The sequence below is a fragment of the Uranotaenia lowii genome, chromosome 2 (genome assembly GCF_029784155.1).
Source record: "Uranotaenia lowii strain MFRU-FL chromosome 2, ASM2978415v1, whole genome shotgun sequence".
NCBI classification, from domain to species: domain Eukaryota; kingdom Metazoa; phylum Arthropoda; class Insecta; order Diptera; family Culicidae; genus Uranotaenia; species Uranotaenia lowii.
The window spans coordinates 73,048,491-73,120,579 of NC_073692.1; the positions used below are offsets into that span (position 1 = coordinate 73,048,491).

The 72,089-nt window shown below is 35.5% G+C and overlaps 1 protein-coding gene across 1 annotated transcript; it reads right to left on the reverse strand.

Moving 5' to 3' along the window:
• Positions 1-1,446: 1,446 nt before the first annotated feature.
• On the reverse strand, positions 1,447-47,175 carry LOC129746446 (leucine-rich repeats and immunoglobulin-like domains protein 2). Its single transcript, XM_055740094.1, has 6 exons — positions 45,531-47,175; positions 15,545-15,619; positions 15,141-15,422; positions 12,362-13,013; positions 12,128-12,296; positions 1,447-6,382 (listed from the first exon to the last, which is right to left on the reverse strand). The coding sequence occupies exons 1-6, from the start codon at positions 46,142-46,144 to the stop codon at positions 4,356-4,358; spliced, it is 3,819 nt and encodes a 1,272-aa protein (XP_055596069.1). The 5' UTR covers positions 46,145-47,175; the 3' UTR covers positions 1,447-4,355.
• Positions 47,176-72,089: the final 24,914 nt, after the last annotated feature.

Below are 72,089 nucleotides of genomic sequence, written 5' to 3' on the forward strand. Positions count from 1 at the left end.
CTATTCAGGCATTAAAATGGACTTTAAAGTCTATTTAAGAACTGAAATTTTGGGCTGATTAGCATTCTCTTCAGACAGAAACGAGAGCTGATTAAGTTTCTATGAACCCCTTTTAAGGGAATTCCGGTTGCTTGGGTGATCATCCTAGCCATAGGGATTCCTCTCGAATTCTTTATTGAACTTTTCAGCAAGCCCAGAAAATCTGGAATAAACCGAAATCAAAGTACCCAAGCAACCAGAATTTTTTTTAAGAAGGGAATAACTCAATACATACACGAATTTGGATTATGTTTTGAGAAAGAGTGAGTGAGTGTGTTGATAAAACCGAGTCGATTTAGAGTCATTTTTGACTTTCTCAAACTCTGGGGCCTGAAAAGCTCCGTTTTGATTCAAAACTCATCCATAATCATTTGCAGATTTTGTTAATTACGTTTAAATAAAGTCAATTTCAACTTTAATGTTTGCATGGGAAAAGTGAATTTTTTTTTTCTGAGAAATCAACAACATTTTTGTTTCTTCTATGGAACCAAAGCTGCTAATGGGTTTTTTTATATTTAAATTTCCCATACATACATAAATATTTTAAATTTACTCATGTAAACATTACTTTAAAATTATGCAAAAAATCATAAATGAGTTTTGAGCCAAAACGGAGCTCTTAGGCCCCAATTTTTTAGAAATTCAAAAAATGACCCCAAACCGGCTCTGTCTAGAGTTCATTTTAACTTGAAATGTCTCAGGTTCAATCAAAAGCACCGCCACGTTTGACTGGGCCTTTTTTTTATATAGGCTCTGAAAGCTCTGAAGGCTCGTATTAACTAAAAACAATCATTCGACTCTTACATTAGTGAACCACAGTGAACTGTATTCTTACTTAACTATTCTAACTATTTTAAGCGAACTTCTGACAATTTGATGACTGGCCGATTTGGCCTCTGACTCTGCCTATTCTGGACACTTACATTGGCCAATCCGGGCCTCTGAGTGTAGCGAACTTTTTCCTATGAAGGTTAGTCGGAAATCTATTTTTAACCAAGTACCAACTGTGGCTTGATCCTACCTATAAACATCTTCGGTGCCATGATGACCGATATTTTTGGCGTACATAGCTGACTTTAAAAACGCCAGCATACTGAGCCTTTTCTTTTTTTAGCGCCCGATTCGTTCCAGAACTGGTTTGTTTATTACAGAACATAGCCGTTGGAATGAACTTCTTCTGCTCAGCGAACTTGTGATATCGTCAAGTGTTCCCCAAGGTAGCCATCTTAGACCACTTTTGTTAAATTTCTTCGTTATTTAGAGAATAGCTTTCCAATTACTGTCCCACACAGATGACTAAATACTTTTAGTGGCTTCAAACTAGATAAAACAGTTTCATCACACAGGACCTCCATTATAAAACTTCAAAGGGACTTCGGATACTGAACAGCAGAGAAAAACATCAAATGAATAATTTTAAAATATTATTTCCAATTTCATTTTATTGTGTTATAAAGTTTCGCATTCGCACAAACAAGACCGAACGACCAATAAAAAAAAAAAGGCTTTAGTATATTCGTCTTCGAAATCACATTTGTTTTTTTTTCTTCATCCCTTATTTTGTTACTGTTGGTCAAATAATTTAGACATTATCTTAAGGTGTTGTATGAAGATAGACGGACTTCTCAACGAGAGAAAATAGAGTTGTTGGTTTATATATTTACATAGGGGAAATTGTCTGTATAATATTCTGATTTTGGTAGTATTTTAGTTGACTTTCTATAGTCTATATTTTTACACATAGCTCCATCTGTTTGTATTGTATTTAAAACTGTCGGTTTGTAACTGACCTAAGAGTAGTTTATAAATGTTTTTAACTGTTCTTAGACAAACTTGTATAATTTTGTGTTCGATTCTGCCAAATTTTTATCCTGGTCTTTACAAACTAAGCGAGTGGTTGTGATGTAAAGTAGCTGAACTATTTCGAATTTATGTTCTGTATTTCTATGTATGTACTGCTCATTTTCGTATACTGTTTTGGTTTTGTTTGTGTTTGAATTTACTATTCATCTAGTTTATGTATGGGTTAGTTGCAAATAAATAAATAACTTAAGTGGGCGGGCGAGTGCTTCAAATTTATGTGCACAGTTGTACATCGCGGGGCGGTTTGATTGATGATTTTTTTGTTATTATTGATTGAGTTGGTTTGAGATTTCACTCTCGGTACTGTGTAAAGATTTTTGGTCTATTGTAGCAGAAACTAACGGCGAATACTGATTTGTTTTGTATTTATTATATTCTGTGAATAATTGATCCACTGAAGGTTTATGTTCAATGTTGTCGGCATAGAGTTTATTTTTAAGAACATTGTTCTGGGGGTGAGTAGATAACAAGGTGAGAGAAAGGCAACTTTTACTTTAATTTTGATTCGCTAATTTAGTTAAATGAATTCGATTCGAACAGCCGAACCTTAAATTAATACGGCACTTGTTTTCCAATATTTAAAACGATTTTTTTTCTAGAAGAAGGAAGTTTTCCAAAATTCATCTTTAATGTAAGGAACCGCAATAGGAAGCCGTGCAACAGAATTTAGTTTATAATTTTTTTGCAAATAATTAAAATTTGGTGAATTAAAATCAAAAATTTTAATGTTCAAAATCTAAATTTAAAGCAATGTTATAAAAAAAAAATTGTTCAAAAAAATCAGCTTTAAACAAAACGAAAATAGTCACAATCGTCAACAAAAGTTAGGTTTAATCTGTTGCATGTTTGTGCTTCCTCTGCTAAATGTTATAAAGAATCTAAGCCAAATGTTGGTTTTTTTTCAAAGCGAAACGAAACTCAAAACCTTAAATTATCTATCCTACACAACTAAATAATGAAAATAAAACAAGAAAACAAAATCACAGTGTCAATGCTTAGCTAAATTATCGCTCTTAATATAGTTTTCAATATAGTTTCAATTTCCGGGGTTAATAATTTTATGTTGTTTTAGTGGCGGGTGGATTTTTATCTACACTTTTTGTGTCTCTTAGGAAGCATTTTCATTTTAAAAAAATATTCATGTTAACCTCTTAAGTATAAATATTTATAGTTCCGTCTCTAAACTTGGCAAACTCACTTAAAAGGCAAGCATAACTGACTTAAAATGGTTCCCGTGTGTGTAGAGTGTTACGAATACATAGTAATTATAAGTAGGCACACGATCGAAATCAATTTCAGTCCTTTTCCGTAAGGCAATGTTTCTCGACAAGCTCAAACGCGCTCTGCTCAGGGCGTTAGTATTTGTCGTTTTACAATTTCCGGTTGTTGGTCCTTTTTTTCCGAAAATTTTAGTCGTTCTTTTTGTTACAATACAAAAGAGTTAAAACACGCTTCGCTTTTTTTGCAGTTGAATAAGACACAATTCCAATGAACAATCGACTATCGATTAAGTATAATCTATCAATCACGCCTTTGTTTTTAGATGTTAAATTTATTAAAACTACTAGAGGGTAACAAATCACTTCTTTTTTAGTTGAGTAGTTTTCGCGATTATGGAAAATGGACAGCTAAACGCTAAGGGGAAAAATTGTCATTATTTGGTTTCTTCTATTCTTTCGATCATCATGTAATGGGTAAGAGTGGACTTTGAAATTTTATGAGTAAAAGATTGATCTTGACATGTCACGCCTAGGAGCTGAACGCTCAAGAATGGATCAGAGAGAGGTTGCAAACCACACACACGCACACCAGAAAAAATATAACCCTATTCTCACACATTTTACTATCATATCATAAACTAACAAGGAACTCTGTTGAAGTTTTATTTATCTATTTCTTTTGCAACTTATTAATATTGCAATTCTTGTACTTGATACTGCAGATAAGTTAGAGAAACTAAAGAAAACTACAATATATTATGACTTGTTCGTGAATGATACACTATATTTTGAAGGGAAATTCGAAATCAAAATGGTTACTTCTGGCTTGTTCGGAGTAGATTTATGTAAGTTTATAAGGTGAACTTCCTATCTGACTAACTCTGTACTATGTGTAACTGTCATTGAATGTAAATCACGAAGATTCTACAATAAACATCTATTTATCTATCGGGTTGCATTTGGTAGTGTAGACTATCTCAGATGGGGTACTGACTTGAACTTGTTTGAGAAGCTGGTAAGGAATTTGCTATGTAGAATTCTTTTGGTTTGACCGTATGTTTCTGATAAAAAAATTGAGACTAGATTCATATAGGAGGTTGGATCCAATGGATAATTCCAATTTTGAGGAATACTGGAATGTTGTTAATTGGTTTTGTTATTATTTTTAGGTTTTTTCATTCCGTTTCAAAAAAATTCCTCGACAAATAATTTGCCAACTATCCCGATCTAGTCTTACCTCACAGCTTCTCTCAAATCTGTTTCACCTGGACAAATGCTACTTCTACTACTGCAGCTGTCAACTCTCTGATCCAATTCTCTACTGAGCGTACCACTACTACTAATACCGGACGTCTCCTGATCGACGAATCCGCTGCTGGATTGATGTTCTTCGACATCCATCGATTTGCTACGATATTTGGCCGGCTTCTCGAGCAGCCGAGGGTTTTCGATGAGCAATTGGTACAGCTTGTTGACCTGTACTTGATTCGGGGGGTACTGCGGTTGGGGTTGTTGTTGACTACTCACTGCAGCCTCCATCGATGAAGCCCCCAATGAAGAGGGCGTATTCGAGGATGGATGGATGAAGGTGGGGAAAGTTTGCGACGTTGCCATTCGAGAGACAATCGAAGGTGGAGGAGGCAGATCATCACCGTACACGATCTTCTCCGGGTTAGTTTTGATCAGAATGGCCGATGTTGCATTAACCGGAGGTATTGGAGGCGGTGGTTCAATACGTGGATCTGCATCCGGATCGATATCGTCGTAGGAAGCAAACTGATCACCGTCTCCTGCTAGATTAACAGACTTTCGGTTCAACGATTGGAGCAGACATTTCAGGTCATCGTGACTGTGTCGGTGAGCGTTCGTGGAACCAGTTGCCGAGCCACAATCTCCTCCTGTGCCCGAATCCTTCGACGATAGATCATCATCCATGTCATCAGATTCGGCTTCGGCCCTTCGACGCGGCTTCGGTGGCACTTTTGGAACCACTGTATAGTAGCAGCGATTCGTCAAATTAGCATTTTCATCATCGTCATCCACATTGGTTGTAGCCTCATTAGGAACCATTGGAATCAAAAACTCCAAATATCCCGCAGGAGTTGTCGAAATCTCCACTCCACTTCGAACAATCAAATTCTCCTGATTCGCCTCCATATTAGAACTCAAATCCATATCTCTTCCACTCATGCCGGAGCTATTTGATCGATTCCCTCCATTCTGTTTCCGAACTCGATGCATAATCACCAGCCATATCAACGAAGTCAATATCGCACAACAAATCACCGTAATCACAATGATCGCTATAACGTCCCTATTCTGCATAACATGACCAGTGTAAACTTTATCGCTAACTCCATTCCCGAAAACCTCATGGATCATTTCCGGTCCCTCGATAACACTCAGCTTCATCGATCCCCGTTCACTTCCGAACTCATTCTCCAACCGACACTCATAGTCTCCAGCGTCATCATAATCAGCCTCAACAATGATCAACAACTGATTCTCAGCCGTGAAGAAATGTCGCTCCGTCACCAGAATCGTTTCTCCATCCTTAAACCAGTGAATCATCGGCTTCGGATAACCGGAAGCCAAACACTCCAGAACACACGTCTTGCCAAACTCGGCACTCTTCGATTCCAGCGGTCTCAGCAATGTCGGTGACTCAAACACCTCAACCTGGGCACTGGCCCGGATCACCCCGGCAGGGTTCTCCGCGGTGCAAGTGTAAATCCCCATGTCCACCAGCTGAGCATTCACAATATAGAACGCATCCTCATCCGGTACCACGTGCATCCTTCGCTCCTTAGCCGCCGGAAAATCATTGCCCCCATCCTTTTCCCAAGCTATTTGCGGCTTCGGATCCCCAACAGCCGAGCAAGCCAACCGGGCCATCTTCCCCGACTGTACGCTAATATTCTCCGGAGTCTTCCTGAACTTGGGATAAGTTGCGACCGTCACCTTAACCTTCTGCGAGTAAACCACCCCGTACCCATTGGTTATGATGCACTGATATTTTCCGGCACCAGCATCCTGAATATAAGGAATCGTCAAATCGGTACTGCCAACAGTTCCATTTTGGTTGTTGATTTGTCGCACGGTAAAAGCACTGTCCGGCAACTCTAGATTGTCGTGTTTCCACTTGAAGGACATCACGTCGGCTGCGGTACTGGTGGCGGTGCAGCTGAGCGTAACGTTCGTTCCACGGATTCCGAGCTGCGATTTCGGTTCGTCGATCAGGTGCGGCTTCGGGGAGTCGTCTGGAAATATAAAATTATGATCCTGTTTTATTTTTAATGCAAAAAATACAAATCTTTAGCTTTCAATAGCGTAATGACTGTTTGAAAAAAAAATCTTACTATTATTATATTCATTAGCTCACTAGTTTTCTCTAAGGTTGAAACTCATAATTAATTCTATTTTGTGGAAACCCGGACGGCCCATTTTAAGAGTTCATATCAAGATTTACGCACAACTGACCTGATTGCTATCTAGATGCTAGAAAGGTCAGTTGTGCTAGCGATTGCTTATCATCGCTTACAAGCTACTTGGCTTTCCGACATTTTAGGATGCTACATATTCCACCACTAAAACCTGCGTTTTCAACTGCTTATGGGCCCAGATACATACATTTGAAAATGGAAAAGGGATAGAGCGAGAGTTAAACTTGCGGTTAGCAAGAGTGTCCGCCGCCCACTACTATCACAGAGGAGTTCATTAGCTAAAGGAGCCAGCCATTAGGCAGAGACGAGCCAAGGCGGATTCTGAGAGAGTTACTCTCGGAGCCATAACGAGTCACGAGCTGCGCTGCGGTTAGTCGGAGGATGATTGCACTTCGGGGAAGGTTGTTTGGGCAACGCGTCAGTTGCCAGCTTCACCCTATTGCCGACTTCAGAGCCAACCTGAACAACAAATACCCCAGGGGATCGAGATTGAAAGGAGAAACTCGTTTCAAAAGCTCATCTTGGGATATTCTGCTGTGCTGCAGTTAGCATGCAATAGCTTATTTCTGATAGCTGGAAGAGTTTGTTGATGCTTCGGCAACATTCTCAATCTGCGAATTAAGAGGAGGTGTTGAAACGCATGATTTGGCAATTCGTGTATTGACGATCGCTGGTTGCACTAGCAATCGCTTGTATAGAGTGTACGTAGGACCTTACTTACAATACGAATGAAAATAAACTCTATTCCACCACTGAAACCTGGAGCGGGATTATGGAACTCGAAACAATCGAGTTTCGTTCGATTCGACCAACTTTGGCATTACCGATCTCGATTCGAATGGAACGTTTTGAGATGATCTACTACCCGATTTACTCGAAATCTAATACGTTAAAATTTAGAACTCGAACGAGATTCGTAATACTGATTCTAATCCGATTCGAGTTCAACTCGAAACGGGTAACTCGAATCGAATATGATTCATAATTCCACCCCTGCATTTTCAACACTGTTGAATGTAAGCATGCAGTTGATGATCTTGATTAAAAAGTTCCTATACCTTGTGCAACGAATAGATTCTGTTAAAATGCACTATCGATTCACGAGGTCAAGGGTACAGCGAAGAAAGAAGCTTGAATTATGTATGTGTATTCTCGAAGAATTCATACAGCCGAAGTTCTCAGATGTGAGAAATTAAAGGTAATGATTCCGTAAACTGCGATAATGTTAAAATTTAGAGTTGGAATCAGTTCTTCGCAGCTTACCTTGAATGAAGGTGGAAAACCATTGCTGGAGAAAACTCTCGAGGAAGAGAGGCTAATGACGTCGTCATCGTCGGGAAACTTCCGAATCGTAGCGTTAAAAGTCCGATTGAGCGCTGTACCAGGCGCAAATTTAGAATAAGCGACACTGGACAGAGCACATAAGTTCACTTGGGTATCCCGAGATGGCCGAACAGAAAAACAAATTGACCACATCTGTATCAGCAGAAAATGGAGAAGGAACCTTGTTGTCCGCAACAAACGTAGCGCAGACATTGCATCTGACCATCCCCTCGTCCTTAGTGAGATAGGAATGAGAGTTCGCGTGTCCAACGACGAGAGGAGAAAGTCGGACATCGTGACGTTTGCCGACTGGAGAATCCAGAGGTGAAAAGGGCAAACGTTGAACTGCTTGAATCCCGAGCCTCGGGATTGCCGACAAACAGAACAGTCGAAGAACAGTGGTGTGGAATCAAGAATGCCTTTATCACAACGAGGAAGTAAGGATAAGTGCATGGATGTCGTATGAAACTTGGAGGATGGTCGATGATCGGAGAAAGGCGAAAGTCGGAATTGAACAGGTGTGTACCGGATCAGCCAAACCAGTCGCCCGCTTACTATATGCGGAGCTGGAAAAGGCAATTATACGATCTTGTAGACGAAACGATAGAGCCTGAACAAACTCCCTAGTCGAAGAGAAAGAATGAGCCGCCACCATTGGAGCTATCCGGTTACTAGGTATATGGCATTTCTCGCCGCCATAGTTTTGCCAGAACGAATGCAAGAATGCCGCTGAAAGACCGAGCTATTGACAGATTGAACAAATCAGCTCAAACTCAAGCTCAGCACTTCGATCAACTCTTCCGAGTCACGAATAGCAATGGCCAACAGAACCCGCAACTACATATTCTCGTCATTGGTGACTTCAATATGTCCGGTTTAAAGTGGTGCCCCAAACATGGTAGCTTACCACGTAAGTGTATCCGAACCCTGTACGCTCTACATTCTCGGCGCCTTCAAACATTATACTAGACTACCTGTGTTCGGCAACCTTGCGTCAAGTTACAGACAGAATTACTAACGAAAACGGCCGTATCTTGGATCTCTCCTAGCCAAGGGTCTCGTGTTCCGACCATTGATTCGGCTCCTGCTCCGTTCGTTAAGGCAGTTCAGCATCATCCAGCTTTACTGATCTCGCTCGAGGTCACTGGATTGCATGCTTCGAAAAATCAGCACCTCTCTATCTCGACTTCAAGAAAAAGGATTTAGATGCTATCACCCATGGTGACCAGGAACCATCGACTGGGAATCTGAACTTGATCCATTGAATCCCAATGTTGCGGCCGAAACCATTTCGCATATCTTAAATTACGTTATCGACCACCACGTGCCGAAGCGAACGACTTCCGGGAATTTGAGGACATCATAAGCTCAAATTCTCCCAATCTAAGGATGTATATTAGACTAGTAGACTAGACTAGACTAGTTTAAAACGATTAATGCCTGTTTTACTGACTCCTGTGAGACTCATGTTTCAAGCTTCTCTTGTCAGAGCCACCTATCCCTCACTGTGGAAGGAAGATTACATGTTTCCGGTCCATAGAAAGCGGGATCCCAACAACCATAGAGGAATTTCTGCTTTAAGTGCAATCTTCACATTATTTGAATAAGTCGTTATGGATCCGATTTTCTCATACTGTATGCAAAATTTTTCAATCGATCAGCACGGTTTTATGTCCAAACACTCCACGACAACTAACCACGAAAGCTTTGCGACTAAGACTCGAACTGGCGCCATTAATACCGATTTGTCAGCAGCGTTTGATAAGGTGAACCACTATATCGCCATTGGTAAGCTTGAACGCTTAGAATTCTGCGGAACTTTACATGGCTGGTTCCGCAGTTTGCACTGGAGACACTCTCTCCGGCCAGTTCTTTGCCTCCTCCGGTGTGCCCCAAGGTAGTCTCCTAGGACCGATTATCTTCTTAATCTATTTTTACGATGTGCTCTCACTCCTCGACAGCCCGAAACTTTGTTATGCTGTTGATCTTAAACTGTTCTACACCATAAACGACATATTTTCGCACAGTGGTACGACATGAACTGCCTGCCTCTGAATCACAGTAAATGTGCAGTCACCAGTTTCACTCGAAGACGGCAGCCTTTTTGCGCGGAGTACTTCTTAAGAGATGAGTCCATTGCGCGGGTGGACCACATCAATGATTTGGGCGTAATACTCAACCGTAAGCTGGAATTCTTAACACATACAACTACGTCGTCGATAAAGCTTCTGGAAGCCTCGGATTTTTATTTCGAGTGGCCAAGTAATTTAAGGACGTGTGCTGTCTGAAGAGCCTGTATTGCAGCATAGTTCGATCCATCCTTGAATGCGCATCAGTTGTCTGATGTCTCTACTACTAGAACGAGCGGCTCGAGGCTATCCAGAGGCGCTTTTTGCGTCATGCCCTCAGACACCTTATCTGGAAAGACCCGTTCCACATGCCAAGCTACGAACATCGATTTCGTCTCATAGACATGGATATTGTTCAAGCCCGAAGAAATGCAACGCGGGCTTCTTTTGTCGCCGATCTACTGACATCGCGAATCGATTGTCCTACGCTACTGGAAGCTCTTAGTGTAAGACCCCATGAACTGAGAAAACAGGACCTTCACCTGTATGTTCCCATTCGATTGAACAAACATGGAGCCAATAGTGCATTCATCGGTGATATGAAAACGTTCAACCGCTTTTCCGAGCTCTTCGACTTTGACGTTTCGAGGGATTTTTTACGAAGAACAGTTATAAGAATATCGAGAAATTGCCAGCAGTGGAGACCTTTTATCTCAGCCCTATGCGTCGTAAAATCGGCGCCGGACCGTTAGGAGAATATCTTCTTGTGAGAAGGATATCTTCACCACTTGGAGTAATAGTGTCTTTTCCCAATTATCGAAGCTGCGGGGACGTGTAAAACTACTGTGCCCACGGTCAATTGCTCTCGGCCAACTCTCATGTGTACACGGTGGGCAAACGCGAGAACCCTCGAGTCTTCGTAGTGAGATATCAATCCTTGAGTCACCAAGAGGAGAGGTTGGTATGTTGAACTCCGATTCATTACGAGAAATTGTCAGATCAGAAGTCGATAGAGGAGAGATTAGAGGCTTCAATCGTCAAGCGGAGGAGTATGCATGTTAACTTTGAGTCATTATTGTGAGGAGAGATCAAGTCTTGAGTTGTGTAGAGATGAGGTCTGTAGGCATTAACCTCAAGTCATTCGAAGGCGAAGGCGATGTCAGATCTTGAGTCACCAGAGACAAGATCAGGCATTGCGTCGTGTAGAGGAAAAGTATGGATGTGTGGGTCAACCTTGAGTCATTACGAAAGAAAGTCGATCCTTGAGTCGTTAGGGGAAAGATCATAACTTGCACGTGGAGAGGAGAAGTACGGTATATCTCAAGCCATAACGAGAAGATGTTAGTCGTCAGAGGAGAGATCAGGCCACGAATCGTCAAGAGGAGAGGTACTGCTTAACGTGATTTTGTTACCGAGTATGCCGTAAAATGTACTAGTGCTAGTATGATCTCTCACTATCAAAAGACAGTTCAAAAGAAGTTAGAGAAGGCAGTTAGAGAAGGGATCCATGCAAGGTTGCCAAAAACACAGAAAAATCTATAATTTCACAAAATTAGGAGTAAATTGTGGTTACAGAACATGTTCTTAAACATTTTCACATATAAATCGTGGATTTTCAAACCTCATCCCTCAAAATGTAAATACAGATAATTGTAATAAAATGTTCTGGAAGCTCTTTGGCCCTCACAATTTGACACCAAGTCTCCTAGAGGCTTCATCGACTGCCTCATCAGTGCGTGTCTCTAACTACTGTATTCCGTGGAGAATAAAGCCAAGATCTTTGATGCAATCTATCCAAGCAATATGGTCTAACCTCCGAGAATGTAGTCCGCAGAAAAAGACTGCTGCTTGCATGATAAAGTTGTCCAAGGTCCTTAAAACCAACAACAAAGTGAACTGAAAGGTTAGTCGTACCTGAATTGAGTTTTTTTGCAATGTTACTCGAAAATTTTGTGCTCAGTGTTTTTAATCCTCTACTGCATGAGTTATGAAAGCATACATACATATTTAGAAGGGAAACAGTTTAGAACATGATAAGCAGTTGAAGGAAAAGTGTTGTTCAGTCTTTCGGATAAACCACGACAGTTTAAGATCCATAGGCTTCCAATTCAAATTCAATGCTCTTACACAAAAAAATTGTTTTAAAATTCTATGCCATATCAATACTTACAGCATGAAAAGTTGGACGCGCTCAGGCTCCGGATCAGCTGACCCCTCAGCCAAATCGGATAACTACATTCAGCATCCAGCTGGAAGATATCTTGCCGCTCCTTGATCCACGCGTAGAACCAGGCCAGATTGCAATCGCACAGCAGATTGGTCGAGTTCATGATCAGATTCTGGAAATGGATGAGAAATATATTAATTAAGTGGTTTTATGAACTTGATTTTTCATTAAAAGTACCGTCAGTCGAACAGTATCCTTAAAGGCGTTGCTCTGGATCGACGAAATGTTGTTCTGGCTGAGCTCCAACAGCGTTAACGATTTAAGTCCAATAAACGCGTTCCGGCTTACGGATTTGATTTCGTTGGAGTTCAAGTACAGTTTCTCCAGTTTAGCTAATCCGAAAAAGGGTCCCCTCATATCCTCAATGGTCCAGGAAATTCGGTTGAAGCCTAAATTCAGTTCCTCAAGATTCTTGCTGCTGTTGAACGTTCCCTCACCAATGGCGGAAATCTGGTTACCTTCCAGATTAAGAGACCTCAACTGCGACAGCTCTTCGAAGGTGTTTTTATCCAGTGACTCCAGACGATTGTGGGACAGATCCAGGGTGACCAGCCTTGGCGCAAACTCCCATCCGTCTTGTTCGATTTCCGAAATGGCATTCTTGGACAGGGCCAAATTGGTCAGACTCGTCAGGTTGAACAGTCCTCCCTTCCGGATGCTGGTGATGCTGTTGTTGTTCAGTTCCAGGGTAGTAATCGTGGTAAAGCCGTGGAAAACGCCATCCAGAAGGTTTGTAATGCGGTTGTTGTTCATCTTAAGACTTTTAACCTGGTTCAGGTTCTGGAAGGTCAAACTTTGGACCTCCTCGATGAGATTGCTGTTGATTTCCCTACGAGTGAATAAAAAATAAATTATTTATTTGTTTTGTTCTGCTTACTTTTTTATATCTGAAAAATCTGATGTCTTTCAAAATTTGCCACATCATAAGAGTCTTTTTCTTATTTTACTTCGACAATTGTCAAAAATTTTGACAATTTTGACAATTTTGACAATTTTGACAATTTTGACAATTTTGACAATTTTGACAATTTTGACAATTTTGACAATTTTGACAATTTTAACAATTTTGACAATTTTGACAATTTTGACAATTTTGACAATTTTGACAATTTTGACAATTTTGACAATTTTGACAATTTTGACAATTTTGACAATTTTGACAATTTTGACAATTTTGACAATTTTGACAATTTTGACAATTTTGACAATTTTGACAATTTTGACAATTTTGACAATTTTGACAATTTTGACAATTTTGACAATTTTGACAATTTTGACAATTTTGACAATTTGGCAATTTTGACAATTTTGACAATTTTGACAATTTTGACAATTTTGACAATTTTGACAATTTTGACAATTTTGACAATTTTGACAATTTTGACAATTTTGGCAATTTTGACAATTTTGATAATTTTGATAATTTTGACAATTTTGACAATTTTGACAATTTTGACAATTTTGACAATTTTGACAATTTTGACAATTTTGACAATTTTGACAATTTTGACAATTTTGACAATTTTGACAATTTTGACAATTTTGACAATTTTGACAATTTTGACAATTTTGACAATTTTGACAATTTTGACAATTTTGACAATTTTGACAATTTTGACAATTTTGACAATTTTGACAATTTTGACAATTTTGACAATTTTGACAATTTTGACAATTTTGACAATTTTGACAATTTTGACAATTTTGACAATTTTGAAAATTTTGACAATTTTGACAATTTTGACAATTTTGACAATTTTGACAATTTTGGCAATTTCGACATTTTCGACAATTTTCGACAATTTTGACAATATTGACAATTTTAACAATTTTGGCAATTTTGACAATTTAGACAATTTTGACAATTTTGACAATTTTGACAGTTTTGACAATTTTGACAATTTTGACAATTTTCACAATTTTGACAATTTTGACAATTTTGACAATTTTAAACAATTTTAAACAATTTTGACAATTTTGACAATTTTGACAATTTTGACAATTTTGACAATTTTGACAATTTTGACAATTTTGACAATTTTGACAATTTTGACAATTTTGACAATTTTGACAATTTTGACAATTTTGACAATTTTGACAATTTTGACAATTTTGACAATTTTGACAATTTTGACAATTTTGACAATTTTGACAATTTTGACAATTTTGACAATTTTGACAATTTTGACAATTTTGACAATTTTGACAATTTTGACAATTTTGACAATTTTGACAATTTTGACAATTTTGACAATTTTGACAATTTTGACAATTTTGACAATTTTGACAATTTTGACAATTTTGACAATTTTGACAATTTTGACAATTTTGACAATTTTGACAATTTTGACAATTTTGACAATTTTGACAATTTTGACAATTTTGACAATTTTGACAATTTTGACAATTTTGACAATTTTGACAATTTTGACAATTTTGACAATTTTGACAATTTTGACAATTTTGACAAAATTTGACAATTTTGACAATTTTGACCATATTGATAATTTTAACAATTTTGACACTTTTGACGATTTTGACAATTTTGAAAATATTGTAAATTTTGACAATTTTGTCAATTTTGACAATTTTGGCAATTTTGACAATTTTGACAATTTTGACAATTTTGACAATTTTGACAATTTTGACAATTTTGACAATTTTGACAATTTTGACAATTTTGACAATTTTGACAATTTTGACAATTTTGACAATTTTGACAATTTTGACAATTTTGACAATTTTGACAATTTTGACAATTTTGACAATTTTGACAATTTTGACAATTTTGACAATTTTGACAAATTTGACAATTTTTACAATTTTGCCAATTTTGCCAATTTTGACAATTTTGACAATTTTGACAATTTTGACAATTTTGACAATTTTGACAATTTTGACAATTTTAACAATTTTGACAATTTTGTTTTGTTTATAAAAAATTTAAGTTACTTACAATCTTTTCAACGAGGAAAGTCTCTGGAAAGTTCCCTTGCCTAGGACGGTCAGCTTGTTGAAATTCAGATTCAGGAACTGCAAGTTATTCTTGGCCGGAAACGATAGGAACTGAACGTCTTTGATGTTGTTTCGCGAAAGATCCAGAACCCTGAGGCTGGCCAGAACCTGAAGCGCTTCCAGCTCGATCGAATCGATACCATTGTTGGCCAGCAGTAACCTTAGTAGTTTGTTCAGGCCTCGAAAGTTCGGTATCCGGCCAAGGTTGTTGTGATTAAGATTGCTGTTGAGTGAAGGTAACAATTAGGAGTGATAACATAATCCAGACGAGGTGTGATTAAGTCAACAATCACTTAGCCAATGGAGGCTAATCGATCAAACTATGTGGTATGTATGTTTACTTACAGTACTTGTAATTTGCTAAGGTTGGCCACCTGCGTCTGAACCTGGTCCGCTCCAAGTCGATTAGCCGATAGCTCCCTGCAAATGAAGATTAATCGAATGGTGAAAAAAATGAAACGAAATCTTTCCAGTCTTATCATTGCTGGGCGCATTTGGTCAATTATCGATAAATCATACTCATGGAACGGTAAACAAGTTGCGTTGAGGTGGTCACACCTTTCCTTGGAATCGAGGGAAAAATGTCAACCGTATCGGTCCCAGTTAAGACAGATCGCTCCGTCATTGATGGAATGCGGTAATTCGTAATTCATTACAAATAATAGGTAGGTACTGTGGTTGGCAAAAGGGCAAAATTTTTGTTCTGAACTCCCCTGAATTCTTGAAAGACCTTTAGGCTGCATCTGTCATACCTTCAGAGATACCGTAACGCACGAAATGCGCACCATCATTCATTATAAATTAATGATAGTTGTTGCGAAACCGAACGATTTACGTACTCGGATGGGAATTTCCAAGGTGTGTAAGTTCTACTAGCAATGCATTTCTAACAACAGGCAACGCAACGTTCGAATGATACGTGACAGTCTCGAGATAATTTAGGGTTTCGAACGAAAACGAGCCTTATCGGTTCAGGTGTAGATCACGCTCGAGAGTGATTTCCTGTGTATGGGGCACCGATTCGAGACTTGTGCCGTACTTTTGTCTTCAATCCAACAGTTTTGCGTAAGTTCTGTGTTGTAAACTGCAGATTTCACTTCAAACATTTTGTAACTTGACCTTCTTTATTAATAATCATACATGCCAATTCAAAAGAAAATATCTTAAATCTCCTTCATGGATAAATTTCATAAATTAATACAACTCGAATTTAATATTTCGGTTGAATATTACCTACTGTAAAAAACGTGACATAAAAATTGGCAAACTCAAGAGAAAAACAACAACGCAAACATCCATCGTTTGCCAGTTCGTGACCAATCGATTGGTAGTAGTTGGGCACCTTCTTGGTCGCAGAAAACGAAAACGAAAAACGAAACATCAACGAATTCCGAGGAAAAGGTCAGTTTTGGCCGAAAATCACACCGATTCGTTAATTAGTAATACACCATCCGCGCGAAGCGTTTCTGCGGCTAATATTTGCAATTGCAATTAGTCACATTCCTTCGGACCAGCTAGGAAGGGAGGACCATTTGCATTTGGTTCCACTAAATAATCCGTACGTCTTTCCAGCATGCTTGCAAAAATGTAAGCGACGCGAAAGAGTTGAGACAGATCGACAAAATTAGAGATGGAAGATGGAGAGTTTATTCACACCTTACTTGTCAGAATGATTGACACCCGTCGCGTCGGAGACTTTCAGGAAGCTGAAAGTTGTTGGATTTATCCCAGTTAAGTAGCTGGTAGGTTCTGAACATTTCAGGAAATAGGAAGCCTACAGGAAAGGGTGCATTAGTTCCAAAAGGTGCAATTTTATGCACCACTAACAAGGTATGATTCTATAGAGTGTTGGAACCGTGTAGTGAATATTGCCCATGAATAATCTCCTAATTAGGCTGAACAACCATGAAAACTGGTATGTCCGAGAGGTGCAATATCCGTTTTAAGTGGGACATCGAATAACGAACAAACATTGTTATGTAACTACTTATTGACATCAAATTGAACTGAGCAAAAGTTGCAGCTTTTCACGATAGTTAGAAGAAAAAATAGTTGTCCCTATGATTAAAAATCATGAGAGGCGATTAAGAGGAGATTAATAATCGTATTTTTTTTTTTTCATTCTGGTTACCTTGACGAATAAAATTACTATTGAATAAAAAAACGCACGTATTATGTTGATTAAATTTACTTAGAGAAATTGTAGATATTGTTGAATATCATGACAAACATGAATTAGAAACTCTAAGTAGGGTGATGTGACGTGTTTGTTAGCTTGGAATAGCATCAAAAGCTCTGAAATTGCCTAACGAATAAATTCAAAAAACTTCCATAGGTGACACTTGTTAACGTTTCTAAACTCCAAAATTGTAGTGAATAATGAAACACAGAAGAAAATGTTCCTTTAAAGTTCATTGCAGAAGATAAAAGCCTCCAACTCGAGCTGAATTTCCAGTCGAAACCTTTTTTTACTTTTTAGCCCCTGAGTTTATGCACCAAATCGTTGCCCGATTGAGCTGAGTATGAAGGAAATATGCCATGAATAGTCTGAATACTGTAACGATTCAGTTTATTTTTTGTTTTTTAAAGACATCCCGAGCAACCAAAAGTCCCATAAAACAGGTACAAAAACGCTTACTCAGCCCCATCATTGATATGTAGTACGTTCTATGCAGCTCAAAATTTAAGTTCTTATTGATACTTTCAAGTTCAAGTCTTAATGATCTTCTATTCAGCTTCCAGCGGCCTTTTAATTCAGCTTCCAAAAAATCGCAATATGAGCAAAAAAAATTCTGTCTATCTCAACTGCACCCTTGGCTTCTGTTCATATCACCTTTTCTTGATTATTTACTATGCTGGATTCCAAACTTGACAAATTGCTCAATCGCTTCTATCCTACATTTCCTAAATATATCGCATCAGAATGGTCAATCAATTTCCAAATTACTTATTGAAAAAAAACTTGCCCGTCTTGGAGATCGAACCCGACCTTCGTGGTGAGAATCAAACACGCTACCACAAGACCACACCTAGATGTTGTTCTAACTGAAACTAAAACTCGGTGTGGTGATTTGATTTTGAAAGCACATCAATGCACTTTTTGTGACTTACCATCCCTCTTAGAGCACTTTTGTGCCCTTTATGTGACTTACCAAATCCCATTTTGAGCACTTTTGTGCCTTTTATGTGACTTAAGTCCCGTATAACGTACGTATAAATCACTTTTGCAACTTTCAAGTTCGTTAATGAGTACATATAGTTCACTCATGGAAGTTGGGCAAAACAAGTCACATACTAAGTACATATCGATCACTTTTGCAACTTTCACGTTCATTAATAAGTACATAAAGTTCACTAAAGGGAATTGGGCAGTTGATTCTCTTTGTCAGCCAATATGTAACTTTAATAAATTTTCCTCCAGCGGTAAATAAATTTGACATTTGAGTCATAATACTTTATCAAACTGCTGAATTTCTTCATAAACACAACGTGGAATGATAAAACAAAGAATCTGGGCTGAATTTGAATCCAAAATATAGGGCTTCTCAATCAAAAATATTTTTTTTTATCAGTCAAACACAATATTTCCAGTTTAAAGTCGTCGATGGCAGCATTATCTTGCTGTTAACCCGAATTGAGACCCATTTTTGACTATTCGGGATTAATTAAGGTGGATGATTCTGATCAAGAAATGAGTACATGGTTGGTACCACGTGAACGCCTTGGAAATTCTAAGATCACTGATTGAATCAAGGTCGCTGAAAAGGGAATTTCTAATAACGGTAATCTGAATAACTGTGTACATTCCTATGGAAAATGATGGACCAGATGGCTATTGGTGTTATTGGTATAATTTGCAATTGAATCGGAAGTTGAGATGAGCAGAAACTTCGGCAGTAGGTAGTATATTCTGGCACTTGTGAGTTTTTGGAAACCCAGAATAACTTGCTTGAGCGTGATCTCCAACAAAACTATGTTGGAAAACGAATTCGAAATTATGGATATGGGCCTGAAGAATAGACTCGTTAAGTTAATACTGAGATTTTAATTGGTGTAAACTGCAAGATAGTGCTGCCATCTACGACTTGAAACTGGAAAAAGTGTGGTATGCGGAAAAAAAATCTAAGTTGTTCAATTCCAACCTGTTTTATATGATTCAAAATTGACCCATAACGATCTAAACATCATTTCACTTCATGTTAATGAAAAAATTAAGCAGTATTATAACTTTAATGTCAAATACCTAAACTCTGGAGGAAAATTTCTTTGAAAAACCCTCTTTAAGAACCTTGGTATTGCTAGAAAACGCCTAAAAATGCATTTATCTATTCAAAAAGTTCGTAGAAGCATTTTTTTTTCTTAAAATTTACTTTGTAAAAGTGCATAGCTTTTGTAAAGTAAGTTTTAAGATGATTTCTGTAGAAAAACATACATAAGTGGTACTATTCTTATTTCGCACCTTTTTTCATTTTTTTTTTGGTCCTCAACGCTAATTGCTTCATCCAACAAAAGAAAACTTATGCTTGATTTATCCGTTGAACAGTTTAAAACAAACTGTAGAAGAAAATTTTAATGATTTTCAATCGTTCATATTTTAACAAGCAAAACTCATAGTGGAACTATTCTTATTTCGCTCACAGTACAACGCTTTAAAAAGCGAAATTCCACAATTCTTGAAAATTGATTTTTAATAATATATCAAATTCAGGCTTCATACAAGAACATTTGTGAGATTTTGGTATTAAAGATTTTAATTTATTTAACAACTTTGAAGAAGACTGCAAACCGTTTTACCTTGAACTTCAAGAAAAAACTAAGAATTTTTTGGCTTAAATTTCCTTTAAAATTTGCTCAAAATTCTCTTTTTTCTAAATCAGCGAAACGAAAACTGCTTCAACTTCAAGCCAAAACTACTCGCAGTCTTCGGGAAAATTGATTGAAATTAATTTTGTACATGCTCGATTCGCAAAATCCAACATAACTGATAGGGAGCCCAAACAATTGCAGCATGTTCTGTAACTGACCGGACAAGTGCGCAGTAGAGTGACTTCAAGCATAATGGGTCTCTGAACTCTCGTGCTACTTTGGAGATGAAGCCAAGCTGACGATTCGCCTTTCTTATAACTGAAGTTCTTGACTATCTAAGCTGAGCATCTAGGATAACTCCAAGGTCGTCAACTTCAAATACCCTGTCAAGGCGCTGGTTATCGATGTTATAATCATATAAAATTAACGTTTTCTTTTTATGGAATGTTATATCGGAGCACTTGGAGACGCTGACTGATAGCTTATTAAGTCTACACCATTCACCAAAGTGATCTAGTAAAGATTGAAGGTGTGCACAATCGACAGTGGATTCAACTGGAACGAATAGTTTCAGATCATCAGCATATCCTATTTTGGTTCCAATTTCCAAGCTAAGGATCAAGTCGTTGGAAAACAGAACAAACAGTAAAGGTCCCAAATTGCTCCCTTGCGGCACGCCAGATCGGTTAGTAAATGGAAATGATATGCTATCACCAAATTCAATCCTAATACACCGCTCAGTGAGAAATGACTTCAACCAAGAGATGATGTTGTCATGAATATCGAGCTTAGCTAGCTTAGCGAGTAAGATTCCGTGATCAATCGTATCGAATGCCGCTTTGATATCGGTGTATATAGCATCGACCTGTTTTTTTCTTTCCATTTGGTTCAGACAAAACGAAGTGTACTCTAAAAGATTGTTACTCACCGATCTGCCAGGCATAAACCCATGCTGTTCAGCGGCAATATAATGTGAGGAAGCGCGTAAGAGGCTTGACTTACAACGAAAAGCTTGGATCCTGCCGATAAACTCGTAATGCCTCGATATTGCTTCACATTTCGTCGTTCGCCATTTTTGAAGACAGGAAACATGAAGGAATTTTTCCAATAGTCTTTAAACGGAATTCCATGTTAGCGGTACTTTTTCACAGAGTGTTCTAAATGCGGAATACTTTAGTCAGTTCGGAATGTAAAAGTAGACTGAGTCGATTTGGAATACAATTATGACTTTCTGAAACCCTGGGGTCTAAAATACTTGGTTTTTGGTTCAAAATCCTCCATGATTTTTGCAGAATTTTCAAGTAATGTTTACATGAGTAAATTTCAACTTTAGGGTTTGTATGGTTAAGGTTTAGTTTTTTCAGCCCAACATTTTTGTTGAACACTATCTTATTAGACAAAAAGTTATAACCTACTTAACAGTGATATGTCTTTTGGCATTGAAAAACAATAAATTCATTTGACATCACTGCTGGAAGCCTAGCAAAGTATTGCATGAAAAGTAGTCATGTTTCCCCCCCCCCCCCCCACCTCATAATTTTCTTGTTTGATAAGATACGAAGTTACGGTCTTCAGTTGTTCAGCGGAAAATTTTCTTGAGGACATTTATAAATTGGCTCGTCAGCTGGCTCGGTTCCACAGAAGAAACAAAAATGATGTTGATTTACCAGTACAGAATGTTCAATTTTCCCATACAAACCTCAAAGTTCAAATTTACTCATGTAAACGTTACTTCAAACATATGCTGAATATCATGGATGAGTTTTAAACCAAAACGAAGCTTTTTAGACCTCACGGTTTAAGAAATTCAAAAATGACCCCAAATCGACTCAGTCTACTATAATAATGCAAAGTGGCCATATCCAATAAAACTAAAGCTTTGTTATTTAATTAAGGAATCAGACACTTTCTATAGTGAACAGCTGCGTTTTTTTGGATCAGACATGCAGATTTTTTACAGCGCTATGTTGATTATGGAGGGTACACTATAGGTGTTTATTTTTTCTTTATTAAATATTCATGCGTTTCCGAAAAATTATCGATAAAACAGAAGAAGCTGAAATTAATTTTGCAAATTTTCCCTCAAACTCCTTCATTAAAAATGCTGAAAAATTAATACTAATGTTTTAATAAAACTACCTTCTATAGCGTGAGTGGAGAAAAAAGTATGAAGAGATACTGTCAGGAATATCAGATTAACCCTCTAGTGTCCAACTTTTAGTGGGGTTAACTAAAATTGTCATAAATCCGCAAGGAATAGTTATTTTCCTATTTTTTCACTTAATAATAGAACAGATGTTCTTCTAAGATTCCGTAATGGCGATAGCTGTTAGACTTGCGCTTGGAATTTTATATAGTTAAGAGAAGTATAAAAACCAATAAAAACGAGAAAATGACCCATTTCACAAAAAATCATAATTTTCTTAGCTTCAGAAAATATAGTTTTATACAACTTTTTGTTCTGAAAAAAAATATTATAATTTTTAGCCTTGAATGATGCTGGATTGTTTTATTGATAAAAAAAAAAATTGAAGTTGCTTAAAAATGATGCGATAAAATACGGGGGTAAATTGCTTTATGCGAATCAACGGTGATGTAATTTCTCATGATAAAATAGACATTTTGAGCGAGAACCTGGATGAATCCCTGCTAAAAACGGGACATGAGGACAAATACATTCTTCAATAGAAAAATAATGACCCAAACCAAAAAGCGCAGAAAACAGGAGTATTCTTTTGAACTGCATAGCCCAAACCAATCGTGTGGCCTTCCCTAGCTCCAAAATTAATTCTATTGAGAGTTTGTTAACGGTTTTTGAGCTGAAAAGAACAAAATGGTGCACACAGTGAGGATTTTCGAGCCAAAAAAGGTACCCAATTCAGGCAAGAACGCCTTGCATGAAAAAACAACCATTCTTTATTTAAAAAAAACACGAGGAATCGAATGGTCTACACCGCTTTCTGGTAAAATGACTCTTAACGTCTCATTTTGCCCGATTTCCCCTATTGTTTTGGGTGTAAAGTTATAATTCCGATTGTAGCCATCTACCTGTAACAAAAAAGTCATACAAACCATACTTATTTATGTAAAAATGTCAGCTGAATCGATTGGTGTACTCCAATTTTTGTTTTAACTACGACAAGTGGCTCATTTTGCCTCTTTTCCCCTAAATTTAAGATTTTTTTCAAAGAAATGCAGTCAAACAAAGTGTAATCCAACAATTTTTCATCATGAATGATCATTTTTGGTAGATTTATTCATATTCTAGCAAATCGCGTCACTTTTTTGTACTAGAATTAATATGAATGGCTAAATATCCCCATCCTCCCCTAGCTTTTTTAAATTTATGCATAAATTTCACTGTAACAATCGAGCGATTCACATACCAAATGCAAAAACCAAGTGATTTAGTGTAAAATTTGTCGCAGAATCGAGTGGTGTACACCGCTTAGTGCTCAGCTTACGAGAATGGCCGCATCACCCCGATTTCCCCTAAAATCGTGCGATATGTGGAAAAACATCATTATAACAAATGACAATGCATCATAAAATGCACAAAAATGTTTGAAACGAGTGTAAAACTTATCGCTGTATCGAATGATGTACACCGCTTAGCGTTCAGTTGACGAGAAGAGCCTCAATCATCCCGATTTCCCCTAAATTCATTAAATTTCTTTGAAAAATACATTGTTACAAACGAGAATTTAATTTAACAGATACAAAAAACATTGAATTGGGTGTAAAACTTATTGCTGAATCAAATGATGTACACCGCTAAGCGTGAAGTTGACGAGAAGAGTCACAACCACCCAAATTTGCCCTGATTCTATGCAGTTTCTTGGAAAAAACATTGTAACAAACGAAAATGCAAATGAACATATGAGAAAAACATTGAATCAGGTGGATAACTTATCGCTGAATCGAATGAAGAACACCGCTTAGCACTGAGTTAACAAGAAAAGTCTCGTTTTCCCCAATTTATCTTAAATTCATTCATAAACTCATACAATATGAACCAAAAAATCGTAGTAACAAATGAGAAAGCATCGAAAATGGTACAAAAACATTAAATCATATGTGAAACTAACTGTTGAATTAAATAATGGACACCGCTTAAATTCTGTTGATGAATAAAGTCCTATTTGACTCAATTTCCCCTAAATACTTGCAATTTAAGAAAAAAAAATCTTGTAACTTTCGAGAATGCATCAGAAAGTGCACAGAAATAACTGAACCATGAGAAAAACTAATTGTTGAACAGAAAGATGTACACTGCTGAACGTTAAGATGAAGAAAAAAGCCTGGACCACCCCCTTTTCCCCTAAATTTGAAAAATATTTTGTTGAATTGATAATTGATATTGGTTTAAACATGATGAGGCTCTTCTCATCGATTCGACAGTAATACTCAAATTCACTCCTTCGTTACAAATTTTTCTCGAAGAAATTTTATGAATTTAGGGGAAATTGGGGTGATTGAGACTCTTCTCGTCAACTTCACCATAGCAATGTACATCATTTGATTCAGCATTAAGTTTTACACCCGATTCACTTGGTTTTTGCATTTGGTATGTGAATCGCTCGATTGTTACAGTGAAATTTATGCATAAATCTAAAAAAGCTAGGGAAGGATGGGGATATTTAGCCATTCATATTAATTCTAGTACAAAAAAGTGCGATTTGCTAGAATATGAATAAATCTACCAAAAATGATCATTCATGATGAAAAATTGTTGGGTTACACTTTGTTTGACTGCATTTCTTTGAAAAAAAATCTTAAATTTAGGGGAAAAGAGGCAAAATGAGCCACTTGTCGTTGTAAAAACAAAAATTGGAGTACACCAGTCGATTTAGCTGACATTTTTACATAAATAAGTATGGTTTGTATGACTTTTTGGTTGCAAGGTAGATGGCTACAATCGAAATTATAACTTTACACCCAAAAAAAAGGGGAAATCGGGCAAAATGAGACGTTAACAGTCATTTTACCAGAAAGCGGTGTAGACCATTCGATTTCTCGTGTTTTTTTGCATAAGAAATGATAGTTTTTCAAATTTTAGAACAGTTTAGGCGATCGTCACAGAAATAGGTACCTTTTTTGATCAAAAATCCCCACTGTGTGATGTTTAGAATAAAAAAACAGCTATTTTACTGTTTTACTCCACACACGAAATACCACCGAAACTCTAAGTTAGAGATCAACAAAGTAATTTATGTTGACAAAATTTTGATTTCAACGGTTTCATAGTCCATGCAGTAGAGAGGGCTAAAATATTTTGTTTGTTGAATCAAATATTTTCCAACGGCGCGAGGAGAAGGTCGGGTGTCGATACGACGTCCGCCGGTTGGAGAATCCAGAGGTGAAAAGGGCATACGTTGAACAGCTAGAATCCCGAGCCTCGGAGCTGCCGACAGTCGGAACAGTCGAAGAACAGTGGTGTGGAATCAAGAATGCCTTTATCACGACGAGCCATGGTACTCTCGGTAAAGTTTGTGGAAGACGAAGTGAATGGATGTCGGATGAAACCTGGAGGATGATCGATGATCGGAGAAAGGCGAAAGTCGGAATTGAGCAGGCATGTACCGGGTCAGCCAAAGCAGCCGCCCGCTTACGATATGCAGAGCTGGAAAAGGCAGTTAAACGAGCTTGTAGACGAGACAAGAGAGCCTGGACAAACTCCCTAGCCGAAGAGGGAGAAAGAGCCGCCGCCATTGGAGATATCCGATTATTATATGATATTTCTCGCCGCCTTAGTGGTGCAAGGACTAATGCAAGAATGCCGCTGAAAACCCGAGCAGGTCAGCTGCTGACAGATCGAACAGATCAGCACAAGCGTTGGACTGAGCATTTTGATCAACTTTTCCGAGTTACAAATAGCAATGGCCAACAGAACCCGCAGCTCGGAAGCGCCCTCGCTGGCTGAAATAGAAGCGGCAATCAAGAACATGAAATCCAACAAAGCGCCTGGAATCGATTGCATTCCTGCTGAAATGCTCAAAGCCGACCCTGCCTTGTCAGCACAAATGTTGCACCGTCTTTTCGCTGACATTTGGGATACTGCAACATTCCCGGCCGACTGGATGCAGGGTATCCTCGTAAAGGTCCCAAAGAAAGGAGACCTAACAGAGTGCGGTAACTGGCGTGGCATAACTTTGATCTGTACAACCCTTAAAGTACTCTGCAAAGTGATCCTGAACAGGATCCAGGAGAAAATCGACGCTACACTCCGACGGCAACAAGCTGGATTCCGATCCGGACGATCATGTGTGGACCACATCACAACGCTACGAATAATACTGGAACAAATCAACGAATTCCAGGACTCTCTTCTGCTGGTGTTCGTTAATTTCGAAAAAGCATTTGACCGACTGAACCACGAAAACATCTGGGCTGCTCTTAGACGACGAGGGGTCCCAGAGAAACTAGTCCATCTCATCGAAGCACAATACGAGGCATTTTCGTGCAAGGTCTTGCACGACGGTGTCTTGTCCGAACCAATCCCGGTAACTGCTGGAGTGAGACAAGGATGTATTTTATCACCGCTACTTTTTCTCATCGTAATGGATGAGATCTTGACTGGATCGATTGACTGTAGACCAAACCGAGGATTGCCGTGGAATCCTTCAACCATGGAGCAACTGAACGACCTTGACCTGGCAGACGATATTGTTTTGCTCGCCAAAACACAACAAGACATGCAGAGCAAACTCGATGACCTCACCGAAAGCTCCAAGGCAGCAGGTCTCAAAATCAATGTCGGAAAGACCAAGTCGATGGAAATCAATACAGGAAATCGTTCCAATTTCGTGGTAGCTGGACAACAGGTTGAGACAGTGGAGTGCTTCCAGTATCTTGGTAGCCAGATTACGCCTGATGGTGGTACCAAGAAGGACATCGAAACCCGGATCAGGAAAGCCCGATTTGCGTTTGCGAGTCTCCGAAACATCTGGCGGTCACGCCAGATCTCTCTACGAACTAAGATCCGAATCTTCAACTCAAACGTCAAATCCGTATTGCTGTACGGGTGTGAGACTTGGTGCACATATGCGGTGACGACGCGAAAACTGCAAGTTTTTGTGAATCGCTGCCTGCGGAACATCATCCGCGCTTGGTGGCCTGGCAACTGGATCTCAAACGTTGAACTTCATCGCCGGTGTCATCAAAAGGCGCTAGAAATCGAGATTCGAGAACGTAAGTGGAGATGGATTGGGCACACGCTGCGAAGAGATGAAAACGAGATTTGCAGAGAGGCGCTTGACTGGAATCCAGATGGGCATCGAAGAAGAGGCAGGCCCAAAAGCTCGTGGCGGCGAAGTCTAGCCGCTGAAATCCGCACAGTTGACGAGAACCTTGGCTGGCAGCAAGTGAAGACGCTGGCTCCGGATCGCCAGCAGTGGAGATCTTTTATCTCAGCCCTATGCGCCGGTCAATCGGCGCTGGACCCTTAGGTAAATCAAATATTTTCCATCAATATGGTTATTAGAAGAACAAAAGTTTTTCAGCGAAAAAAATTTGGGTTCCAGAGGGTTAAAGTTTGTATTCGTGATAAGTTTTAAAAGACTATTCTAGTGTGAGGGAGTACTCCGCTATTCACGATCATGACTAACCAATTTTACCTTTTTTTTTAATCATATGATGATTATGTAATGTTTCTTTCTGATTCCAACAGCTGACATTTAAGTTAAAACGAGTTTAAGAGGCGCCAAAATAACTAACACGAACACCAATTTATTTTTTGAGGGGCGGAATCTAACAAATTGTCCTAAATCCATTTGAATAGAGAAGTTTTGGGAAATAAAAGGATGGATATTGAAGAAGAAAATGTGCAGTTACTCAAAATTTATATCAGAAAAAGTACTAAGGAAATTGACCGCATTCTGATGAGATATACGATTTTTTTTCATTAAAAAAACGATATGTTTTGCCTTTTATCGCACAAATTTAATTGGAGAATTCACAAAATAGATTCTGATTTAGATTGGCCAAACTGTGCTCTAAGGCTTGAACCACATACAATACCACTTACTGGTCACATACAATTTCCGATTTCTCCATGAGAAAATAACGTACAATTATTGGTAAAATTGTATTTTTGTAGGCTTTTTATTATTTTGGAAAAAAATTTAAAAAAAAACAGTTTTTGCTGTTTTGATAGATATTTGAATTTTTCGTCGAAAATCAATTTCTACACAATGGTAACCGAACCAGCCATTTTTTTTTGCCACTTTACCACATAAGGTTATTTTAAAACCGATTTTTAATTGACGCTTGATTATTGCCCAACATCTTTCGATGGGACGAAACTGTGGGCAGTTTGGTGGATTAAAATTTTATACAAAACATCAAAATAATTCTACTGGTACCATTACAATTTATCCCGGCTGTAGATTGGGCTAGAATAAGGTTGCCAGATTTTTTTAGCACGTATCCGGGCATTTGATTTCAAAATTTACGATCATATATCCGGGCAAATTTTGTCAAAACCCAAAAATTACTCAACAAAAATCAAAAAAAAAATGTAAAAACATGTTTTCAGCAAAACTTATCAACAGATCTTGAATCTAATTTTAGGCTTCCAATAAACCATTATTTTTATTGAAATAATCAAAAAAATTAGTTTTCAAGGCATAAATGAAAAAAAAAACTACATTACAATTTGTTTTTTTTTTTTTTTGTTTGATTTGCCAACAAATGTGAATAACTCCGGGCATTTTGCAATGAAATCCGGACAACGGGACGGGGTGAACCGTTTCCAAAATTGGATAATATCCGTGTAAACTCGGATAAAATCGGGCAACCTTACAACCTTAGGTTTAAACCCCAAGAGGCCTTCGTAAAACTGGTTGAACAGTGAAGCTTTCTACTGAAGACATTTCTAGTCGTAAACTTGTCCATACATGGCTGCTCCACTGATGAAAACTTTTGTCTTCTTTCATCAGCCAAATTTACCATTGTCTAATGTATAACTTGCCTTTACCTGCGAAAATTAATTTGAACCTATCTGGAACATTCATTTTCAGGTTAGCCACGTGAAATTGCTTCTCTGGAATTCTATATGGTAAAAGCTTCACTCTCAGCTGTCGCTCAAAAATGCTCAAGTTTGTATGCAAAATTTACATCCTTTGGGCCATCTAATTGTAGGGAGTAGATTAGTCGTCATCAAAGTTATCTAATAAGAAAATCCTATTTTTCTTAAAATATTTCTTCCCTGTTCTAATAAAACTGTTTTACAATGTTTTAAAAATCTGTATGATTAGCAACAGAAAGAACAACAGCCCATGCAATTTTGAAAAAAAAATTGTGCTGAGAAAAATTCCATTAGAATTCATTGTTCCGGCTGCAAACAGTACCTAAGGAAACATTTCGATTTCGAACCAATTATCGAACAAAGTTGCTCCGGCGGCCGGAAACGTGACGTGGATCGAAAAATAATTTTCATTCATTGAAGTTAAATGTTTGCACGAATCCACCGAGACGAGGTGGATTCCCATAGAGCAATAATAATTGAACGGAAAAAAAATCCCATTCACCGCAGATTAGATCAACTGGCGATGTGTAGTCAGTGAGTCTACTCGAGTCGATGCGGCGTAATATTGTACACAGAATGCATCTAACGTGCCGTAGTGTTGTCAGTCGTAAACGCACGAGCTGAGCTAGAGGTGAGTGTGATCTGCCCGGGTGCAATCTACAGCCAGGGCCGGGCGTAGGTGTCTCATTGATGAATAAAATAAAATCACCCGGCCGAGCAGGTTTAGCAGAGTATCCGGTACAGGCATTTATGACTTGCCGATCAACGTGCCTCTATACATATTATTCCTCGCCGTGTGTTTGTACTTACTAAATATGTGTCGACCTGGGAGGCACCAAACTGGCTGAGCCGATTTTTCCACAGCTTACAGCAATTCGGTCATTCTCGGCATATTACTCACCACAGCACAGCGCAACATTCCTGCGACTACCCCGCCGAATGCAAAAGTGCAACCTTTTGTTGTTTGCTGCTTCGTGTGTGGGTTCACGATGTAGGTAGCTGAATCTACATACATATCTAGGTGTAGGAACCTACCTTCCTAAAAATGCAGCAGCACATGCATCGATGCGGATGTCAAACAAAAGTGCGGGGTTCTGTAGCTTTCGCAGTGTTGGTGCTCCAACAAGGTTGGTGGTCTCCACACACCGGGAAAGGTGATGAATTTGGGCGCGCCGCGAGGGAATACCTGGCTGTTGCAACACCTCTGCGTCTACCGCAAACCAAGCACAAGCGGAATACACCGACATAGGTAGCTAGGAAGGTAGGTACGTGGGGATGAGCGACAACGCAAGCAACGAAAACGCTGAATCCGCCAGTCAGCTTGGCTCGGAGTTCTTATCGCTAACACGCAGTCTCTCCCCGTAAGGCCGATGACGACGGTCAATCGAGTACTTAGTCAACTTTGGCGGAGGAGGGAAAAGCAGCAACGGGAGCAGGAAGAGATGGAGGAAGGAAAGCTAAGCTTTCGGATTATAATAATTACATAGTCATACAAATTCAAACAGATAAACAAACACACATGTACATACCTATACGAGTGATAAACCCGCTCGCTCGTTTCAAGGTAGTTGGGTAGTTTTCCCACTCATCGTCTCGTTGGGACTTTTGGTGGATTAAAATGATTTGGAGGAATAACTTTTATCGATGCTATCAATCCCTAGTAGCAATAAAAAAAATTTTCTATCATTAATGTAGAAATCTTGCAACAATAAATTTCTAGGATTCTGTTTTAATTCCCTAGATATATCAAAATTATCCTGCATATGAGGAAAAATAAAATTTACAGGATTAATTACAGTGCAAGGGAAGGAGTAATTTGTTTCCTCAGTTAGGCGTTTTATCGTTCCTGACGAGAAAAAGGTGATTTAATGCTTTGATAAGAACATCCTAAAGTTCAACGGTTTGGAAATCAACGGTTTTATAGTCGTAATCTCGGAAAATACTGTAAGAATTTTACAATCGAACTTGGTTTTTCCTGATCCAGAAGACACTAACCTAAGCATTCCAGAATACCCGGTATTATCCGGGCTTTCACGATCAATTTCAGAAGAATTCGGATCGATCCAGTTGCCACGAATTCGTAGTAAAGCGCCCGGACCAGACCCGTGCAAAGGCGGGTGACGGGTATCCATGTGAGGGGTGTGTTCGAAATTCAAATTTAGCTAGAAATAATAACTATTCCAAACATGCACAATATATAAACTGATTGTCTTACTCATGACCATTACACAAACTTGAAAAAGTAATTTACTGATACGCTTTAAAATCGATCAGAATCAAAGTTTCAAATCAATGCTAAATATTTGCGATAAGTAAAGGTTGCCAGATTGCCTGGTTATATCCGAGTTTGTTCGGATATTTAATACTAAATTGCAGATCAGTCCGGCCAGGCCCGGTTGCCCGGATTTCATTGAAAACTGCCCGGATTTTGCCCGGATGTCTTCACTTTATTTGGCAAACTAAACAAAATAAAACATCAACACCTCCAAAACAAAATTTAAGAGCAAGTTTTATAAAAATAATTATGAAAGGTTTTTTGGAAGCCTAAAATACGGTTCAAAATGTATCAATGAGTTTTGATGAAAAGAAAAATTTTAATTTTTTTTTTGTTGAAGATTTTCTGTGTTTTGACAAAATTTGCCTGGATATTGCCTGAATTTATGGTCGTCAATTTGAAATCGAATGCCCGGATTTTGTCAGGTTTTTATATAAATATTGTCCGGTTTGTCCAGCCCGGATACGTGCTGAAAAATTCTGGCAACCATACGATAAGTCATTATTGAAAGTGTTAAGCAGTCTAGTATACAAATTTGAAATCAATATTTACGAAACGCCAGAAAACGTATGCAAATTAAAATTCCGAATAAACCAGAATTTAAAGCTTCGAACATACGAATCAGTGTACAGAAATAGATTGCAAAAAACATAACCAAGGCCAGATTAAGGGGAGGGGGGCAATGGGGGCATTTGCTCGAGGCCCCCTAACAAAAATAACATAAAATCACACTGCTTTAGTTATAGAAAACCACAATTGGATTTTAAAATATAAAATCTGTATTGAAACGTTAAATAAAATAGTACAGGGGCTGAAATTATGGCTCGGAAATTTTACACTTATAAAAATTAAGGGGCCTAGGGGCCTAGATCAAGGGACCCTCTAGAGTAAGCGTTCCTTATTTTTTGCAGCACGTAAAAATCTGTAGATTTTATAACAATTTTTTCTCGAATCGAAACCCGAACGCAAATAAGAGAAAATTCAATTTTTTTTACCGAAACTCATTGTGAAGGTGAAAAGAATGGTACTCCTTTCAATTTTTGAAAACCCGGGCCAGTCCATATCCTGCAACTTGAAATCCTTACTTTAAAATAAATAATACAACATTTTCTTTTCGTTTATTGTGTCAAATTATTGTTTGATTACATAGAGGATCAAGCCATGTATTTCTTAAATCTTTCTCAACTTTCACGACACAATTTTGCAGTTCACACAAAACTTTGTTTGATTACAATATTTGAAAAAGCTACTATAATTTGCAGTCATAGATTTGAAATTCGATTTAAAACTTTCTCAAAACTTTCGATGTTTACATTTTTGACTCTTGGCATTTCCATTTTTAAATTACCCACTATTCAAGTCAATATCCTGAACTCTTGTTTCAATGCAATAAATTCAGAGTTTTATTGAGTGATTATGTGACATAAATATGTCTATGTTTTTATTTAATTCTTTTTATAATTTTGCAATAAAGATTAAATTTTTGCTTTGTCTCTCCTAACGGATTTATCGTTCTTGTAGAAAAGGCTTTATATTCATGTTTTCAATTTTAGTTTCACCAGCGGAAACAGTTCTACCTCACAAATCAAAATTTTCTCTTTAAAATATTTGATCTGATTAGAATCTTATTCTGAATTTCGCATTCCAATACAAAACATTGTCAAATCACTTGAAACCGTTTTTTGGTGCACAAAGATATGAAATAAGAATAAATATTTGAATTTTGAGTAAAAAATTTGACTTTTTTTACTTTGTGCCTGATATCGATTTAGATTCTCATTTTTTCTTAATTTGAACTTTTTTACAATTCATTTTCGCTGAATCCCCAAACCTGATTTTTCGTCAACATTTCATGTTAACCAGACATATAGATACCAAGCAGTTTACAAGTGTCGAAACCAAATAAAAGAATGTGTTACCGGTTGCCGAGGTGTACGCCAAGGTGTGTATATATAGCAGGTGTAATGATATGAGAAAGCCATTTTGATTTAGCTACTATGGAGCTCGTGAAGTTTGTTTACTAACAAAGCCCTCAGCTCGAACAAATTTACCGATGTTTACAAACAAACTCACTGAACCTCACCGCGCTCTCCTCGCATACTTACTGACAAAGTCAGAGAACCTTGTGATCTAACAACCTTGGTGTACGCTGAATTGTTATGACATTTTTCATCGTCGTTGGTTTGCAATGTTGCCAATCACCACCGCCAAAACTTCCAGATTTTCACTGCAAAGGCATTATTTAATAAATCTTGATTTGAAATTTTAATGGAGGAGTAGACGATACTTTCGAGCCTCGCACGCGTTTTTTTTTCGAGCTCCATAATTTTTTTTTTATAAAATATGTTTGATAGGGTTGATAGGGAAGATAACAACATCGGCGACTAATACATTTTATGATAGTGATAATTTTGTGAGTGAAATGAGTTATTTCCCTGAGCTTTTGAATGGGCCATTTTCGCTAGTGACTTGGCCGAAATCTGCCGTTGTTTTTTAAGAAAAGTCCACCAATAGTTTGGCCAAAAAGAAAAATACTTAATAATAAAATGTCCCCATCGATTTCGAATGTGTACTTTCTTGGATTTCATCGCAAATGGTGCTGAGAATTGTGACTCTTGGAAAATTATTTTGAATAGGAGATGGAAGCGCTTCCGAATTTGGGTGATGGTTTTCCATTAGTGCAAGTGGGATGCAGTTAAAATTTCACCCAACTTTTGACAGATCTTACGGGTTTTTCTTAAGGAGAGAAAGAATAACTTTTCGATTCCATCGCCCATTGATCCGCTGATAGAGAGGGGAGAAAGGAGCCTAGAGAAGATACTCTAACGCGATTCATGAAACAGAAAAATATTTGTGCGGGAGCTGGTGCATCTGAATCTGAAGTTACATTTCGTTATTTTTAAAATGGGCGAATACGCCAAGACCTTTGTTTTGAGAAAAACGCATTTAAAGTTTCAGAAAATATAAACAATTTCCTATTTCACTGCAATGAAAAATTTTCCTAACTAGGTCAATAAACTCCTTCAAAATCAACTTAATTTCACTAGCGGATTGATAAATTTAGCTTTTCCGTGATTATCACTTTCAAAGTTCAAAAATATAATTTTGTACCCTTTTGCTTTCTCATTTTGTATATTCGCCAAATGTGAGCGCCTTTAGAATTCCAGAATGACTGTTCGCCTTTTAGGTCACTAGTTACAGAAGCAATATTGAGGCTAATATCGGCTTGAAAACGGATCAAAGTGAACACATGTACACATTTGCACATTTCACAATTCAAAAATCAAAGTTTGTTGCGTTTTCTCGTCCTGTAAAATAAATTTCAAAAAATTCAATGCTCTTTTTCATTCCGAAATAACTATTGGCTTTTTTGTTCGCGATGAAATTTGGAAGGGAAAAAAGGGGAAAGATGAATACGAAACAAAAATCACTTTTTGCCCTCTGCATGAATTGGGCGAAAGAGCATCGTGGCCATACACTCATAAAATATGCTATTCGCCTTATTTAAAAAATGCAATAAAACTATCTAAAAGTTAAAAAAAAGAGGATCATATTTCAAACCGATTTCATATCTTAATTTTCAGGTAAATAGTTTATTGGAAAATTCCGCTTTCGCTCTTAAATATGAAAAATAGTTCACAAATTGAAATGTGAATTTTTGATAAGGAAAAACAATCCAATTTGAACTTAAGACAATACATACAAAATGATTTTATTTAAATTCAAGAGTGCCAGTGAGCATAGTCAGAGATAACAACATTTTTAATTTTCAATTTTTTTCCAGTTATCAAAATATGATATTGGTAGATTTTGACGTTCTGAACTCAAATCGTGAAAAATTTTGACTATCTCCCCTAGTTTTGGCAATCTAACATGGTTCTAAAGAAAGAAAAAAAGATTGGTTCGGAATTTGCCGTTTTATACTTCTTTTAATAAGGGGCTGTAGAATTGAACTTTTTTTTTCATCACCATCATCAAAATATTCATGAATAAACTAAGTTGAATTCTACAGTTTTGAATGATCTCGTTACAAGTTTTCTGACATTACTGAAGAAAGCTTAAAAAAGGTTTAATTTCTTTTAACAAATTTGCTGAAGACTGCAAAACGATTCGATTTTACCTCAAGAAAATATGAATTTAAACTTTCTTTAAATTCTATAGCTTCTTTAACTTCTATAACTTTTTTTTACCGAAGTCAAAATTACTGGCGGTCTTAGTAAAGGTTGATACTGGATTTCAACCTTTATTTTCAATTTTTTTTTAATATTCTAAGGTTTTGTGAAAATAAAAGTGCAGAAATTTGTTTGTATTATATGAATTTAATCTGTTTTGTCAAAAAAAATTTAAAAAAAGCTAAAGAAACAAAATTTATAAAAATTAGCTCTTAATTTTTTTTTTGCACTTCGGAAAAAAGTTCATTCTGTGGCCTTGTGTAATTTATCTAAACCCTTTTGATTTAGGAGTAAATTTCTCCGAAAGCGAGCCAATTTTCCGACATGTTTGTTAACACTTATTTTAAAATACCTTTTTAGGATCAATTTCCCGTTTCATCAGGAAAAAATCTCCATGGGGAGGGAGGAGGGTGTTAAACCCCTAAACCCCCCTTCCTCACCGTGTGCACGGCCTTGGTCCAAACTGTGAACTTTAATCGAAAAAATTATAATTATATTGTTTTTTCTATATTGGATTTATCTTTCCAATATAAAAAAAACATTTAAGCTCATTCCATTAAGGTAAGGTTGCCAAAAATTTTCGCGCTAGGATCCGGGGAATTAGAACTATTTTATAAATAAAACTGGCCAAATCCGGGCTTTTGATTTCGAAATTCTGGACCCATTAATTGGACAATATACGGGAAAATTTGGTTGAAATTCTGGAAATATTTAACAAAAATCGAGAAGAAGAACACTTGAAGCTTTTATTTTCATCAAAACACCTTAGCAGATTTTAAATCGTATTTTAAGCTTCCAAAATACCGGTCTTGATTATTTTGAAAAACGCACTAACAAATTTTCAATTTTGGGAGTAAATGAATAAATCCGGGCTGTGATTTTCCATTTCAACCTGACATAACCAAAATTTTGTTTCAAAACTGGTTATAACCAATTAATTAAGAAGCAAATTTCCTAGAGTGCTTAGATGCATAGTTTATTGAAAATATTGAACATTTATAATATTTTTTGTCCAATTAATCTGAAGAGCAATTAATCTATAGAAAAAAAACAGATAGAAGTACATACCTACTAATTACCTACTAATTACCTACAGCTTTCTCAACAGAAATTTTTGTGTTTATTTGAATCGTTGAAAAGCTATAAAACTTGTTCATAATAATTTAAGATAAAAAACTAAGTATTTGTTGATATTTTTCCAAACATATTTTCTAGGTATTTTAGATCAAGATTAAAAAAAGCACCGCTCCAGAACCTATTTCAAAGTTGGAAATTTCAATCATAACTGCAAAACCAACGAATAACGGCTAAAGTAAGGTTGCCAGATTGCCCGGTTTTATCCGGGTTTGCTCAGATATTCAATACAAAATTTGGTCAAAATCCGGTCCGGCCCGGTCGCCGGGATTTTGCACAAGTTTCTTCATTTTATTATCCAAATCAAACAAGAAAAAACAATTGCGTTGCATATTTTTTTTTATTCATGCGAAATTTGGACGCCTGAATAATCTTAAAACATATTTTAAAAACTTTAAATATGATAATAAATAAACTGATGAGTTTCAATGAAAAATAAAAATAATAATTTTTATTCTTGATTAATGTGGAGTAATTCCTGGGTTTTGACCAAACGTTCCAGGATATTGCCCGGATTTTTGGTCGACAATTTCGAAACAAATGTCCAGATTTTGCAAGCTTTTTAGATAAAGTTGCCAGGATTTATCCGGCCCGTATAGGTGCTGAAAAAAAACCGGCAACCTTACGCTAAACCAAGGCCTAAAATTCTCATTTTAACTTGTAAATAAGAACGTGAACTCCAAATATTTTTTCTGAAAAACATGGATCGTAAATAAAAACCACCGCTTAACAGGTCCAAATAAGGGAAACTTACCATACTCCCCTTACCATCAGAATAAAAGTGAACTGAGGCTAATGATTTACTAACTGGTATCAGCTTATGGTTTTGGAAGAACTTGTTTTTCGTAACGTTGTTTCAGAAAATCAAATTTTTAGAACGATTTATCCATATTTCAAAACATTCTTGTTGAGCGATAGAGTCTAAGAAATTAGCTGTAATTTGGTATGTTTTTTTCTGTTGTGCCAAGGACCATTAACATAAACAGGTCGAATTTGTACATATTTTGTAGATTGACCTTAAATCGAACTGGGTTAAGGGGTGTTTCAAAGCGTTTCAACGTGTTGAACCTCAAATAACGTAGGGAGTCTCCCCAATCGTGAATATCGAAACTTTAATTTTGAAGCCTAAACACTTATTAATATATTAAACAAGAAGATTTGGTGTCACGTAAAAATTTTTTTAAAGAAAATTCCACTTTGTGCAGGATAGCAGCAATCAGACTTAATTTGAATTTTTTACATAGTTTCTGTTTTTAATTGGTTCAGAATTGTTAAATCGTTTTTTTATCATGGATAAATGATATTTGTGTAAGAATACTTTTGCTCAACCGACAAGTAGATTCAAAATATACAGTTGCGTTCAAAAAAGAATGAAATCGCGTGAAGCTGCGCACCCACTTCCAACTTTGACAAGCTGCCATTTCTCTCTCGGTTTATATTTTTTCATGAAAATTTCACACAATCTATTTCAACTATCCAACTAACACTCCAAAAAATTTGAAGTCTTTACAATAACGGGAAATTAAGATACAGCTATTCCCGTAAAAAAGGGAAATTTGGAACTGCTTCACTAAATTTGCTGTATCTTTGACAATTTTCATTAAAAAATCTTGAAACTTGATCCAAAGATGTAAAAATGTTTGATCTAATACCAGGCCAAGTTTCGTCAAAATCGATGAACGTGATCAAAAATGGTGCCGGATTGAAAATGAGGCTCATTATCGCCCAGCAGACGATTTCATTCTTTTTTGGACGGATGTTTGTTTGGAAAATAATGTAATCTATGTATTCTTGGTTTTTGCTTTCACAAAACAAAAAATTATCACAAAAAATGTTGTAAATAGCTAAAAACATCATTCGTACTTTGATTCGAAAGAGGAAATGTTCCAACAGAGTTCAAAATAAAAAGAACAAAATTTCAGTAATGACCTGCTAATTACACTGATTAACAAATTTGATCCACAATTAAAGCGAATATTCTATTCGCTCTTTTGTTTCAATACCAGCTCTGTTGGAATAATTTCTATTTCTCAACAAAGCAAGAATGAAGTTCCTATCAATTTACAACATTCTTTGTAATAAATGTTGGATTTGTGAAAGAAAAACCAAGAATACATAGATTACATTGTTTTCCAAACAAACATCCGTCCAAAAAAGAATGAAATCGTCTGCTGGGCGATAATGAACCTGATTTTAAATCCGGCACCATTTTTGATCACGTTCATCGATTTTGACGAAACTTGGCTTGGTATTAGATCAAACATTTTTACATCTTTGGACCAAATTTCAAGATTTTTTTTTAATGAAAATTGTCAAAGATACAGCAAATTTAGTGAAGCAGTTCCAAATTTCCCTTTTCTACGGGAATAGCTGTATATTAATTTCCCGTCATTGTAAAGACTTCAAATTTTTTGGAGTGTTAGTTGGATAGTTGAAATAGATTGTGTGAAATTTTTATTAAAAAATATAAACCGAGATAGAAATGGCAGCTTGTCAAAGTTGGAAGTGGGTGCGCAGTTTTATGCGATTTCATTCTTTTTTGAACGCAACTGTATATCCAAAACACAACCAAATTTCATCCCACAACCTACAGGAAGCCATATTTCTCCCTGTCAACTGTCAAAATTTTTCCAGAGAAAACGAGGCTAATCCATTCACGCGCTTTGAAGTGCGAAACGCTGTTTGCTCAACCAGAAACACGTTCGACTTAATCAATTGGCCCTTTCAAATCTGGAACTTGCTAACGGAGAAACCGCAACCGCAACCAATAGTGAAGTTCTTTGTCAACTGAGAACCCTGTAAAGGCAACTACATAATCCTTCGCTGACATCAGACAGGGCTCATCGATTCTGTTTGAATTCTCATGCCAAAAAGGCCCTTCTGGCTTATAACTACTCGACTGTAGCTCGAAAATTGAATTCATCATAAGCCGATTCAGTTTCGATTGTTTTAAGCCCGTCTTTCACCGATCCAAAGAACTTAAATCCCAAAAAACCACACCAGTTCCAACAATGTCTCACTTTATCATTGAAATTTGATATGCTTGTTTCCGCTTGTTCATACTTCAGCAATCAGTAGATTCCTCACTTTTACCTACCAACATTCAAGTTTGCGCTTATTGCGTTTCACTTTTTTCCCCAGATTCATAACTAACTTGTACCCGTGTAAGTAAAAGGTAGTCGCCGGGATATGTAACGCGATCAGATTTGTACGCAATCATTCCGCGGCGTGGCTGAAACCTTCCAAATAGCCACCTATAGTTACACCGTGAACCAACTTTCGACCATTCTAATCGTTCTTCCGTTGTTTTGGGGATTAAAGGGGGCCTTTTTTGGAAGGGCGTATCTAGGAAATATGTATAAATAGAAAACATCCCTTTATATATGGTGGTTTATACTTCTTGAAAACTTTTGTAAGAAAATCGTATCATTTACCTAGAAGCTTGCAATAAAAGTTAAATGCTCATAAAATTATATCTGATTCGTGTTATGTTATCGAATAGCAATCAGCAATCGGCTGTTACTTAAGGGGAACTTCTAGTGAAAAAAAAACTGCAATAAAAACATCGTGCCGTATTTTCCTGATACCTAAGATAAGACGTATTTTTGCGTAAAGGCGTTATTGATTTGAAATAAAAAATTATATAGGGAAAGGAGGTTCAAAACTATCACAGTTTAAAGGCAAATATGAAAAATTCTAAGAAATCAGGTTTCCCTGCTTAGAGTACATAAAGGTAACGTCCGTTCATTTGTGACACGTCTCTACCCCAGTTGATAACGACAACTTCAATTAGTTCTCCGAAAACCAATCGAGTGCTGCGGTTCATAAAACCGGCCGATATTGGTTTCAAATAAACTTTATCTGAAGTAGGTTAACAAGCACAATCGGAGCGAGTCGCTTAGTTCAAATCCAACAACGGATGACAACGTCCTTATCAGTTGAAGCATATAAAGTTGTAGTAGATCGAACTGTGCATCCATTTTTTTTTTATATGGACCTATCCAGGAAAGGGTGGTGGGTTGTAAAAAGCTTATCACCTTTCGACACCAAATACAGAGTACCTGAACAGACGAGACACTCAAAATGTGTAAACAAACTCAGAGAAAAAAAACACTGCTAAGGTAAATCGCTCTACCTTAGCCCAAAAGGTTGTCAATACACCATAACTAGGGACCGCTAGATTCGTAGGAGGTACAAAATTCGGTGACCAACCTTTCCCGAACACTTTAAAGCCAAACGAATCTTTCACAATTGCTATCTATTTGAAGAAAGGAAAAAAAAGCCATTTAAAGACACAAGATCGTGTTTAACTTTATGAAGATTGACAACAATTAACAGCATTGATGATGGAGGGTTTCACTAGGAAGAGCTGACGGGAACTACAAGTCAATTAACGAGCAGCTAGAGCGATAAGATACGGAAATCCTCCTTGGGCCTAGAGAACGAGGCGCGTGGAGGCTCGATCTAAGAAAGCAAACAATAATTGAACACGGCTTTTGGAGGTAAATATGATGTAATGGAGGAAGATTTCGAGAGATTGTTTTTTTTAGAATAATTTCAATAATTCCTAAGCCAATCCGTCTTTTTCCACCGGAAGGAAAAGTCGAAACAAACAATCAGTAGCAGCAGCCTGAAATTCTGCGACTCCCAAGCTAATTCCATCTTTTTCCACCGGAAGGCTAAATCAAAAAAATAATCAGCATTAGCAGTCTTAAAAATCAGCGCTTCCTAAGCCAATTCCGTCTTTTTTCCAACGGAAGGCCAAATCGAAACAAACAATCGAAAGTAGCAGTTTTAAAAATCTGCACTTCCTAAGTCAGTTCGTATTTTTGCACCAGAAGGCCAAATCATAACAAACAATCAGCCCCAGAGGCCTTAAAAATGTCTCTTCCTAAGCCAATTCTGTCTTTTTCCACTGGAAGGCGAAATCAAAACAAAGAATCAGCAGCAGCAGCCTTAAATTCTGCGATTCCTAAGCCAATTCCGTTTTTTCCACCGGAAGGCCAAATCAAAACACACAATCAAAAGAGGCAGCCTTAAAAATCTGTGCTTCCTAAGCCAATTCCGTCTTTTTCCACTGGAAGACCAAGTCACAACAAACCATCTGTCGCAGCCTTGAAAACTGCGCTTTCTAAGCCAATTCCGTCTTTATTCACTGGAAAGCAAAATCCAACAAACATTGAGCAGCAGCAGTCTTAAAAATCTGCGCTTCCTAAGTCAATTCCGTCTTTTTCCACCGGAAAGCTAAATCAAAATAAACAATCAGCAGCAGAAGCCTTAAATTCTGCGCTTCCTAATAAAATTTCGTCTTTTTTTACCGAAAGGCCATATCAAAACAAACAATTAGCCTCAGCAGCATTTAATATCTGCACTTCCTAAGCCAATTTCGTCTTTATCCACCGCGAGGCCAAATCAAAACCAACATTCAGCAGCAGTAGCCTTAAATTTTGCGCTTCCTAAGCCCATTTCGATTTTTTTTTTCACCGGAGACCAAATCAAAACAAACAATCTGCAGCAGTCTTAAAACTCTGCGCTTCCTAAGCCAAATCCGTCTTTAGCGACTAAGCCAATCCGTCTTTTCCCATCGGAAGATCAAATTAAACAAACAATCATAAGCAGATTCCTTGATTTCTCCGCTTCCTGAGCCAATTCTGTCTTTTGTACCGAAAAGCCAAATCAAAAAAAACAATCAGCAGCAGCAACCTTAAAAATCTGCGCTGCCTAAGCCAAATCCGTCTTTAGCGACTAGAAGACCAAATCACAACAAACAATCAGCAGCAGCGGTCTTTAAAATCTACGCTTCCTAAGCCAATTCCTTCTTTATCCACCGCGAGGCCAGACCAAAACAAACAAATGAGCAGCAGCAGCAGCAAAAAATTCTGCGTTTCCTAATTCAATTCCGTTTTTTTTTTTTCACCGGAGACCAAATCAAAATAAACATTCAGCAGCAGTCTTAAAAATCTGCACTTCCTAAGCCAGTTCGTCTTTTCCACCGGAAGGCCAAATAAAAACAAACAATCAGCAGAAGCAACCTGAAAATCTGCGCTTCCTATGCCAATCCGTCTTTTCCCACTGGAAGGTCAAATTCAACAAACAATCATAAGCAGATGCCATAATATCTGCGCTTCCTGAACAATTCTGTCTTTTTCATCGGAAGGCCAAATCAAAACAAGCAATCAAAAGCAGCAACCTCCAAAATCTGCGCTCCCTAAGCCAATTCCGTCTTTATCGACTCGAAGGCCAAATTACAAAAAACAAGCAGCCTTTAAAATTTACGCTTCCAAAGCCAATTTCGTCGTCATTCACCGGAAGACCAAATCAAAACAAACAATCAAAAGCAGCAGTCTTAAAATCTGCGCTTTCTTAGCCAATCCGTCTTTTTCCGCTGGAAGGCCAAATCAAAACAAACAATCAGCAGAAGCAACCTTGAAATCTGCGCTTCCTAAGCCAATCCGGTTTTTCCTACCAGAAAGTCAAATTAAACAAACAATAATAAGCAGATGCCTCAATATCTGCGCTTCCTATGCCAATTCTGTCTTTTTCACCGGAAGGCCAAATCAAAACAGACAATCAAAAGCAGCTAACTTAAAAATCTGCGCTTCCTAAGCCAATTCCGTCTTTATCGACTCAAAGGCCAAATAACAACAAACAATCAACAGGAACGGCCTAAAAAAATTGCGCTTCCAAAGCCAATTATGTCTTCATTCACCGGAAGACCAAATCATTTCAAACAAGCAGCAGCAGCCTTAAAAATCTGCGCTTTCTTAGCCAATCCGTTTTTTTCAGTTGCCGAATCAGAAACAAATTTTTTCGTAGCAACAGCATCAAAAATCTACGCCCCCTGTGCCAATCCGTCTTTTTACCGGAGGTGAATCAGAAACATTAATTTTTTTCGCAGCAGTCTTGACAATCTGCGCTCTTTGTCCTTATTCTACCAACTGCGCCACTGTCGTGATTTTACGATTTTAACGAATCTCAATTCTGAGATTCACTTAGACACGTCTGTCGCTCACAAGAATAGACCAATGATTAATTTTGTTTTGTTTGTTCTGTCTAGTGTTGATATGGTAAATAGTAGAAATGGCTTCCATCTTTCGGACGAACTGAAAAAATAATCGGCAAAAAAAAACCTTAGGCCAAAACGGTCAGTCGGCTGTAAACATAACACTAGGATGAGGGTTGTTCGAACGGAGGTCGTAAGACCAAATGGAATCAAGCCAAATGATCCGATGGACGGTAGGACGACTTGACACGATAGAAAAAAGGGACGATAGAACAGAGCGACGATGTTGTAATGGACATCGTTTCCTTACACTATGCGTTGAAATCATGTCCTTAACAATTGAGTGGCGAACACGCTTACAGGATCCTCCCTGGATTTGGGTAAAAGTAGAACCAGTACAGTGGTTTGCAAAGGCTGATCAGCCGAAACTTTGATCCAACATCTCCGTTGTTTGCGCTCAAGCCATAAACCACCCAAGTTTATTGATGGTTGAAACCCAATCTGCCGATCAACCGATTTTTGAAACTGGAAAACTGAAATCGAATAAAACATATTTCCAGGAACAAATGCCCAGATAATATGAGGGTGTGCCGCGAACATCGTCCAGCTGGATTTCAAAGACATGTACTGTCTCAATAAGTCAGGGTTCCTCCTAATTTAAAAATATTCGGAGTCCAGAGACATGTTGAGCGGGTTAAATGCACCTCAGCTTGATGGGAGTACCCAAAAACAATGAGCAAATTTTGAAACAAAAAAGTCGAGCACAGTAGGCGCTTTTTCATGCCATTTTGAAAATGAGTAAACTAATATGTTGGAACTCATGATTGGGTAATAAGCGTATTGACGATCAATAGTGTAGAGTGCAGTTACGTAAGGACCTTACTCTGAATACGAAAGAAGAGTTAACTCTACTCCATCTCTGAAACTGCGTTTTCATCAGGTTATGGACTCAAAAACGTCTGGAAATAGGAAAATAATGGTACGAAAGGAGTACTGGCAATACTTGTGGTTATGAAGTTCACCCGCAACCAGGGCAGAAGAATCAGCTAGCTAAATATCCAAGACCAGCAAAATTTTCCAGGCCAACTAGGGAGTCAAGATCGAGTTTGAGTCCGGGAAGCCGGCTTCCGAGAGGGTTGATGCTGTCAGGAGCAACGCTACGGTCATTAGCGTAAGAACATTTTCAACTGCCTAGATTGGTCAGCGAAGAGGGTTGGTCCGCTTGAGGATTGGTTAGCATGCGTGGGTTCGCTTCCAACTGCTTGAAGGGTATTCTGGCGCTTTGGAAAAGATTGTTAAGGCGACTCCAGAGGCTGGCGATCGGGTTGTCAGGAAGAACTCACTAAAGGGTTATGTCTGGCGATTATCAGCTACGCTACGGTTAGCGTGCGTCTACTGATTTCCGATTACTGAAATAACTTGTAGGTGTTTTTGGAACAGATCTGCGTTCTCAATCTTCGAATGAAACTTATGATTGGGCAATCCACGTATTGACAATCACTGATGTCACTAGCAATCGCTAGTATAGAGTAGCGGCAGGTTTTCAATAAACGGAAAATGGGGCCTGCTTTTAGGATTAGGATATAGGGAAGAATGACCCTGGCAGTTTAACTCCCTTGAAAAAAAACTGCTTTTAGGATGTTTCCAGATAAAATTATTGAATTGATGATATGGCTAAAATAGAAATAAACGGTTCGTCGAAAAACGGAAGCCTCATATCTTCAAGTTCTTAGGAGCCTTCTTTTTCTGAAATACCATAATATTGTGCCAACTAACAATAGGAAAGGTGTCAGAAAAAAAGATTGCTTAGTTGAAGCACGTTATATGGCTTGCTTAACTGGAAACCGTATAAATTTTACCGATAAATTGACCAATACATCTACCAAAAACGCCTAAAAAGCAGATATACTTACAGGTTCTCCACCCACGTCGGCAGCGGAAACAGCCGCTTCAGTCCCTTCTCGGAACAATCCACAACATTGCCGAGGCAGGAACATTGCCGGGGACAGTCTCCACCGGCCGCGGCAGCAATGTTGCCGCCATTGCCGGGCATAAAGTTGTTAATCATCGATGCCAGCAATGCTCCGTCATCTTCGGACGGTCCGGCGTCATCGTCGTCGTCACCATTGGCCGCGGCCGCTGCCGCCAGCAACGACAGCAGCTGTTCATTGGCACTATTGCTACCACCGGGGACTTTGGCAGCAGCCGTCGAACCCGCAGCGGCTGTCAGACCCAAGATCACTGCGGCTGCTGCTACCCACAGCATCATCTTGGACCGCCGCTGCAGCGATTGCCTGTGTCGGTGGAGATTGTTGTTTCTACAACACCGTGAAGTCACCATGAGCTGATCGTCGTCGTCGTCGTCGGTGACGGTAATTAATCTGGGCATTTTATTTTTAATTCGATTCCTTCCGACCGTGTAATTCGTGTAGTGCTTCGTCGTGCACAGAGATTGTCTATAGTGACACTCTGTATTGGCTTCACCGCCCCCTTCCGGGAGTTGGCTCTGGTTCTTCGGGAAGGGCATTGACGGTGTCTGAGGACGTCTCCGTTTTTCCTCCCAAGGAAAATTATTGTACGGGGAGGACGGGATGGAAATTAATGACTTGTTTTATTTTTCCTCGCACACGAGCGTCTCCATATTTGCAAACGAGCGAATCGAAGGAATTTCTCGATTATAATTATTCATGTTGAAACAGCACTCTTGGCGTATGTGTCGTCTAGCGAAAATTCACTCGTTTAGAATAATTTTCATTGAATTTATTTTTATGTTCCTTGCTGCGGACGACGGACACGGACTTTCTTACATAAATACGACGTTGTCGTCGATGTACACACCACTAACTACGTCTTCTCATTACCTTCTCGGGCTCGGACGAAGAAAACTTTGTACGAAATCGTATACAAATGATATATACATCACTATAGAAGCGGACGAATATGTCGCATTTGCCATAAATACATACACTCTGCTGTGGGAAAAGTCCCGATACGTATGGCACTTTTATGCTACACTATTTCTTCTGGCCGAGAGCAAAATAATGTAGTGCACACAACACCAACAACATCGAAATGCCGCCCCGTTTCTAAATACGGCATCAAACCGTACTAGGCATGTTGTATATCTCTGACCCAGCTCTCTGTGGTTGTGTTTTGTCTGCTGCCTCAAACCGAAAGAATGATATAGTGCGTCAACTTGCGAGAAAAGCAACAACGAAAAAATACTCCGCAATCCGTGTCGGGATAGTGTTAACAAAATCACATTTTACAGGCACTTCTGGTCACAGTTTCCCGAATCCACCACTCACAACTTCAAATTTCTTCCCTAAATTTTCACTTTATCCAACTTGAAATCCTTTTGTCAAGCACCAAGGCATCAAAATTTCATTCTTAAATCACACTTTTTCCTTTATTTTCATTTGATTTGAACTCACGGCACGGTTCTTCTCTCTTCGAACGCCACAAAAAACCCCTCAAAAACGGTTGCGCGCGACTCGGCCTCTTTGCTCTGGTCCCTTACGCGCGCATCAACGGTATCACGCTTCTGGCCAGCGATAACTCTGAGAACTAACTGACTGGCCCATTCGATTCCAAGCAAACCCAAACCATTGACTTCCATCCATTCCGTTCATACGCCTCAACCAAAGTTAGTTGTTGTTGCTACTCAGGCAGGACTCTCTCTGAATTCTGTCTCTCCGAACTTATTTTCTGTACCTATCTCTCGCGCACTATTCTCAAACGGAAGAATCGTTTTGCCTCCTCCATCCACCCACCCTTCGTTCTACCCGGCACCGTGAACCTCAACCCGGTTCCCTACCCGGTCCATTCCTCCGATCCGACCAACTAATCTCAGCCGTTTCTCCGCGTGTTGTTGCTTCGTCCATCGTTCTATCCGCCTCGTTCAAACGGGCCATCATCGTCCTCCTCAGGCAGGCAGCAGAGGCGAGAGAAGTTCAAGAAATTTTCTAGACATCTTGGCACTGTCAGTCAGTCATTCACAGTGTGGGATGGAATAACCCACCGCTTTGCCCGGCCATCCATCCAGCATGTGTGCTGCTGCTTCTTGCCGAAAGAAGAAGCGAAGTGGAGGCAAGAGGACGGAGGTGACCAAACTTGGATTGGGAATCATTAGAAGTGTAGGAATGAAACCCCCGGAATCCTCACAGAAATGGTTTTTTTCTGGTGCGGATGGCGGTCTCCTAGCAGGGTGTTTAGAATCGATAGGATGGTTTTCCTAGGTTATGTAGGCTTTCTGGTTGCGGCGTCTTGAAGCATTTGCCAGGCTGAATCTGGCCTTAGTAATATTAGCAGAAAAGAGATTGTGAAATCATGGATCAGTCAAATAACATTTCAAAAATGAGCATTTAAAACTTAACATGAGGATCATTGAACAGATATACAGGAATTTGACAACATTTCCTCCTGAGGATTTAGTTTAGACTTAAAATTGAACTTTGAAAGTTACAAGAAGTTGATTAAGTGAACATGTGCGTTTCATGCACTCAAAAAATTACTTATATGAAGTGTATGTGAAAAAGTACATGGATGTATGTATAGAATTCCATTATAACCATATCAGTCGTACAGCAATTCCCCTTGAAGCGTACGCGGCCGTAGGTTTCACGTTCAGCGTATGGGAAAATGAAAGGAACAATGCTTCAAAAGCAGACCCAGAAGCCGTGTGGAGAACATCTCTCAAATTAAAGCTTTTTATCAGATTTAACCTTTGTCTCCAATGCTATCAAGGCAAAAAAAGCTTTAATCTGATCAAAACTTCTTTGAAACAGAAGGATAAATCGAATCTGTGGGAAACTTGTAATTTTTCATAATTAACATTTAAGGTTTAAACATATAAGGACTTTCAGCTTTTCTTTATTCCAATCTTGTGCCCCTTCGGATGACTATGAATATTTTTTTATATTCTATTTAATTTTCACAAATTTAAACTAAAAACACCTCAGATCACATTTTTTTTAACACAATTCAACTAGAGTGTCCATCCCAGGACGGGAATTCAGTTTTAACTCCTGGGAATTCCCGGCACATATTATTTTTTGTACGGCTTGATTTTAAAATTACTTCAAATATCAGTGAGTTTCACTCAAATCTCTACATAAATAGGTTTTGATAATGTAATCAAAGATTAAAAAAAAAAGCTTTTTGACAATGTGTCGATGAACATTGTGCGGTGTTGTAGAACAAGTATTAGATATTTGAATCTTTATCTTCATTCTTTTTCCATGAAACAAAAACTACAATTATTTTAATCAAATATGCAAAAGCACACAGTACTTAAAATCTGAAACGTACTTTCTCACAAGTAACAATTTTTGTGGCTCATAAAACATCAAATCTGAACTTTTATTTAAGAACGATTTTTTTTCGTTCGAACGACATTTTAAATGAAGAACGAATTAAAGATTTTTGAAGCTAAAAAGTTGATTTTCCCATAGATTATTCAAGTCTTTGATTAAATCTTCAAGTATCGGATATGCTTTAGAGCAAAGATATTGCATGTTTAGCACGTTAAGTATTTGCAAAACGCGTTATTGAATTAGCCCTGAGGGTGTCCAAGATACGAAAATGTGTGCAGGAAAGGTAAAGGAAAAGTGGATTATAATAATAAAACATAACATAGGGTTAGTTGTCCTACTTTGGACCCATTAAGCGGTGGTTTTTAAATGATCAAGGTTCACTCACGAATGGACGGGAAATTTATATCCTTCAGGAAGTTCATTTATAAGTCATGATCTTATCTGCAAGTTTCAATGAAAATTTTCAACATGGGTTTCGCCATTATCGAGAGATTTGCAAAGATATGGATGATTTATATTTCCAACTTTGAACCTACTTTTCCTATTTTGGTACTGGACCGGTTCCTTTCATTGGACCTAGAACTAAAACTCCTATAAAAGTTTGATTTTTCGAAAATAAATAAAAAATTTTGTAAATGTAAACTTAAATCAATTACTATCATAAAATAGTATTACAGCTTTTTAATATTTTAAAAACTCAAATTTCTGTTATGAATATCACAAACACTTTTATTCCCCGTCAGCTCTATCAGCAAAACGATAGCTGAAACTTGATTGTGTTTACTAACTTATAGTTTATTTGCGTAAATCTGGCAAAAATGTTGGAAATATTCAATATTGGTTCTGAATTATGCCGCAATTAAAAATTCGCAACATTGCAGATTTGTTGGTTTTGATACAAAGATTTGGTGATGTCAGGTCTAAACATGGAACATCAAAGTTGAAAGTTTCCTATATTTGGAACCTTTGCAAATTTTCCGAGTTTTCCATTGATTTTTACGAATTTTTGGAAAAATGGGTAGTAGATATGGTTTACATTCTTCACAGTGAAAGTAATTTCCCTTTAAATTTTGGCTTGGAAAGTAAAAAATCGTGATTTTTCCTTAAACACTCAAATTCCTCAATACGCGCCCCACTAAATGAGCTGTCTGATTTACCACTGATGAAGAGGTACATTTTTAAAAACGTTGAAAATTTTATTAGAAAGACTTTTAATGGCAAAAAACGGTATGTGTAGGGTTCAGGAAGAATAAGAGTTCATTGGGTGCATAGGAATATCTTTATTTTATTCCAGCAAAATGAATTATATTAAATTTTCGGCATTTTAGGACTAAAGTAGGCTCTAGGTCCAAAGTAGGAGCACTCACCCTATCACATTCAATATAATAAGCATCCAAATAAATTTAAATTCTTCATTTTGATATTCGCACCTTCGGCTTGTGCACAATAATCGTGATTTTTTTTCAGAATATCTTACAGCATTTTTTTCTCAACATGTTATTATTCTTATTAGTTCAACATTTACTTGATTAGTTTTACGACCAAAAACCTGCATGAATGATTTCTTCATTTGCATAGTTCAATTTATATAAAATTTGGTTTGTTTTTTTATCATAGTTGATTATAAATATATTAAAGATTAAAAAAATTCAGATTCAAAAATTAAATAAAGAAAAAAAATTCAGATTGCATACAACAAAGCTTCAATCAGCTGTATATCAATCAAAGTACATACATTTTACATGTTTTAAAATATTTCCCGGGAAATTGGCCGTCAGTTTTTCCGATTCCCAGGAACAGAAAATAAAAATTTTAACAACAAACGAAAAACCAGCTTTTCTATTATTTACCCTAAATTTCTTCTTAATCTGCCAGCATCATCTGATAGCACTCTGATCCACGCCATATTGAATGTTTGTATCACAGGAAAAATTTCATCATAGGGAAAACGCTGTAAAACTTAGTTATTCGATAGATTCTTTTCAAACATTCAGACAATAAACTTTGAATGATTTGTGATCATTAGGTATATTTACATCATTCCAGCTCAATGCCATATTCGTATAACCGTAGATTCGGCCCAACTCTACTCAAAAGATATTGCACAACATCCAAATGTAGTTTTTTCTATCTAGAAACCAACTTTTTGCCAATTCTTGCTTCAAATTGCTTTCTTTGAGATGCTCACTGAATGCTTGGTTAAAAATATAACAGTATCTTTTTATTCAGATATATACGTGTGACTAGTATTCAACAGTGATTTAAGTACACTTCTGGATCGAAAAGTCAATTTACAAAAAAAGTGATTGGCTCCAGCTGCAAGACTACTGAACCGATCTTCATTACAATATAAATACTATTTTGGAGTCGTCTTAATTGCCGCTCTGTTGTCAAACTTTAGATTTCATCGTAAAATTAAAGATAAATATTGAATGTTCAAAAAAGAGGTTAATTTTAAACAAGAACCCGATTTATCGTGAAAATTGCTTCTAAAGCTCTTTGCAGTTGGATTAACATTTTTTGGGCAGTTGAAAGAGTAGAGCGGACTTCCGCACCATTTCGATCTGTGTTCATCCGTCCCACTATTCAGGGGATACCTTGAAGTGATATGAAGTTAAAAAAAAGTCTCTTTTTTAAATACTTGTGTAGATAGAAAATTTTGAACCTGATTAATGACATTGAATTAATGAAACAATGTTCTTTTTCGTCTTGACCTAATTAAAACATATAATATTTAACCTGAGGGGAACTATATATGAACGGAACTTTCTCATCCACTAAGCACTATAATTTAACTAGAAAAGTAATTTGCTAATCAAAAGATAGTGGATAAACGTTTCTGAGACAAACACTGGCTATTCGATTAAAAAAATGTAAATATTTTTGGCAATCCTGAAGAAGCTCGTAAAAAATCAACACTCTTTAAAACTTCTAATAATTTAAAAATTTTAATTGTTATGAGAGATTTTTCAACTGTATGATGCAAACAGAGAATTTCGAAAATTATGTTCCAACAAGAGGTAAATTTTTGTTTTTTTTTTTTATTTAGGCTAAACGTATTCTCGTCTTCAAAAAATCTTTCAATGAACCGATTAATAATTGTAAGTTTTTTCGTTGAATTTAGTCAAATATTGAAATAACAAATATTTGAACCACACATAACTGAAATGGAAATATCCCAAAAGTGTTCAAACTGGATATGAATATAAAACAAAACATTATTAAAATTGGTATATTCTAGACATACGTTTCAATGATCGATAAGTATCATTTATTGAATCAACTCAGAACTGTTGTATTTTAATCTCTGAAATGTTATATCACTAAAAACAATAAATTTAATTTTTTGTTACGATTTTTTTTGAAATAAATTATTTTACTGCCTTGTCCTTGTGTTATCTGAAACAGTACACCCATAGAAGAGGTTGTAAAAAGCCAATGGCTATTTAGCAAATCTCTGTGCTGAAAATGCACTGAAAATTGAAGTTTACCAAAGATGATATGATTGGAAAAGCACTACTGGCATAAAAACTCCAGCTCCCAAGCAAAATGATGCATGACCACTAGACTGCCCCAAATTTGTATGGGAAATTCAAAACCTGTGAAATGTTATGCGCTATTAGGCTTCAAAAATGGGCTAACTTTTTTAAGGATGGTATTCATCACTGTTAATGAGTCAAGGCGGTCGAACATATTGACGTCTCATTAACAGTGCTGAATACCACCGTTAAAAAAGTTAGCCCATTTTTGAAGCCTAATAACTTTTTTATTTTAACTCTTATCGAAATGCAGTCTTCAGGTGAAATATTTTTCATAATTTAAGCTTTAAGAAAACCCGTTTTTGAAAGAAATCGGCAGACGGAAACCAAAGTTATTGTTAAAAAACTGGTTTTTCATGTTTCTCCCGAACAAAATGTCTCAAAATCCCATACAAACTTCAGGCTCGTTGAGCGACCCCTTCCCGTGATCCGATCTCGCTCAAATTTGGCATGAGATCTTGTACTAGGCCGAGGATCAATTTTAGCCTGCAGCGCATAACTTTTTCTAAGGTCGGGTCATTTGGGGCACTCTAATGACCACTTTATTGAAGTGAAACACTAAAAACATATTATCTATGGGATTTTCATCCTATTGTCATTGGGAATGTATGGGAGTCCCACTCCTTCGTCCTATCTCCCCATTTGAGTTATCATGAAAACATTTCTGGTACTCAAATAATCTTCCCTGAAAAATTTGAATTCATTTGTATGATAATTTAGAGAAATTCAACAAAAATTGTGTGAAAGTTCCCCTCCTCCCTTCCCATCTCCATTAGAAGAAAGGAGTACTCAACAAGAAATAAATAACTGGTTCCCTTCTTCATTTGAAGATTTTTTTTTCTTATTTTTAAGTTGCAGCTTGTGGGCGTAAAATGCCTGTTCATAATTATCCCCTTGTAATTATGGGATAATTATGAACACTGTTACGATTTTTGTTATGTGATGACTTTTAATATTGGCTATATTTCTAGGTTGAAACCACATCTAAGCAGTGCATTGTAGTGTGATTTTTTTATTTTAAAAATAACTGTTTAGAAGTTATTAGTTATTTTCAGTTTTACATAGGTGCGAAGCATATTTTCATAGAATCACAGGTCGACAATTCTAAAAAACCTTATAAACTAATGTTTTAGATTTATTTTCCATATTCGAGAGGTTATCATAATTTTGACTGTAAATTACGTATTCATAATTACCCCGTATATAAAAAAAAATTGGGTAAATAAAAACACTTCTTTGTGTGCGGGTGGAAAAAATTATCAACAGAAAATCATATCGCATCTCACGGAGCATCAATTACTTAACATGAAACTTAAAAAAATAACATTTTATCTCCATTCACATTGACGAGGGAGTTAATTGATAAGACAGGTCTCAGATTTTCGTTTCTCAGAGACATGAATTTTGTTATTAATTGTAACTACAAAATTTATATAGTTAGGTTATCAAATTGTAACTGTATCTTATCAATAGAATGATGAACTATCACATTTGATCAGATTTGAGTGCCTATTATGGCCCTTACGGCGCTTACTGCGTTTGTTCGGAATAACCCCTTGTTCATAATTACCCCACTTAGCCCTACCCTACCATGTAAAATTTTTTCCCACTGCTTAACCAGTTCTCTAGTTGCGTAAAAATATGTATTAAAACCTCCTTCTCTTCTTGCAGTGCCCACTCTGGAAAGAAAAATGGGTCTTAAGCTATCATTGAAACATAACTCGTATCCAAATACCGTCCCATGCCAAATTTCGTTCCATTTGCTCGGTTTATACTTGAGTTATACAAAAAAAAATATAAGAGAGCTCCTCTTCCCCTTTCTATCTCCTCATCGAATAGAGGGAGGGGCACCAAACCAACATAGAAACATTCTCCGTACCCAAATACACTCAACTGCCAAATTTGGTTCCATTTGCATGATCAGTTTTCGAGTTATGCATGCAAACAAGTTTCTTGTGTTTTGGAGGCCTTCTCCCTCCCCTATCAGAGAAGGGGAAGGGCCTGACAGACATGCGTGTATCCCAAAAGCCCGAAAACATTTAGAATGAATTTAAGATTGAATGAATTTGCCCCAGAGTGACAAATGCCCGGAATCAAAGCCCATTCCCCAGAATAGGAACGTGGATTTCTGGTGATTGAAATTCTGGGGATTTTTCATTCTGGGCAAACGTTTCCGGGGAAATAAATTACAACCAAGAGACATAAATTCATTTTTCTATATAGGGGAAAATGGGGATACTTGATCACATTTTCTTAATTTCATCATATCTTTTTGGAAAAATTAAGCAACTCAACAGCAGCGTCCATTACCAGGGGGCTCAATTGAGCCTTTTGGTGTGGGGGAGTGTGGTGGGCCGCTACAAAAAAAAACTCGCCATTTTTTACATTTTCTGACAGCGTGTAATTTCAAGTTTATATACTTCAAAAGTCGTTTGTCCAGGGTGGCCTAAACCTTTGCAAAAAACATCCAAAATCTAAAGATAAACAGTCTATTGACTGTTTTTGGTCAAATAATTTCTTATTCCACAGTTTACAAGTGTCAAACAAATAGAATTCTTGAAATAAGTCCACTACTGTTTTTGCATACTTAAAGACGCAATTTTCTAATTTTTAGATAAAAGCACTTTTTATCCATTTTTTTATGCAATTATTAGATAAATAATAATAATTCTATATATTTAGTTATCTCGTGCTAAGGAATGATTGAGATCTAATCAGAAGAAAAATATTGCTTTTTGGACTCCAGGGATCAAATTAACCCATAACATACATTTTGGAAAACTTTATCTTAAATTAAAATGAGAGTTTGCTTTGAAAATATGGCATTATGAAATTCATATTCTATTCTTAAGATTGACATATTGGAATAAGTATATTTAATTTATTTTTATCATGTGGGAAACATTTAAAAGTGATAAAAAAGATCATCAAAGCACATATTGAAAAATTTTCCAACAAAGTTCAATAACTCAACAATTTTGTTTTAATCTTTAGATAACAGGTTTCTAATTTTGTTCTATTTGGCACATTGTTCCAGAAAATTCGATTTTTATAAGACATTTCGGTTCGAGATATAGGGAAGGAAAGTATCCTCATTCTCCCGTATATATAATAGATTATGGTTTCAATGGATGTATGCAAATTATTTCATGATCGAATTTTGATAATCAACCAGATATACTTTGTAGATAGGCCCAAAAACTGACCTGTGCAAAATTTCAGCTCAATCGAACTTCATTTAGAGGTGTCTCGGAGCGCATAAATTTACGGTTTTTTTACCTCAAAAATCACCAGGTTTTTTTTTATTAAAATTTTAATTTTGATGCCAAACGACTTGAAAATGGATAAAACGTGAAAATCTGGTGTTTTCTTGAAAAAAAATTGAGTTTAAAAACGACTATATAATTTAAAAAAACATGTTGAAGAAGGGTATTGAAATTTCAAGTTTTTGGATTTCCCTTGTCCTCTCCACCTCACCCCCCCCCCCCCCCTCCCTCTCCCTCTTACATGATTTTTATAATTCGTAAGTCGATTTAAAAAAAATCGAGATAACATCAGATTTTGACGTTTTATGCATTTCTAAGTCATTTGCCATCAACACTAAAATTTTGATCTTTTCGATTTTCTTTGGTCCTCCATTTGGTAATCTTTGAAGGTAAAAACCGAAACTTTGAGCGCTTTGAGGCTCCTCTGAATCAAGTCCGATTGAGCTGAAATTTGCCACAGGTCAGTTTTTTTGGCCAATCTACAAAATAATAAGTTTGAATAGTAGTTTTGTTTTGAAATTTGTTTATGATTCCATATGCCATCCTGATTTTTTACACAAAACTTCTAATATCAACCCAGTAAAACTGCTAGCAAATCCAATACTATTCCTTTCCTCCGAATTCTGCTAGGCGAAGCAACCTCGCTCTGGAATCGAAATCCAACCAAAACAACTGTGTGTACAGAAGAAACGCGCTCCAAACAGGAAAAAACAACATTTACAAACACCAACGCAAGAGCCAAAAACGGTTTCCTCCGACCCGGTATGACCATATCATATCACGACCAAACCAGCCTGTCCTACTGAAACTGAAGCATAAACCCAAGCGGAGAGCAGCGCAAATGTGTTTTTCCTTCCTACAGCATTTTGTAGGCCTATATTGGAGGACTAAACTAAAACGGCTAAAACAGGCCGCGAGCTCTTCTTATAGTCAGGGCAGAGTTAGTTGACTCTCGTAATGTGGGCTATATGAGGAACGCTGCTGATGCTGCTTGCTTGCTGACTGCTTGGCTGACTAACTCATCGAGCTCTGACACCACCATGAGGGATTCCTTAGGTAGTGACGATTTTTTGTGTTCTTGGTTAGAGTTAATTCAGAGTCTTGGGTGGTTTTGATCCCACACAAATTATGTAAAATATTTAAATTTATGCACAATAACTTCTTTCTAACAGTGCGCAAGACGTTTGTACTCAAGGAAAAAGGTTGATCTGGTCGAGATGTATTAGTTGTAAAACGGTATCGAAATATATCATTCCCTTGAAACATTTGTTACACATAGTTATTTATACAGTGAAACACATCTTACCTGTCAGCAACTTATGGGAATAAACCCACAAATTTTTCTTGCCGAAACCGGAAATCGAACCCAGTACACCTGGATTACCAGACTCGCTCCTATCTTAGGATTGCCATGTTCCTGAATTTGATATGTTGTATCCAAAATGGGTTTCTTTTGACGAACCCATGGCAGATATCAATCCTTCAAACTTTGTGCCCCAAGATATTGCTTTTTCATTTGTAAGCCAAACTGAATGTTATTTAAAAATATCTTATGTGTTTTAATATTTCGCACAGATTTAGTGTGAAGCTCCATTTTATTATGTAAATATTTCATGGGAAGAATGACCGTTGTGTTAAATTCCCGGAAAAAAAAATGTAAATATCATGCTATTTGGCTTAAGCTGTTTCCTAATTTTTGAAACTGTTAGAAATTGGCAAATTAGTTTTTCAAAGCATATTCATTATTCAAAATAACGTTTTTAAAAGATGGCTTTTATATAATCCTATATTACTTTTTAGAACCCAACCAAGACTTAAGAAGGGATTTGTCTAAAAATATGTCGAGATGCTCATCTATGACAACTTTCTATTTTAGCTGCATCGTGAAATTTGTAGCCTTTCAGTTAATTATAAAATATTTCCAAAACGATCTGATTCTGAGTAATGTTGCTTGCAGACTTCTAAATATCGGCCCAGTAATTCACTTCGTACCTAAATGATTTATTTGATTGGCATAGAAGTTCCTACAAATTTGAGACGTTCAAAATCTCAAATCGAATTATCTAGTGAAATAGTACTCATGATAATAAATATAAATAAAATTGAGTTATTTTACAATCATAAAATTCAGGATTATAAACGTTCAATAAAAAAAAATCAGTGAATACATACATACATATGAATCAAATAGAGTTATGCAAAACTTTGTATAACAAAAACATTTATTATTTGTTGTGAAGGTGAATTGCCTAGCTTTTCCAAGCATTTTTTTTTGTCATGACATACTAGAGCAACTATGGCGAAAACCAAGAAAATAACTGGAAATTGAAAAAAGACTGTTTAAATTGTAGAAACATCTTTGTGTCATTCCACTTTTTTTAACTTACGATGCATGTGGTGGAAAAGCATGGGAAAGATTTAACTTTGTTCGATGTTCCCTCCTTGTTTTTCAATCATTGAATTTGTTTTGAAAATCAGGTGGTTTGCCAACTGAGCAAATATGATGTCGATTTGTAAAATTTTACACTTTTTTACACAACCAAAAACATCATACATCCTTAAGTTTAATGACATTTTCTAGCACTTTAAAAATGTCCCGCTTTTTCCGGCTGTGTACCGCTTTTTTTTCTCTAAACGTCCCGCTTTTTTTTGAAAACCATCCGGCTAGCCTAGCATATCAACAAAACCACATCAGCGGTCTTCCTATATTATTTAAGCTAGAACATTTTTCCTTACATACATTACATACATAAAGAATAGTAAAATAAAGTGATACTAAAAGTGCCTCATTATTCGGGTTTAAGTTCTTTTATATCAATAGTTATTCATTAAAATCATTATTTTCGAAAATAAGTTCTAAAAGTATTTAGTTTTGTTGAACTTAAGATAACAAATGAGGGATCTTGAAGGTTTTTTTTTTAAGATTAACTTATTTAGGGGTTCAAATCATAATTATTTTCACTTCTTGTAAATTCGATACATGCCAACAGATCGTGGCCTAGAGGATAGCATCGTTGTCTTCTAAGCCAACGTTCATGAGATCGAATCCCGGTTGTGAAATAACATTAGTTTTAGCATTAGTGAAATGCTAGCCGGGTACACCTTGTAATTGTATGCCTCGATGATGCAGCACATGCATGTGGATGGATCTTTTCAAGGGAGCTTAAATAGTTTGCACTTGGAGATCCTACCTAGATATGTGTGTGCTCGTAGTGCTACTGGTAAACAACTGCAACTGCAACCTCAACTAATAGTGCAGGGGTGTCAAGTAGCCAGGCCCATGCAGTTTTATTCAACTAGTGTGGAGCACATCTTTCAGATTTAAGTTTTTTTTTCGTTAGGTTTAAGCTTTTTTCATAAGATTTAAGCTTTCATCTCCTATGCTTTCAAGGCAAAAAATAAACGTTAAATCAGAGTAAGAAAAGCTTAAAAACGAGATTCACTAACACTTAGCAAAGAGATGTTGGTCACACAATACATAGAGAAATTGTACAGCATTACATACTCCTGCAAGTAGCATACCAAAGTAAAAATAGTAACGCGGGGTAGGGTACTTCTGCTCAAAACGTCCTTGTGAGGTAGATATAGCCGTTTATGTTATTTTGATAGATTCTGAAGTTTTGCGAAGTTTTAAGTGAATTCTTTTTGCAAAAAAGTGTTCTTAAAATCAATACTTCGAAATTTTAATAAAAAATTATACCAGATCTATATATATAAAAATGAATTTCTGTCTGGCTGTCTGTCTGTCTGTCTGTCTGTCTGTCTGTCTGTCTGTTCCCTATAGACTCGGAAACTACTGAATCGATTTGCGTGAAACTTGCCAGATGGGAATATTGGAGGCAGGGGAAGGTTCCTATTGTGGTTTGAGACCCCTCCCTCTTTCATGAAGGGAGGGAGGGGCCTTCCAAATAAAAGACAATTTTTTGCATAGCTCGAGAACCAATCAAGCAAATGGCATTAAATTTGGCATGGAGTGGTATTTGGGAACGAGAAATATTTCTATAAATATCAGGTACCCCTCCCACCTTTCAGTAGGGTGATAGGAAGGGGGGGGGGCTACCTTACAATTTTTCATATAACTCGAAAACTAATCAAGATATTGGAACCAAATTTGGCATGGGAAGGTATTTGGGTAAGAAAAATATCTCCATGATTATTTAAGACCCCTTTCTTTTTCCAGTAGAAAAGGGGAGGGGCCTCTTTTATAATTTTTTACATAACTCAAAAACTAATAATGAAAATGGAACCAAATTTGGAATGGGAGGGTATTTGGATACAAAAAATATTTCTGTGATTATTTGAGAACCCTTCCTCTTTTCAGTAGGAGTATATAAAGGGGGGAGGGGTCCTCTTATAATTTTTTACATAACTCAAAAAGTAATTAAGCAAATGGAACCAAATTTGGCATGCGAGGGTATTTGGATACTTAAAATGTTTCTATGATTATTTGAAACCACTCTCTATCTCAAGCAGAAACATAAAAAGGAGGGAAGGACCTTTCTTATAATTTTTTAAATAGCTGGCGAACTATTTATGCAAATGGAACCAAATTTGGCATGGAGTGGTATTTGGGAACGAGACATGTTCTAATGATTGTTCGAGACCTCTTTCTTCTTCCAGTGGAGAGAAAGGAAAGAGGGAGAGGAGTTTCATACAATTTTTACTGCATAACTCGAGAACTACAACAGCAAATGGAATCAAATTTGGCATGGAATGATATTTGGATACGAGAAATGCTTCTATGAATATTTGGTATACCTCACTCTTTCAAAGAGGCTAATGAAACGGGGGAGGAAAGGTCTCCCATTACAGTTTTCAGTATAACTGGGAGCTGATCGAGCAAATGGAACCATATTTGGCATGTAAGAATATTTGGAAAAATACTTCTATGAATATTAAGTTCTCACCCCTCCATTTAATGGGAAGGACGGAAAGGGGGGATGGTACTCCCTTTCAAGTTTATGCATAAATCAAGAATTTATTACGCAAATAAAACCAAATTGGGCATGGGATGGTATTTCAAAACGAGAAATATTTATATGTGAAACAATTCCTTTCTTGCAGTACGAGGATAGAATTCGGAATAAAGGAAGAAAAGAGGAAAGCTTACATTTAACTTTTTTTTTACAAAATCCGAGAAATGGACAAAACTTAACATTAAAAATTATTTCGGTACGATTCTATGATTATTTGACACAATATCCTCCTTCCAGTGAGTAGAACATAGGAGGAGGGAGGAGGTCCATATGGCAAAGGTATTTGATTACGAGATATATTTCTACGATAGTTATAGACCCTTACGCTTTACAGTGTAGAGAGGGGGAAAAAGGGAGGTACTCCATATAAATTTTGTTGTAAAGCTTGAAAACTTATCAACCAATGAAACTATAGTCGATATAAGAAGATTTTTGGATACTATAAAAATGGGTATGATTATTCAAGATCACGAACTCCATTTAGCAGGGGGTCAAGGGAAGGACAGCGGGGGCTTTATTATCAGTTTCTTAGCATAAATCCAGAACATATCATGCAAAAATAACCATATTTTATAAGTTAGATTGTTTGCGAATGATTAATTGAGAGCCTCAGATCTTTAACACAAATTTATAGGAGATTTAAAAAATTAGTTTCAGTTATCTTTGTATTGCAATTCAAAACTCCAGCTGCAGCTCTCATTTTATAGCGGATGTTTTTGAATTATGTTATAATTTAATTTAAAATAATGCCAACAAAACAATAAAAATTAGAATAATTTCTGAAAATTCCATTTGTTTTTGAAAGGTGTAGCAAAGCACACCGGGTCAGCTAGTATTCAATAAAACGCGAATAACAATAAAATTAAATTTGTTTGTTGGTAAACTAATGATTAATTAAACTTCGAATATCTGATCAAAATGTCCTTGTCGATTTTTGGACAACTCGCCATCCATTCAAGGTACTGTTCGGCAAGATATGACCAAAATCACGAGCGGAGTGTCAAACATTAACTTATACTGCAATAAGATATATCAATGAAATTTGATAAAAATAACAAGAACACGTAATAAATTCATTTCAAAGCTCTACACTTTGTATCGCATCTAGGAATAAGTTCACAAAAATCATTGTGTTTTCACTTACCTCAATAAACGTGACAAATGTAAACTTAGAAATATGTTTTTGTTAACATTTTTGCATATTTGACTTTCAACAAGAGTTAGTTGAGAACTGATTTAGTTATGCAACAAACTAAAAATTATTTATATTTATCCTAATTTCAATTCCGATACCCCAGGGCAAGTGCAAACGGATTTTACCATAGATGCACTCTAATAAATCTTAGAAAAAAATTGTAAATATTTATATTTACATATTTTTCTAAGATTTATTAGAGTGCATCTATGGTAAAATCCGTTTGCACTTGCCCTGGGGTATCGGAATTGAAATTAGGATTGAATTTGAAAAATAGAAGCGAAAGAAACTTTGATAACTGCTAGCCTTCTGAGCGCAAAAATCATTATTTTAAAATATTTAGAAAATATTCATACCACCGTCGAAGTATGAACAGATTTTTTTTTTCGATACATTCAATTTTTGAAAATCTGCTTTTCAATCGACTGTTAGTGAACAGATTAGGTCAGCAAGTGAAAATTCTTTAAAAGGCCCCTCAGCACAAAAGAGAAAAAAATGCTGTGGTTCAGTCGGATAACAAAATTTGAACATATTTATTTCCCTTTTAAAAACAATTCTTTTCTTTGATTCTCTAGGTAAAAGCTTATCCATATGAATTTAATTTGCACTTTTGTCATAAACAATTAAAAATATAGTAAATTATCATATCTACAAGTTTAGTATATGGCGAAATCAATTATTAGCATGATTTTAACATAGGAAGAAATTTGGGTACAAAATAGGTTTATATGATTGTTACACACCTTTCTACATTGTACTGTTAAGATGGGAGGGAATTTATCGAGCAAAAGGAAGAGAGGTTGTTTGCGTACGAATAATTTGAGACCCTCCCTTATTTCTGAGTGGAGTCGGAAAGAAAGTCCTTAGTTATAAATATTATATTTTGCACAATTCAAAAACTTATTAGACAAACAAAACGAAATGTTGCGTCATTTATATACAAAAAATATGATTTAATAGTACTTCGCAAGCACGTCTAGCATTGCAAGAGGGAAAGGACTGGAAGTCCATATCATTAAAACATACATTTAGTGTTTTGTGTTTCAGTTAGCGATCATTGATCTGAAGCGTTAATTACTATTTACTCACATGTTTTTTTTTATAATACCTTATTTGAAAATTTGCTTACTTGTTGAAAACTATCGTATTTAAATTGAAAATTGGTGCTGAAAAATGGGACGCTTCGCGATTTTATGGCAGGGTTACCTGAAGTATGGATTCAAGAGGAAGAATGACAATGTTGATTAGATTCTTTTCCAATCAGATATTAGAATGAGTGAAGGTTTACCTCTAGAGTAATGGACGAATGCCTTCTAAAGAGTTGATATCCCTTGTAAAAATAAAGAAATAATTAATAAGTAGGTACTATATGTTACATGCATGATTTTATACTTATTCTATTTCTTTCGATAACAAATTGTGTATGAACTTGTTGAAAAGTTGCTTGCGAGCTCACAAAAGAAGTTTTAATTTAATTTTCGATTAATTTAAAATCTCTCTTATCTGATAAATTTCAAACAGAATGGTTATGATGGACCTCAAGTCTATTTCATAGTCTCCAAATAATAAAAAAAAAACTGCTTTTTTAAAGTTTTCAATTTTACCGTTCTCCTAGAACAATTTGAAAAAAAAAAATCAAATAAAAAATACTGTAGAACTTTTTAAAGTTTGCAAAGGTTGAAAAATTATAATGGATGGACGCAGTTTTTAAAAATCAATTCAAGTAATGAAAAGTATAAGTGTCCGTTAAAATGTTTTTTTTAATTCAGATGTGGATGTGATTTGGTGATTTAAACGATTGAAAATCAATAGCTTAAAATAATCTTACTGTCTTTCTAAGCCCCTCAAAACTCCTCAGTTCATAATAATTAAACCAGATTAGGCATGAAAAGTTAGTACGCTGCAATATTTGCGTTGGAGAAAATTTTAAATACTAATGAGAAGAATGTGTGATGAAATGCGAAAAATATCGTACAATTTTTATGACAAAAAAGTTTCAATTGTAGGTATTTGTATCTGCTTCTTTAATATTATGTTTCTTTTGTAAAAATGAATTCTATTAAATAAACATGAATTTGATTATTTCACTTTACTTAACGTATTTGTTTAAAATAAAGTAAATACATAAATTTAGCATTATGAGCCTTATCCGGGGCAGTTTTCCAAAAAAAAAAATGAAGAAGCCTTGATTGCTCGTATTTCGAGGATAATAGTTCGAATTTTAACCGGGATTGTCCACAGTATAAGCAAAATCCGAACCAAAGCTTCAAATTAAGGTTACATAACTTATTATTTTTACATCAAATAACAAAAAAATTGAGTTTGTTTTATCAAAATTAAATTGCTAACATTTTTTGGAATGATAAAATTAACTTTTATCCCCGTTGATGGAGTTCGATAAAAAAAAAATGTTTTCATGTGTTAATTTTTCACATTTTCTTTTTATCATTAATATGTACCTAGAATTTAGCCGAATTTACTCGGATATTCCACGGTATTTGCTTGAAAATTTTTTAATCCAATCAAAATTTTTAAATCTGGAAAATTAACATAAATAGGATCTCAATGGATCTAAATGTTCCTCGAAGAGATTCCATTAAGATTCTTCATACTTCTCTTTGGAACGTATTTAGCTGGTTAAGTTTTAGGTTATTTTCTTCCAAATTCTGTAAGTTGACCAAGAAAAACATTCTGAGAATTTGGTATTTCTGGCTTCGCGGGCTATACAAAGATAACCACGTGGCCCACAGGCCATGGTTTGGTCACCCATGATTTAAAGGGAAGGGAAGATAAATGGAAAGACATACAGATATCTGGGACCAAATGAGTTGATTTAAAATAAGATGTTATAAATTTTTATTTAATGATATGTAATAATTTATTGTTCATCTGAGCCATTTTGAAGAATCATAAATTATGCCAGAAAATCACAAAAAGGCACAGTTAAAAATTTAGTTAAGTATTCTTTTCAAAAGTTTAAACTTCTTTAAATTCAACATATCAAATGAATTTTCAACAATAAATTTCAAATATCTAGGCTAGATTTCAGAAAACTACCTCGTCAAATTTTTCTGAATGTAAATGGTCCGGGATTTTCCCTCCAAGTCCCATTCTAAATATTGTTTTAACGACACGCCCCAGGCAGACCGATCCAAAAGCCGTTTTCGGTCTCACTCTCAGCTCAGCCCGGGCCAGGCCAAACGACGACGATTCTGGTTTTGCCTTTCGGGTGAGTGGGAGTATATTTTCGTTTTACGTTTGTCATCGCTTTGAGAGTTTTTATTTCACTACACGTTCTTCGTATTCTTATTTATAGGTTTTTGTTTTGTTTTCGGTTTTGTCCTGTGGCTCGGAGTTTCAACATTCGGATGTTGTTATTGAGACCGAGACTGAACCGAGAAAGCCGGGCAGGAACCTTAGGCAAGCAGCCGGGGATGCTGTAGAGCAGCGGATTCTTTTTTTATGGCTTTTTGGGGGTTCGGGGAAAGACAATAATTTTATGCTGCTCTTAAATATATGCGTGAGCGTTTGTTGACGACGATGATGGCAAATACGAGGAAGAAGACTGGGGTTTCAGGGTGCCGAGTGCCGGGTAAATGGAACCACTGAACGGATGGATGGACCGATAGATAGATGGAAGAATGGAAAGATGGGGGCGTTGCTGAGGCACTTGAGAAGTCAGGTAACTACTATATGGAAAATCTTTACCATGATCCGATTAGTACAAGTACTTGTCTTCCAATTTACGACTCTACCCGCTAATGGCAGCCCGGGAAACAGAAATTGATTGATGAATTTACACCCAGTCTCCCAGTTTGGTGATCGACGACTGCCCGTAGGTGGCTGTTTGCCCTATTTTTTCCACAAATAAGAGATAGGTCTACAAGTAGGGGGAGATGAGCTTCTGTGTATATTAGTGGTACGAGCTGTGATTGACGAGAAATACATCCATCAATTTTGAGCATCAAATGTAAATACTGCTCTGGTGTTTAAGTTTTGTACTGTCGAAATGATGTTCTGGCTAGGATGAAGTACAAAAATCAATAATTCAAAATTGTGAACTAAATTTTATACAAGCTTCCAATGTAAGCTTAAAATGTAGATATAAACCGTCAACTGGGGCATCATGCAAAACTTTTAAAGTGGCTTCTTAAAACCTAATGTCAACAGATAATCATACCGCTTGTACACCAAAAGCTTTAAAGTTAATGGGACATCAAATTGAGGTTGTCAAAAAATATATTGGTCTCATCAGATATTGTTAAATTTACAAAATCATTCGATTTAAACCCTAATAAGAAAAGGGGTGAGTTGCAAAAAACTTAGTTTTTAAAGAAAAATCAAATGAAAACGTTTGAAAATTAATAATTTTTATGTATATTTGTGATATCATCACCCAAAGGCAGTAATTTGTAATTTTGTTTGAATTGAATTTTACATTTTTTTCAGGAAAGATTTTTTTTCCAGAAAAAGCATAAGGTACTGCATAAACTTGGGGGTAAAGAAAACTGACATGAAATGAAAAATGACAAAAATAACAAAAATGATAAGAATGAAAAAATGACAAAAATGACAAAAATGACAAAAATGACAAAAATGACAAAAATGACAAAAATGACAAAAATGACAAAAATGACAAAAATGACAAAAATGACAAAAATGACAAAAATGACAAAAATGACAAAAATGACAAAAATGACAAAAATGACAAAAATGACAAAAATGACAAAAAATGACAAAAATGACAAATATGACAAGAATGACAAAAAAGACAAAAATGACAAAAATGACAAAATTGACAAAAATTATAAAAATGACAAAAATAACAAAAATGACAAAAATGACAAAAATGACAAAAATGACAAAAATGACAAAAATGACAAAAATAACAAAAATGACAAAAATGACAAAAATGACAAAAATGACAAAAATGACAAAAATGACAAAAATGACAAAAATGACAAAAATGACAAAAATGACAACAATGACAAAAATGACAAAAATGACAAAAATGACAAAAATGACAAAAATGACAAAAATGACAAAAATGACAAAAATGACAAAAATGACAAAAATGACAAAAATGACAAAAATGACAAAAATGACAAAAATGACAAAAATGACAAAAATGACAAAAATGACAAAAATGACAAAAATGACAAAAATGACAAAAATGACAAAAATGACAAAAATGACAAAAATGACAAAAATGACAAAAATGACAAAAATGACAAAAATGACAAAAATAACAAAAATGACAAAAATGACAAAAATGACAAAAATGACAAAAATGACAAAAATGACAAAAATTACAAAAATGACAAAAATGACAACAATGACAAAAATGACAAAAATGACAAAAATGACAAAAATGACAAAAATGACAAAAATGACAAAAATGACAAAAATGACAAAAATGACAAAAATGACAAAAATGACAAAAATGACAAAAATGACAAAAATGACAAAAATGACAAAAATGACAAAAATGACAAAAATGACAAAAATGACAAAAATGACAAAAATGACAAAAATGACAAAAATAACAAAAATGACAAAAATGACAAAAATGACAAAAATGACAAAAATGACAAAAATGACAAAAATGACAAAAATGACAAAAATGACAGAAATGACAAAAATGACAAAAATGACAAAAATGACAAAAATGACAAAAATGACAAAAATGACAAAAATGACAAAAATGACAAAAATGACAAAAATGACAAAAATGACAAAAATGACAAAAATGACAAAAATGACAAAAATTACAAAAATTACAAAAATGACTAAAATGACAAAAATGACAAAAATGACTAAAATGACGAAAATGTTAAAAATGAAAAAAATGAAAAAAATGACAAAAATGACAAAAATGACAAAAATGACAAAATGACAAAAATGATAAAACTGATAATAATGACAAAAATTAAAAATGACAAAAATGACAAAAAATGACAAAAATGACAAAAATGACAAAAATGACAAAAATGACAAAAATGACAAAAATGACAAAAATGACAAAAATGACAAAAATGACAAAAATGACAAAAATGACAAAAATGACAAAAATGACAAAAATGACAAAAATGACAAAAATGACAAAAATGACAAAAATGACAAAAATGACAAAAATGACAAAAATGACAAAAATGACAAAAATGACAAAAATGACAAAAATGACAAAAATGACAAAAATGACAAAAATGACAAAAATGACAAAAATGACAAAAATGACAAAAATGACAAAAATGACAAAAATGACAAAAATGACAAAAATGACAAAAATGACAAAAATGACAAAAATGACAAAAATGACAAAAATGACAAAAATGACAAAAATGACAAAAATGACAAAAATGACAAAAATGACAAAAATGACAAAAATGACAAAAATGACAAAAATGACAAAAATGACAAAAATGACAAAAATGACAAAAAATGACAAAAATGACAAGAATGACAATAAAGACAAAAATGACAAAAATGACAAAATTGACAAAAATTATAAAAATGACAAAAATGACAAAAATGACAAAAATGACAAAAATGACAAAAATGACAAAAATGACAAAAATGACAAAAATGACAAAAATGACAAAAATGACAAAAATGACAAAAATGACAAAAATGACAAAAATTACAAAAATTACAAAAATGTCAAAAATGACAAAAATGACCAAAATGACTAAAATGACAAAAATGACCAAAATGACAAAAATGACAAAAATTACAAAAATGACAAAAATGACAAAAATTACAAAAATGACAAAAATGACAAAAATGACAAAAATGACAAAAATGACAAAAATGACAAAAATGACAAAAATGACAAAAATGACAAAAATGACAAAAATGACAAAAATGACAAAAATGACAAAAATGACAAAAATGACAAAAATGACAAAAATGACAAAAATGACAAAAATGACAAAAATGACAAAAATGACAAAAATGACAAAAATGACAAAAATGACAAAAATGACAAAAATGACAAAAATGACAAAAATGACAAAAATGACAAAAATGACAAAAATGACAAAAATGACAAAAATGACAAAAATGACAAAAATGACAAAAATGACAAAAATGACAAAAATGACAAAAATGACAAAAATGACAAAAATGACAAAAATGACAAAAATGACAAAAATGACAAAAATGACAAAAATGACAAAAATGACAAAAATGACAAAAATGACAAAAATGACAAAAATGACAAAAATGACAAAAATGACAAAAATGACAAAAATGACAAAAATGACAAAAATGACAAAAATGACAAAAATGACAAAAATGACAAAAATGACAAAAATGACAAAATGACAGAAATGACAAAAATGACAGAAATGACAAAAATGACAAAAATGACAAAAATGACAAAAATGACAAAAATGACAAAAATGACAAAAATGACAAAAATGACAAAAATGACAAAAATGACAAAAATGACAAAAATGACAAAAATGACAAAAATGACAAAAATGACAAAAATGACAAAAATGACAAAAATGACAAAAATGACAAAAATGACAAAAATGACAAAAATGACAAAAATGACAAAAATGACAAAAATGACAAAAATGACAAAAATGACAAAAATGACAAAAATGACAAAAATGACAAAAATGACAAAAATGACAAAAATGACAAAAATGACAAAAATGACAAAAATGACAAAAATGACAAAAATGACAAAAATGACAAAAATGACAAAAATGACAAAAATGACAAAAATGACAAAAATGACAAAAATGACAAAAATGACAAAAATGACAAAAATGACAAAAATGACAAAAATGACAAAAATGACAAAAATGACAAAAATGACAAAAATGACAAAAATGACAAAAATGACATAAATGACTAAAATGACGAAAATGTTAAAAATGAAAAAAATGAAAAAAATGACAAAAATGACAAAAATGACAAAAATGACTAAAATGACGAAAATGTTAAAAATGAAAAAAATGACAAAAATGACAAAAATGACAAAAATGACAAAAATGACAAAAATGACAAAAATGACAAAAATGACAAAAATGACAAAAATGACAAAAATGACAAAAATGACGAAAATGACAAAAAATGACAAAAATGACAAAAATGACAAAAATGACAAAAATGACAAAAATGACAAAAATGACAAAAATGACAAAAATGACAAAAATGACAAAAATGACAAAAATGACAAAAATGACAAAAATGACAAAAATGACAAAAATGACAAAAATGACAAAAATGACAAAAATGACAAAAATGACAAAAATGACAAAAATGACAAAAATGACAAAAATGACAAAAATGACAAAAAAATGACAAAAATGACAAAAATGACAAAAATGACAAAAATGACAAAAATGACAAAAATGACAAAAATGACAAAAATTACAAAAATTACAAAAATGACAAAAATGACTAAAATGACAAAAAATGACAAAAAATGACAAAAATGACAAAAATGACAAAAATGACAAAAATGACAAAAATGACAAAAATGACAAAAATGACAAAAATGACAAAAATGACAAAAATGACAAAAATGACAAAAATGACAAAAATGACAAAAATGACAAAAATGACAAAAATGACAAAAATGACAAAAATGACAAAAATGACAAAAATGACAAAAATGACAAAAATGACAAAAATGACAAAAATGACAAAAATGACAAAAATGACAAAAATGACAAAAATGACAAAAATGACAAAAATGACAAAAATGACAAAAATGACAAAAATGACAAAAATGACAAAAATGACAAAAATGACAAAAATGACAAAAATGACAAAAATGACAAAAATGACAAAAATGACAAAAATGACAAAAATGACAAAAATGACAAAAATGACAAAAATGACAAAAATGACAAAAATGACAAAAATGACAAAAATGACAAAAATGACAAAAATGACAAAAATGACAAAAATGACAAAAATGACAAAAATGACAAAAATGACAAAAATGACAAAAATGACAAAAATGACAAAAATGACAAAAATGACAAAAATGACAAAAATGACAAAAATGACAAAAATGACAAAAATGACAAAAATGACAAAAATGACAAAAATGACAAAAATGACAAAAATGACAAAAATGACAAAAATGACAAAAATGACAAAAATGACAAAAATGACAAAAATGACAAAAATGACAAAAATGACAAAAATGACAAAAATGACAAAAATGACAAAAATGACAAAAATGACAAAAATGACAAAAATGACAAAAATGACAAAAATGACAAAAATGACAAAAATGACAAAAATGACAAAAATGACAAAAATGACAAAAATGACAAAAATGACAAAAATGACAAAAATGACAAAAAATGACAAAAATGACAAAAATGACAAAAATGACAAAAATGACAAAAATGACAAAAATGACAAAAATGACAAAAATGACAAAAATGACAAAAATGACAAAAATGACAAAAATGACAAAAATGACAAAAATGACAAAAATGACAAAAATGACAAAAATGACAAAAATGACAAAAATGACAAAAATGACAAAAATGACAAAAATGACAAAAATGACAAAAATGACAAAAATGACAAAAATGACAAAAACTGACAAAAACTGACAAAAAATGACAAAAATTACAAAAATTACAAAAATGACAAAAATGACAAAAATGACAAAAATGACAAAAATGACAAAAATGACAAAAATGACAAAAATGACAAAAATGACAAAAATGACAAAAATGACAAAAATGACAAAAATGACAAAAATGACAAAAATGACAAAAATGACAAAAATGACAAAAATGACAAAAATGACAAAAATGACAAAAATGACAAAAATGACAAAAATGACAAAAATGACAAAAATGACAAAAATGACAAAAATGACAAAAATGACAAAAATGACAAAAATGACAAAAATGACAAAAATGACAAAAATGACAAAAATGACAAAAATGACAAAAATGACAAAAATGACAAAAATGACAAAAATGACAAAAATGACAAAAATAACAAAAATGACAAAAATGACAAAAATGACAAAAATGACAAAAATGACAAAAATGACAAAAATTACAAAAATGACAAAAATGACAACAATGACAAAAATGACAAAAATGACAAAAATGACAAAAATGACAAAAATGACAAAAATGACAAAAATGACAAAAATGACAAAAATGACAAAAATGACAAAAATGACA

Bases quoted from the DNA above. Each gene is read 5' to 3' on its own strand.
- LOC129746446 (XM_055740094.1), bottom strand. From the start codon at position 46,144: ATGCCCTTCCCGAAGAACCAGAGCCAACTCCCGGAAGGGGGCGGTGAA. The intron at 15,620-45,530 runs GTAAGTATATCT...CTTCATTTGCAG, and splicing joins CCGACGTGGGTGGAGAACCT to GGAGCTATCGGCTAATCGAC. The intron at 15,423-15,544 runs GTAAGTAAACAT...TTCACTCAACAG, and splicing joins CTTAGCAAATTACAAGTACT to CAATCTTAATCACAACAACC.